A 68,185-nucleotide genomic window follows, 5' to 3' on the forward strand; every position below is an offset into this window, starting at 1 on the left:
GGGAGTGTTGGGGGCCTGGGGGAAGAAAGGTGATTTGTTTACTAAGAGGGAGAGAAGGAGAGAGGGCAAGGGTCCCTGGTGGGCCAGGAATGCTGGGCCTTCCAGCCCAGGAGCACCACGCCTCTGCCCATCCTGGGGCACAGGCATAGGGCCAGGCCTGCCACTGTCTGCAGAGCCAACAGCCGAGTCCCCCAGAGTCCCATATGACAGCCCGGGTCCAGGACCTTCCAGAGGTGCAAAGGCTGCCCTAATGGGTCGGAAAGCGTTCACTCATCAGCTCCTATTTACTGAGCACCTGCCGTGAGCGAGGCTCCTTTCTAAGTGGCCGAGGAGAGGGCAGTGGGAGAAGCTCACAGTGCCCGTGCTCATGGCACCGAGCGGGGACACAGAGGAAAAACAGACGAAGCCAGGAGGAACGGGCGCAGGGTGTCGGCGTGGGGATCGCAGCGCATGGTACTGGGGCGGCCTCACCCTGGAGCCGGCCTTGTGGGAGGTGGGGAAGAAGAGATCCCAGACGGGGTGTCTGGAGGCTGGGATGTCGCTGTGGTCCCTGCCTGGCCGGGAGTCTTTCAGGCACTTCCTTCTAGTCTTCGGTTTCTCTCATCTAGTCTTTCAGGCACTTCCTTCTAGTCTTCGGTTTCTCTCATCTGTACGATGAAACCCGTGGTCTTCAGAAATCTCAAGATTTGGCCCTCACCCTCCAGGTCTCAAGATTTCCTTTCGTCGACTTTTCTTTTTTTTTTTTTCTGCAGTCTTTTGCATTTTAATTAATGGATTAATTAATATTGAGATCGAGTTGACATATAACATTCTGTAAGTTGTACGTGTAGCCCATAATGATTCGATGTTTGTATATATGGTGAAATGGTCGACCCAATAAGTCAAATTAACATCCATCACCACACAGAGTAAAAAATTTTTTTTCTTGTGATGAGAACTTTTAAGATCTCCTCTCTCTTTCTCTCTCTCTCTTTCGTTGAAGCATAGTTGATTTACAATATTGTGTTAGTTTCAGGTATACACAATTTTTTTTTTTTAGGAAAACAAAGTATTTTATGAAAGAAAAGTAAGTTAAAACCCGGTCTCCACATCTACGAGCCGCAAAGATGTACAGCAAAGTGATTCGGCTGTATATACACAGGATTTTTCAGATTCTTTTCCTTTATAGGTTATTAGAAGATATTGAACCTAGTTCCCTGGGCGATGCGGTAAGTCTGTGTGGTTTATCTATTTTATACATAGTAATGTGTATCTGTTAATCCCATACTCCTAATTTATCCCTTCCCCCCTTCCCGTCGTGGACTCTTGAACAAGGGAATGGAGGGCGCAGGTGACAACGGTCGGAGACAGACGCTGGAGCTTGCACATTCATGGGCCGGCAGTACATGTGGCTTCAGGCCAGCGTCCAGACATGGAGCACGGTTTGAAATTCGGGAAGATAGAAAAGGGGTGACTGACACCCCTTTCTGCAGCTTAGACCTCTGCTGCTCGCGCCTGGTAACACCTTGACTCTGAGCCTCTGCCCTTTGTCCACATTACGCACAAATAAACGTGGCTGTTGTTATCATCTTAGCCGGTGGCTCTGACCTTGGAGCACAGGCCCCGGGCTGGATCCCCGGGTCCAGCACCCTCGCGGCCACCGTGTGATGAACTGACCCAGGCCACACTCATGGGCTGTCCCTGCTGACAGCTGGGGCCAGGCTGAAGTTCAGAGCTATTTCTGCAAAGGGTGACTTGGGACTTCCTCTCGGATCTCTTAAAAATAAAGGGGTTATCGTGGTCCTCAGGCTCTTTCCTCCACGTGAGGAACCCTGACATGATTTCTGGGGAAGAACTGCACCCCCCGAGCCTCCCTCAGCCCAGCGAGGACTTATCTCTGGGCTCAGTCGGGCAGCAGGAAGGGAGAGAAGCGACAACCGCGGCCAGCTCTTCCTGCCCCAGAAGCCCCTTTTGGGAGCAGCAGGGGATGTGGCCACTGACTCAGGGGCGTCAATCACCCCTCTTCCCCGGGGCTGCGGTTGCCCGCCGGACTCCGGGGGGAATCAGAAATCAGGGGGGCAGAGAGCGTTCTGGGGAAGCCTTCAGCTCGTCCAGCCCAGCCTCTGCCATGGGCCTCCCACTGCACCCAGCACGACCCTGTCTCTGTATGTGGCCCACGCCCTGCCCTGCAAAGCTGATGGGACGTCAGTCTTCACTAGATCACCAACTCTAGCAGAGGCTGGGAGACCCGCTCCTAGAGGTCAGGCCAGCCTGCAGGGAGAGTGAGGGCCGAGGAGGCAGAGGCTGTGGCATCCAGGGCCCAGGTGGGGCCCACCTCCCCCTGCCAGGGGGGTCCACTCTGCAGCAGAGAGCGACCCAGGGGCCAGCCCACCCTCTCTGGTGATTCCTTCCCACCTTGCAGGCCCCAGGATTTTAGTCCCAAGAGAAGGCAACTCCTCTCAGTGTTTCCGAGGAGATAACCTCAAGGTTCTGTACAACAACCTGGGCATCCACTCAGGGCTGGGCCCTGATGAAGCAAGACCCAAAAAGGGGACATCTAGGGGACTCTAGGAGGCTGAGAGGTCACCAAGCCCAACCCTGGGTCAGGGAAGTCTTCCTGGAGGAAGCAGACATCTGAAAGATGAAAAGAATTTTTTTTTTTTTTTAGGCCACAAGGCATGTGGGATCTTAGTTTCCCAGACAGAGGTCGAACCCCTGCCCCCTGCACTGGGAGCAAGGAGTCTTAACCACTGGACTGCCAGGGAAGTCCCATGATGAAAAGAATTTGATCTGTCAAAAGTGGAGAGGGTTGCCCCAAGCCAAGGAATGGCAGGTGCAAAGGCCCTGGGGAAACATAAGGCCTCCATCTGCTCCCAGCTCCATTCCCAACCTGCTGGGGGCTTTGGTGCCAGCCAGTGCCCTGTTGGGGCCACAGAGGCCAAAGTGTAGAGCGAGGGTGACCTAGAGGGGTCACAGGAGCCATCCTGGGACTCTCGGTGCCCAGTCACATTCACCACAGCTTGCTGTCGGGCTCTCACGGTCCCAGCCAGCCAGTCCCTGCTGGCTCAAGGATGCCCACCTGTGGCCGGCCCTCCTCTGGGAGGAAGGTTCAGGCCCCTGAGCTGAGCGAGCGCCCCCAGGGCAGCTCTGCAGAAGCTAACAATCTTAGCTGGAAACCGTCGCAGCTCAGCTCGGGGTTTCCTCCCTGCCCGGCTCCCCGCCCCTCAGCCCAGCCTCAGACTTATCACTGCCCTCCAGCTGCCTCACCCCATGGCCCCCTCTAACCACCTCCCCTGGATGATTCAGCAAATCTTCCCTCCCTGGGGGGAAAAACAAGGGTAAAAAAAAATCACAATGTCAGATTACAAAGCCCCAACTGTAGGACAGGCCCCTGGTGGGGAGATAAGGGTCCCACTCGCCCTCAAAGCCCCCTCTGGCAGATAAAGCTTCTAAAGCAGTAAAGGCTGCCGCAGGTGTGGGATGTGGAGGCCTGGTCTCCAGGAAGTCGCGGAGGCATACCATCGGGTGGCCAGAGGGCCCAGGGCCACCGCAGAGCGAGCCAGGCAAAGAGGAAGCACCCCGCCACAGCAGCAGCTGGACTTGGTGCTGCCGTCCCACCACACCGGGGAGGGAGAAAGAGAAGGGTGGGGGCCTTCACAGAAAGTTCAGTTGGAGGATACCCACGGACGCCCTCCACCCCGGCTGGCCCTCTGCAGCTCGGCCTGCAGACCCTGCTCCGTGCACCCCCAGCCACGTGAGGAGGTGAGGGTGCCCGTCTTCTGCAGGCCCGGTGGAGGGAGCGGCGGGCCACTGCAGGGCTGGGAGCATCCTCCGAGGAGGGCGGGGGGAGGCCGAGGTCACCTCAGCCACGTCAGCCCTGGAGACCTCTCCAGCGGGAGTCCAGGCTTCCAGGCCAAAGTCGGGCCAGACCTGGAGCCCCACCCTGGGTCTCTGACTCCCTCTCAGGAGGCCTCTGGACATGGGAGGGGCGGGGGACTGAGGCCACTGGCCTCCTCTGCCGGTGGGGTCGGACAGATGGACCGATGACGGGTTTGAAGTTAGGGCTTGTGTGGGGCTCTGCCATCCTAGGCAAGTCATTTCTCTACTTCGGGCCCAACTGCCCGTCTGTAAAAGCGATCACGAAACCCGTGGCAGGGCTGTCCTGGGGAGTGAAGGTGCACATGCCAGACAGGAGCAACCCCCAGCTCTGACCTCCGCCTCCGAGGCTGGGGGTAGAGGTCAGCATCTGGCTTGGGGACAAATGCCCACACCGTGCTCGGCAGCCACACAGGGCCAAGGGTCCGACTACCTGGCAGCTTTCTGAGGTCATTTCTCGGGAAAGGGTGAGATGGCTGGAGTGAAACAGGTACTGGAGGGGACCTCCAGGCACAGGCTTGGGTCCAAAGGCCTTACGCCCCTTTAAGTCCTCCGAGCCGACTTGGAGCCCCTCAAGCCTTCGCTGTGCCTTTGAGGGAGTCCTCTTCTTCCTCTGGGCCTCAGTTTCCCAAGATGCAAAAGGGAGAGAGCTGTTCACGAGGGGTCTACCATCCCTACATGCCACAAGTTTGCAAAGTATCAACTGCTCACGGGGTGTGTGCTTGGCCCAAGGTGCTGAACAAGAAGCGAGGAAAGCCAGCGGGGTCACAGCAGCCAAAACGCAAGCAGCCCGTGTCCATCGAGAGACGGTGGATAAACAAAGTGTGATCTGTCCATACAATGGAGTATCTTTCAGCCTTAAAAAGGAAGGAAGTTCTGGCACATGCGGCAGCATGGAGGAACCGTGCGGACCTTATGCTACGTGAAACGAGACAGACACAAAGGGACGAATCTCATTTCTATGAGGGACCTAGAATGGTCAAATTCATAGAAATGGAAGTAGAATCGTGGGTGCCAGGGGCTGGGGGCGAGGCGGAATGGGAGTTAGGGTTTAATGAGGACAGAGTTGCAGTTTTACAAGATGAAAAGAGCTGTGGGGATCGATGGTGGTGATGGTTGCACAACAATGCAAATGGAATTAATACACTGAACTGTGCACCTAAAAATGGTGAAAATGGTATGTCATGTATATTTTAGCACCATAAAAAAAATTTTTTTTAAAAGCCGGTGGGTAGAGTGTAGTCTTAGTGTTTGTTGAACAAAGGCTTTGGAACCAGAGCCCAGCAGCAAACAGCTCGTGGTGCAGGTGAAGAGACGGGCAGCAACGTTCTCCACCACCGAGGCCAGCCAGGCCAGGCACGCTCTGAATGGAGCAGGAAGGGACCTGGGGGCTGCGGGAGAGCTCAGGGAGAGGCCGCTTCCCTCCAGGACCAAGCAAGTGAGCACCCATGATGCAGCTGCGCCAGAATCCCAGTGTCCTCCTCTTCCTCCCAGAGGGGATTTGCTGGCCTCAGGGTCTCCCAGAAAGCTGTTCCCTCTGCCTGAAAGGTGGTTCCCTCAATTCTTCACCAGGTTCGTTCCTTCTTCATTCTAGTTTCAACCCACATGCACCTTCCAAGGAGGCCTGGCTTCGTGCGGGACAGACTCTCACAGCCCTCAGTGATTCTCCTCTCTGACATTGATCATAATTGTCATCAAATAACCATTTGTGCCATTGTCTGAACACAACCCGTGAAGGTCTCCCCTGCTTCCCCTGCATCTAGCAAGTAAATATTTTTCAATGGATGGATGGGTGGATGGATGGGCAAACAAAATAATGGGCCTGTCCCCCCCCCACACCCCAAGGGGCTGGTGCATGGTGAGGTCCCAGGACTGGGGTGGGGGGCTGTGACTTGGGGTCCGGAAGCCCCGGTCAGTCCTACCTGAGCTGCATGGACTTCCCGGCCATTAGCGAACAGATGTGAGACCCTGCCGCGGGGAGAGAGCCCCACTACCCATTGGGAGGACCAGCCCTCAATGTGATCCGATCGTCTTGGAAGACCCATCCCAAAGGGGACCCTGCATGCACAGGATGTAAAAAATCCCTGTTTTACAGCCGTGGAAACCGAGGCGTAGGCTTGTCCATAGCTTGGCTGAATTTTAAGGGACCTCTGCCCAAAGGCTTTTAATCCGAAGGTAAGCCCTGCCCCAAGGATCGGGGATTCAGTCCCGGCTCCGTGGCCCGCTCTCCTCCCGACACCCACACCCCCAGTCCTGGGTACCGAGGTGGCATCCCTGCGCTGGGCAGACGGCGAGGGGTCGAGCCCGGAACGCTGGCGGTAGCATCCAGGACCGCAGCGCCCCTTCCCTCCCTCTTCCCCTCCCTCTTCTCCCCCTCCTCCTCCCCACTCCCCCCTTCCCCCCTTTCTCGCCCACCTCTTCTCCCTCCCCATCTCCCTCCCCCTCTTCCAAGCTAGTCCTGAGGCCGGAAATGCTGAATTATTAGGGTCGTTCATCCCTTTCCCGCGGGGACCCGGGCGGGGTCCTTGCGGAGTCGGGAGGGCACGGCGCCCCCTGGTGGCCGCGCCCGCAGGGGGCGGCGCAGGGCGGGAGCGCGCGGGACTCCCGGCGTGGTTCCGCTTTCGCTCCCTGACGATCTCGTTCATTAGTCGCCCTCTGCCTGTCTGTGAAAGGCGCCGGGAAACGGGCCAAAGGGACCCCACCAACCACAAGCAATCGGGCGGGGGTGGGGGGTTCGGGGTAGTGGGCACCACGTGTGCCGTGTACACGGGCCTCTCCAAAGTGGGAGACGGACACCTGTTCTCAGAGGTCGCCCTGAGAAGAAGGGGAGGGCGGGGGCAAAAGCACGGAGGCTCTGGGGGGGCCCCTGGAGCCGCAGGGTTAGGAATTGGGGGCGGGGGCGTAGGGGGCAAAATGGATGTGGTTTGGAGAGTCTGGGGGAGCAGGACCCCAAGAATCTCTGTTAAAGGTTTTGGGGTCCCCGCCTCCCTCAACCCCAGCAATGAGCACCAAGGCTCATTGAGCGAGAAGCGCCCCCTGGCTTCTGCGGTGCGGCAAGGCAGGCACCAAGCCCTGCAAAGGCGGTGAAGCCGGGGAAACGGGGAGGTGGAGGTGCCCAAGGCGGTCAGGGCTGGAGGATGGCCTGAGGCCCCACAGGTCCCTGTGACCCTCACACAGCCTGGCCTCGTGGGGGGTGGGGAAGGAGAGATCATATAGGGTTGTGGCCCCAATGGGAGGACCTTTGGTGCCTTCTGACAAAATCACAGATGTACATGCCCTTTGAGCCAACAGTATCTTACAGATATCTGCCCATGTGTTAAGTGACACACAACAGTGATTCATTGCTACCTTGTATTTGCAAAAGGTTGGAAACAACCTAAGTATCCCTCAAAGAGGGCTGGTTAAATAAATCATGGTCCAACCATATAGTGGAACACAGTGCATCTGTTCAAAGAAATGAGGAAGTGCCATGTGAATTGATACGGACTAATTTCCATGATGTATCGTCACGTGAAAAAGGCGGGTATGGAAGGGAGTGTATAGTAAGCTATCATTTGTCGTCAATTCATCTAGAGTTGACTTTTGTTTTTCTTGGCCGCACTGTATGGCTTGCGGGATCTTAGTTTCCCGACCAGGGATCGAACCCGTGCCCCCTGTAGTGGAAGCGCAGAATCCTAACATAAAGCAAGTCCCCCAAAATTTCAAAAGGGTTGAAATCATACAAAATATGTTCTCTGACTATGGTGGAATTAAGCTAGAAGTCAATAACAGAAAAGACAATTTTTTAATTCCCCGGTTTGGGGATATCAAGCAATACACTTCTAAATAACCCTTGGGGGCTTCCCTGGTGATGCAGTGGTTAAGAATCTGCCTGTCAACGCAGGGGACATGGGTTCGATCCCTGGTCCGGGAAGATCCCACATGCCACGGAGCAACTGAGCCCGTGCGCCACAACTACTGAGCCTGCGCTCTAGAGCCCACGAGCCACAGCTACCGAGCTCACACGCCACAACTACTGAAGCCAGCGCGCCTAGAGTCTGTGCTCCACAACAAGAGAAGGCACCTCAGTGAGAAGCCTGTGCACCGCAACGAAGAGTAGCGCGCGCTCGCCACAACTAGAGAAAGCCTGCGTGCAGCAACGAGGACCCAACACAGCCAAAAATAACAAATAAATAAATAAATAACCCTTGGTATAGGTGCTACAGACATTTAAAAGACCCTAAGAGAAGTTTCAATTTCAGTTAGGATGTAGAAAGTTGTGAAGGACAATTGCCTCCACCATAACAATGAAAAAATTGCAGACAGTTCCAAGATTTGGGGGACTTGATGCTTACACAAGTTTAGGGTCGTTCTTTAGGCCAAAGAAAACAAAATTAAGAATAAAAAATAGGTATCCAAGCAAATAGCTATGTGGGACGAGAGAAGAAATCCTAACAAATGATAAATATTTAAAAAAATAAAAAAGAACCCAAAACAAACAAACCGAAAAAAAGTAAAAAAGAAATTTAAAAGGAAGATAAAAAGAAAGAAAAAATTTAAAATCCAGAAAACTATGTATGTGAATTAACTGTTGGACCTCTCTTTACGTACCTTTTCCCTACATTTTTCTGGGTCCACACTCTTTGCTTGCCTCCTCTTACAACAATGACGTTGTAATATTTTCTACAGAGAGAATGGAAATTCTTTAGCATGGTTGATCAAAATGTATGTAGCTTTTGGGGGCTTCCCTGGTGGCACAGTGGTTAAGAATCCGCCTGCCAATGCAGGGGACACGAGTTCGAGCCCTGGTCCGGGAAGATCCCACGTGCTGCCGAGTAACAAAGTCCGTTCACCGCAACTACTGAGTCTGTGCTCTAGAGCCCGCGAGCCACAACTACTGAGCCTGTGTGGCACAACTACTGAAGCCCGCGTGCCTAGAGCCCGTGCTCTGCAAAAAGACAAGCCACCGCGATGAGAAGCCCGCGCACCGCAACGAAGAGTAGCCCCCATTCACTGCACCTAGAGAAAGCCGGCGCGCAGCAACGAAGACCCAATGCAGCCAAAAAATAGATAAATAAAATAAATAATTTTTTTAAGTGGCTTTTGTTACCGCTGCTTAAGAACTGTTTTTTCAGCTTCATAACCTATGATTGAGGATCCTGAGGTAAGATTTGGTCAAATACGTTTAGGGAGCATGAAATATGCCACTTTGCCCCCAGATGTGCGGCTATCTGAGGTGCTGCTACATGGCTGGGCCCTGCACAGAACTCTGATAAATCCTATTTTGTGTGAACTTCATCAAAAACAAAAATGTATGCTGCATTTATACCTTTATACTTTGCATTATCACACCTATTCCTGATGGGAGAGAACTTCCATTTTCACTGTTGATGAGAACCAAATCTTCTGCTTACAATTTTTTAAAAAAATTGTGGTGAAAAACACATAAAATTTACCATCTTCACCAATTTTTAGCACATAGTTTGATAGTCTTAAGTACATTCACGTTCCCGTGCAACCATCACCACCATCCATCTCCGGAACTTTTCCATCTTGCAAACTGAAACTCTACATCCGTTAAACACTAACTCCCTATTCCCCCTTCTCCAGCCCCTGACAACCAACCTTCTACTTTCTGTCTCTATGGATTTGATTTATCTAGGTCCCTCATATAAGTGGGATTATACAGTATTTGTCTTTTTGTGACTGGTTTATTTCACTTAGCAGCATATCCTCAAGGTTCATCCATGTTGTAGCATACGTCAGAATTTTCTTCTTCTTTTTAAAAAATTAATTAATTAATTAATTTTTGGCTACATTGGGTCTTTGTCGCTGCGCGCGGGCTTTCTCTAGTTGCAGCGAGCGGGGGCTACTCTTCGCCGCGGTGCACGGGCTCATTGCAGTGGCTTCTCTTGTTGCAGAGCATGGGCTGTAGGCACACGGGCTTCAGTAGTTGTGGCACGCAGGCTCAGAACGCAGGCTTCAGTAGCTGTGGCGCACGGGCTCAGCTGCTCCACGGCATGTGGGATCTTCCTGGACCAGGGCTTGAAGCCGTGTCCCCTGCATTGGCAGGCGGATTCTTAACCACTGCACCACCAGGGAAGTCCCATAATTTTCTTCTTTTTTAAGGCTGAATCATATTCCATTGTATGAACGGACTGTATTTGTTTATCCATTCATCTGCTGAAGGACACTTGGGTTGCTTCTGCCATTTGGCTATTGTGAGTAATGCTGCTATGAACATGGGTGTACAAATGTGTCTTTGAGACCCTGCTTTTAATTATGTTGGATGTGTACCCAGCAGTGGAATTGCTGGACCATATGGCCATCCTATTTTTAATTTTTGAGGAACTGCCATACTGTCTTCCACAGTGGCTGCACCATTTTACATTCCTCTGCTTACAGCTTTACATGTCTGCGGGATGGAGGGATTTTCCATAGACAGGCCTCTGGCTCTGGCTGCTGTACTGTCTTTGGCCGTGGACCTTCACATCACACTACCAGCAAACCGTCACAGAAGGCGGTAAGAGGGTATTTCTGGAAGCCATTCTTACGTGGGTTGGCCACCAATAACTTACCTATCACAGAAGTGACTACATTCTCAAACTAAAAACAGAACTATGACCCAAAAATTCCACTCCTGGGTATATATCTGAAAAAAACAAGAACACTAATTCAAAAAGATACATACACCCCAATGTATATAGAATCATTATTTACAATTGCCAAGATATGGAAGTAAACTAAGTGTCCATCAACAAACAAATATATATATATATATATATATATATATATACACACACACACACACACAATGGAATACTATTCAGCCATAAAAAAGAATGAAATTTTGCCATTTGCAAAAACATGGATGGATTTGGAGGGCATTATGCTAAGTGAAATAAGTCAGACAGAGAAAGACAAATACTGTATGATATCACTTATATGTGGAACCAAAAAGCCCCATCAGACTAAAGAATATAACAAAAAAGAAGCAGACTCACAGATGTAGAGAACAAACTAGTGGTTACCAGTGGGGAGAGGGAAAGAGGGAGGGGCAACGTAGAGGTATGGGATTAGGAAGTACAAACTACTCTATATAAAATAAATAAGGTTGAGAGTCCGCCTGCCGATGCAGGGGACATGGGTTCGTGCCCCGGTCCGGGAGGATCCCACATGCCACGGAGTGGCTGGGCCCGTGAGCCATGGCTGCTGAGCCTGTGCTCCGCGACGGCAGAGGCCGCAACAGTGAGAGGCCCGCGTACCGCAAAAAAAAAAAAAAAAAAAAGCCACAAGGATATATTGTACGACATGGGGACTATAGCCAATATTTTATAATAACTATAAATGAAGTATAACCTTTAAAAATTGTGAATCACTATATTGTACACCTGTAACTTACATAAGATTTTATATCAACTATATTTCAAAAAAATAATATATATAATAAAAAAACAGAAGACGAGAGAGACACAGACACAGAGGGGAGAATCCTTTGAAGATACAGATACACAGAGGGAAGATAGCCCCGGGCCCATGCAGGCAGAGACTGGAGTGATGTATCTACATACAACCAAGCAATGCCAAAGACTGCTGGCCGCTCCAGAAGCCGAAAGAAAGGCATGGAACAGGTTCTCCCCCAGAGGCTTCTGAGAAAGCCCGGCCCTGCCAATAGCTTGATCTCGGACTTCTAGCCCCCAAACCGTAGGAGAATAAATTTCTTTTGTTCTAAGACCCCACCCTCAAAAGTGACTACAGATCAGGCACATATATTCCACTCAGTCGAAACGGAATGTACTCCCAATGTGACTTCCCCTGAATCAAGCCTCCCAGAAATGCCAGTGACCACTTCAATGCCTCCCAACGCAAGGGGAAGTGTGACAGAAGGGCAGGTTAGATGGAAAGAGACAGCAGTCTTAACCAACGGCAGTTAAAATATCTTACCTTTTCCCTTTTTATAAAGACATCTGCCCGTGTGAACACAACGCCAAGGGGCCTTGAAGGAAGGTACCTGCAACTGAGGAAGCCTGATGCTTAAATTTTATTAGCTGCGTTGAAATTTGCCTCTGCCTCTCACATTTTTGAAAATATTTAGGCCACAAAAACTCTACTTACGAACAGTCTTTGACGTTCAGCCTTGTAGATATTTAGTTTAATTTTGCTTTGGAGCCAGTTGACTAGGAAGACGAATGTCCTCTGGAACAGTGTGTCCCACTTGGAAGTAAAAAGCAAACGGAAACCTCTCTGTAAACCCCATCCTCCACGTTCCCATCATTTGCATCGCAGCGGCGGGGCTGTGTGAGAGGATGACTGGGCCTGAGCGGGCTGGTACCTGTGCAGCCGGGGAGAGGGGTGGCCACGCTCCCCCGCGGTCGGACTTGAGAGGGAGCTGGCTGCTGACCCCAGCACAGGCTTCTTAGGAGGCCCCTGGTCCGTTTCCCTTCCTCTGCGGCCACTTTGCCCTTTCTTCCAGGGTGTCATAGGCGTAGCGTGACCACCAGGTGGCGGTGTTTGCCTACGTGGACGCTCTGTTGCCACCTCGTGGCCGAAAGTGAACACTACGCCTTCTGTCCCGTTCTAAGGGCGCAGTGAGAATCCAGTTCCTGCTGGGGAGTGTTAAACCCTCACTGTGTGCTCCATGGACTAACCCAGCGGCCCAGGAAGAAATATTCAGATTCTGGGGCCCAAAGGAAACATTTTCCAAAACCCTCCTTGCCTCGGTTAATAGAGGATCAATAACCCCCCCTCCCAGGTACCCTTCCCCCCCCCCCCCCACACACACACACAAAGAATGGGCTCGCCGGCCAGGATTCAGTATTCAGACCCTGGACCGGAGTCAGATGCGGGAGTTGTGGGTTAGAGGGCTGTCAGGCTGCTTCCCCACCCCGCTCCATGGGATTCGGCCTTACCAATCAGCCAGCAGCCCCTTTCCAACGCCCTGGGGTACCTCTGCAGATAGGACAGCTATGTGTCCTCAATCAGGGAGCGGGGACTGGGACGCTGGGACAGTCCAGGGGCGGGAACAGAGGACAGGAAGATGTCGAGGGTGCCGGCTACTGCACCCACCACTCCCAAACCGGGGTCCCCAGATACCCAGGGAGGATCTGAGCCTGTGCAGACTTGGTGGAGAGCTCACCTTGTGACTCCCTGGGGTCTGGTGGAGTGGGGGTGAGGTGTGCTGGGGAAACACGCTGCAGGACCCATTGCAGGAAAAGACAACATAAACTGGACTTTGTTTCTCCCCTGCAGTCTCATTGCCTGGTATTGTATTACGTATTGATTTGCTTCCTTTCTTGCTGTCTGTCTCAGCTGATCAGACGTGGTCTCTGCCCATCTCACGGTCTCCCCTGCTGGTCATCGGTGCCTGGCACAGGGTCCCGCACACGGAGGTTGCCCAGCGAGCCTCTGTGAAACACCTCTTGCTGCCATTCAACCACCTAGGTCGTGCATGGGGCATTCAACACTCAGAGAGAGCCTCCAGCCTGGGAATGGGGGTCTCTTTCTCTCTCTCTCTCTTTTCTTTTAAAAATTAATTTTTATTGGAGTATAGTTGATTTACAGTGTTGTGTTCGTTTCTGCTGTACAGCAAAACAAATCAGTTATACATACACATATATCCACTCTTTTTTAGATTCTTTTCCCATACAGGTCATTACAGAGCACTGAGTAGAGTTCAGAATGCTATACAGTAGGTTCTTATTAGTTATCTATTTCATATATAGTAGTGTGTATATGTCAATCCCAATCTCCCAGTTTATCTCTGCACCACGTTCCCCCCGGTAGCCATAAGTTTGTTTTCTGCATCTGTGACTCTAATTTCTGTTTTGTAAATAAGTTCATTTGTGCCATTTTTTTAGATTCTGCATATAAGTGATATCCTGTGATATTTGTCCTTCTCTGTCCGACTTACTTCACTTAGTAGGATCATCTCTAGGTCCATCCATGTCACTGCAAATGGCGTTATTTCATTCTTTTTTATGGCTGAGTAGTATTCCATTGTATATTTGTACCACATCTTTATCCATTCATCCGTCAATGGACATTGAGGTTGCATCCATGTCCTGGCTATTTTAAATAGTGCTGCAGTGAACAGGGGGGTCTCTGATTTCATGAAAGGGGTGAGGGATGACGGCGAGGCCTGCCATGCAGTGAATGACTTCCAGTAACTCGAGAGAGCAGTGATAAATGGAATATTTATAAATGGAATATTTCCTGCCATATCAATAAACAAAGGATGTCACAGTCACCAATGATTGCAGCCCTCCAACGTGAGCTGGTGAGCCCTGAGGAAACGCAGGGCTGAAAAGAATACCTGCCATCTAGCAGCCATCGTACTGCAGCCACTCCCTGCGGTGAGCGCTGAGGAAACTCAGGATGTGAAAATACAGGCTCCAGATAGCTAAGGTTCACGTCAATCAAGGAATGATTTCAGTGAGCCCAGACTCTTGCATCTTCCCATATATAGAAAAGCGCTAACTTCCTTAACTTGAGATATCTGGTTTTCTTTAACTAACAATAATCCTTTGACAGTTCCCCACTACCTGCCCTTTGTTGCAAAACTCCAGTATATCCCGGCGCCTCCCCTGGCCTCCTCGGAGCAGTTTCTCAGAGCCATCTGAAACGCTGTCTCCCGGGCTGCAGTCCTCATTTTGCCCCCAATAAAACTTAACTCGCAACTCTCACGTTGTGCATTTTTTAAAGTCAACAGCAGAAGAACTGCCCCACTCGTGACAGAAAGTGTCACGACTCAAAAATGAATCTTGAAAATGCTTTAAAACCCAATGCCTCTGTCCTCCTGTACGAGTTTCCTGTGGCTGCCGTAATAAATGACCACAAACTAGGTGGCTTAAAACCCAAGAGAAATGTATTCTCACAGCTCTGGAGGGCAGAAGTCCGAAATCCAGGTGTCAGCAGGGCCGGGCTCCCTCTGAAGGCTGGAGGGGAGGGTCCGTCCTGCCTTGTCCAGTGCACCTGGTGGCTGCCAGCAACCCTTGACTAGTGACCACATGACTCCAATCTCTGCCTCTGTGATCACAAGGCCTCCTCTTCTCTGTGTGTCCAATCTCCTTTGCCTTTCTCTCCTAAGGACGTTTGTCACTGGGTTTAGGGCCCAGCTGGGTAATCCAGGAAGATCCCATTATCTCAAAATCCTTATAGCTTAATCACTCTGCAAAGCCCCTTCTTCCAAATAAGGTCACATTCGCAGATCTCAGGGATTAAGATGAGGGCGTGTCCTAGGGACTCCCATTCAGCACACGACACCCCCTTAGGCTGCCTTTTTTCTTAGCACATATAATACACAGCATGCCAGGTGTGAGAACTATGCACGTGTTTATTACCTGTCTCCCTTCTTGCAGAGGGACCTACTGCCTGGTGCATGGTGGAGACTCAGAAGGTTTTTGTTGAATGATTGATGAATGGAACTAACGTTTGGCTTCGTATTTGACTACACTGAGTCCTCTCTTACAATCCCAAGATAGAAATAACCTGTTTCGCCTTGATGATGAGAGCTTTATATATCTAATACCTCCTACCCCCGCATTCCTCCCCAGCACTCACGCGTGCCATGTGAAAGAAAACATTGAAGCAGGCGTAACCTTTCAAACCGTGTGGGCCAGTCTCCAGACACCCCAGTGAGGACCAGTGGGTGAAGCAGGCCGTCCCCGCCGAGGGCAAGGCAGAAACTCCACTTGGGGTGGCCAGACTCAAAGCTTCGAGATGGCAAAGCTCTCGCAAGGCTTAGACGGATGCCAAGATTCAGCCTGAGACCCAAGAGGAGAGAGCCGGCTCCTCTGCCTGTCGCGGCGGAGGGTCTCTGAGCCGGGGAAGGGCAGCTCAGCCACCACAGTGGACAGTGGAAGGCGCACCCTTCGGTGCCTCGTGCCGGGGTCCCCACCTTCTCCTGAGCAGCAAACACTGGTCACCAACACCCAGGTCTCTTTTGGCGGTTGCATCTCTCCTGGGTGGGAGTGGTATGCACCAGCCGCCCCTGGCGCCCACCCCAATCCAGACCACAGGAGGTGGCGAGAGCTGCAGAGACCCCAAGCCCTTCTGTCCAAAGGGATGAACACTCCCACTGCAGGAGGACGAGGGTGGGGAAGGATGCCCGGAAACCGGGCAGGGAAAGACCCCCTCACTGTGCAAATATTAAGTGTCATTGTTACCTGCTCCCAATGCTGTGATGTTTGGGGAAAGTCCCAGCTGCTTCTTTAACTGGGTTCCTGAACCTTCCTGGCCTCCCTTTCCTCCCAGCCCGGCCTCACCGCCCTACTCCTGTCTCTGACCTCACCACCTTGGATCCCAGGTAGGACAAAGTCTTTGCCCTCAGGAAACTGCAGCTCTGGTGGAAGAGAAATAACAAAGAAATAAAACAGCGCTGCAGGGCTTCCCTGGTGGCGCAGTGGTTGGGAGTCCGCCTGTCGATGCAGGGGACGCGGGTTCGTGCCCCGGTCCGGGAGGATCCCGCGTGCCGCGGAGCGGCTGGGCCCGTGAGCCATGGCAGCTGAGCCTGCGCGTCCGGAGCCTGTGCACCGCAGCGGGAGAGGCCGCAGCGGTGAGAGGTCCGCGTACCGCAAAAAAAAAAAAATTAAAAAAAAAAACAACAGCACTACAGATTGTGTGACAGGATGAGTTTGGATGTCAGGGGCGCAGAGGGTGACACCAAACTCTCCACGCAAGGTGACCTCTACATGGAACCCTGAAGGATGCTGAGGGGTCAGCCAAGTGGTGGGATGGGAATTGGTGGGGGAGTCACTGGAGACAAAGCCAGAGTGAGAGTTCATCCTAGAGAGATCACTTTTGCTTCCATAAGGAGAACAGATGAGAGCAGACAAAACTAAAAAGGATCATTGGATTGGGGGCTAGAGGTTGGTCAGGACCTCAGTGGACACCCTAAGGCTGTGGGTAGTTTAGAATCAGCTTTGCAGGTTCAGAAACTCAATTCCTTTCATACCCAGAGGTAAGAGTGTCATATTTAGCAAATAAAAATATACCTAGCTAAGTTGGAATTTCAGATAAATAACGAACAAATAATTATTATAAGTATGTCCCCAACATTATGTATGTATCCCATCTAATTTAACTGTGTATCCAATATTTCATCAGTCACTCTACCAACGGTGACAGCCCTCAGGACTGACTCATGTGTACCAAACTCACAGGGGGATGATATAAACACACCAATTTATTAATTTACAATTGTGGGCAGGGGTAAAAATATACTTCTGTTATTCAGATTCTCCTTTCTGGAAAATTAAACCAACCCAGAATACTGTTTGGTGAGCATGGAATGACAGCAAAGGACATGAGAAGTTTAAAAGGACATTTCATCTCAAGGCATGGAAAACCCTGGAGAATTATCCTGGCCTCACAGCATAGAATCTTCTTTGATGGTAGAATATGCAAGTTCCCACAGGAGAAGGCCGGTCAGGGACTGCTAAGCCTTCATGTCCAGCCTCCTCTGGCCTGTCCTCCACGTGCTCTCAGAGGGGCCTTCTTTTCAAAGTCTCAGGGCTCCCAGCCAATGACATATATCTCATACTCAGATTACACACTTTTCTTTTAAAAATGTATTTCGTGGTCTTTGCATCCATTTATTTGGCCTTCTTAAATCCATCTAGAATAATGAGGTAATCTCGATTCAGAAATCACTTCGGAAACTTGGGGTACCCATATCCAAGGGGTCCCTTGCTCTTACTGATTTTTATCCCATGACATCCTCAAATCCGATCCCTTCTTTCCTTTTTTTTTTAGTTGTGGCATGCATGCAGGATCTAGTTCCCCAACCAGGGCTTGAACCCAGGCCCCCTGCATTGGGAGTGCGGAGTCTTAACCACTGGACCACCAGGGAAGTCCCCAGTCCCTTCTTTCCATCCTCACTGCCACTTCCCTGACCCCAGGCAGCATCTTTTACGTGGATTTATGCAGCCTCTCTGTTGGTTTATCTGAATCCACTTTTGCCTTTTCTGGTCTATTCTCTACACAACAGCCACATAGAGTCTTTTAAATGCATAAATCAGATTCTGGCACTCCCTGCATAAAACCCTTCAAAGGCTCTCCATCGCACTCAGAAAAAGCCCATCCGTTAGGTACATCCTTTTTAGGTCTGGCCTATGTCGACCTCTGACCCTTCATCTCCCCCTACTTCACTCCCTATAGTTTTGTTCCTAGTGAATTTAAGGTTCTTTTTTCATCACGAAAGAATTCAGAGACGAAGCAGGGAGGTTAAGAAAGTAAAGTGAGAATTTATTTAAGCAAGAATACCGTCTCAGAGGGAGTGCGAGCAGACAGGTGAAGAGCTGCTGCCCGGGGTTTCTTTGGCAAGCCAGTTATGAAGGGCATACAAAGGAAGGGGCGGAATATTCACTGGGGAAGGAGGAGTTCGGGGTTCGTATTCCCTGATTTTCATCCCAGCTCCACCTTCCCGAGGGTAGGAGGGATTTTTGTCCTTATTTAGCTTAGATGAGAATTGTCATGGCGTCGGTGCATGATGGGTACTTCTGTGAGGCTAATTTTATTGTAATGAGGGCATAATGAGCAACAGGTTACATTTGGACGCAAGAGATTCCCGCCTTTCCTCATCTTTCTTTGTATGCTTCCAGGACACTTATCACTCAGAATGTGTGGTTGCCTGTCAGTCTGGAGGTTCCTGTTTTCCTTTGTCTGCCCATGGACCCCCTGCCACCTGGCCCCTGCCCTTCTTTCTCTTCTCATACCTAGCTACCTGCCTGCTGTTAACAGTTTTGCCTTCCGTCATTTCCTAGAATGGCCCCGGTCCCTCCTTTTAGGGTCTTCCACAGCCGCTCACTTAACGCTTCTCTCCTGTTAGGTTCTGAGTAGTGCCCAGCACACAGCAGGCGCTAAATAACTGTCTAAGAAACGAAGGACAGACACCCGCATTCTGCCCCGAGCTCTCACCGGGGGAGGGGGGCGCTCCCGGTTTTCCGTGTGTGGAGGTGGGCGAGCATTCAAAGCACAACTCCTAGGAGTTCCCTGATCGTCTAGTGGTTAGGATTCCGGGCTTTCGCTGCCCAGCTGCGGGGGGTTCAACCTCAGGTCGGGGAACTGAGATCCCGCATAGCCCGCGGCGTGGCCAAAAAAAAAAAAAAAAAAAAAAGATTCAAAGTGAAATTCCCTTGCGCTCCCCATTTCCAGATTAAACTCCTCCTGGCCTCCGTTCTGGGGCGGCCAGCAGGAGTGGGGGGGAGGGGCGAGCCCCCAAGAAACCGCTCCGTCTGACCCAGCGTCAGGAAACCATTTCTGGGACCTCAGCACGCAAAAAGACAGGCCGGAAGTCTACCTCGAGCCCGCCCTCGAGCTGTCATTGGGTGGGATCCGAGGAAGGGGAGGAGACCCGGCCTAGTCCTGGTTCATTATTGACTAAAAACCTATGCAGGCGGAAGGAGGGGGCTGAAACTTCGCTTCCTTCTGACTCTTCATTGGCTAAAAAGTTCGGCGTGTCCCTCGGGTTCTCATTGGCTAAAAGAGTAGGCGTGTCTTACAAGCCTCCAGGCCCCTCGCGGGTTGGTGGAAGAAACAGGTCCCTACCCCGCCCCTCGAGTTCCATCCCTCCTCGTTTTAAACACGAAGTTGAGGGACGGGCTGTCGTTTACCCCGAGCCTCGGGGCCTCACCTCGGGGGTGTGCTCCCAGAGGCCTTCGAGCCTCGCGGAACTCAGGGATTTAGACAAACGCGAGCGGGGAGGAAGCCCGGAGCGATTCCTTAGCGGAACAGATCAGGCTAGGCCTCTAGGAGCTTGGGGAGGGACGGCCCGCGGCGGGCCCGACGAGACTGGCAGAATGGCGGCGGCAGACTGGGGTCCGGGGGTCGCCGTCCCCGTGGAGCTGCGGCGCGAGCGGCACATAGTGTGTGTGGAGTACCCGGGCGTGGTGCGCGACGTGTCCAAGATGCTGCAGACCCTGGGCGGCGAGGAAGGCGTCTCCCGGGTGAGGAGCGGGGACTCTCCGGGGAGGTCTGAGTCGTTTGACTACGGCCGAGGGGCGGGACTACCCTGGGATGTGAGGTTTCCTTGGCAACGGAGCCCAAAGTGGGCGGGGATTTGCTTCAAGACCCGCCGGGCGTGGAAGTTAGTTTAGCCCTGGGATCAGAGGGGAGAGGGTGTCCATTCCATCCTATCGTTACTGCCATGAAAAGACCTCAGTTGCACCGACCCCCCCCCCCCCCGCTCCCCAGGATGTGCTGGGCTGCCACATCCTCATTTCACAGAGCAGAAAACTGAGGTATGGGGAGATTAAGAACCGTTGACCTACAATGAGAGGGGGAGGAAGGATTATGTTATTAGTGTTAAAAGTAGTAATAGCTAACAATTTATTCTGTACCAGCTACATTTCTACGTGCTTTACTTACATTCAATTCGCATTAGAACCCTGCCAGGTAGGAACTGTCATTGTCCCAGTTTTACAAGGAAACCGAATCAGCTTGTTCAAGTTCACCCAGCAAACAGTGGAGCTGGGATGAATTCTTACCTTGTGCAAAGCTCTATGTAAGTGACTTACATGCACCAGATCTTGAAGTGTCTCTTCTTTAGAGAGTCCTTCCTTGACTGCCCTTACTAAAGTGGCTGCTAGCAGCTAACCTCTAATTCCAATCTGAAATTATGTTTTAATGTGTTTATTGTCTGTCTTGGACCTTTGGCTCTGAGACTGTAAACTGTATGAGAACGGGACCTCCTGTGGTCCTAATATCCATAACGGTGCCTGCTTCTAAAATACTCGTCAAATGCATGATTGAATCTTCACGACAATCTAGTGAGTTAGGTACCATTATTATTCCCATTTTTCTAATAAAGACACAGGAAGAAAGGTTGGGTCAAACAAGCCCTTACATGGTACAGTGGGAATTTGAACGCATGCACATCTCCCTCTGAAGTCTGAACTCTTAATTCTGCTTCCTCATCCTTTATGAATACTGAAAAACCTTGAACCTGTCATTAAGCACAGGAGGCCAGTAGAGGCCCAGTCAGTCATGTTTTCTTCTTTTATCCTGACTTACTTTACGGCGGCATTGACCAGGACCCTTACTCCTGCTAACGCCAGGGATGTTTGGACACAGTTACAGTGGGACCCCTTTGGGAAGAGACTGGTCATTCACTCATTCCATTCCTGCTTCTTGTGCACCTCCTCTGTGCCAGCCCCACATCTGGGGTCATTCCCAGCACAGCAGTCTCATAGACCTGTTTCCTGACAATAGGGGCTCTTTTTTTTTTTTTTTTTTCCTGTGGTACGCGGGCCTCTCACTGTTGTGGCCTCTCCCGCCGCGGAGCACAGGCTCCAGACGCACAGACCCAGCGGCCATGGCTTACGGGCCCAGCCGCTCCACGGCATGTGGGATCCTCCCGGACCGGGGCATGAACTCGCGTCCCCTGCATCGGCAGGCGGACTCTCAACCACTGCGCCACCAGGGAAGAGGGGCTCTTTTTAACCTTCTTTCCCTAGATGCTTCCTGAGCACCTGCTGAGGGCCAGGTTGTGTCCTGGGTGTTGGGGAGCCAGCAGACCAGCAAGTAGATGACCTTGGCCTAGTTAACATTGTTGGTGCTGCCACACGCTCACAGCTGACACTTACCGTGCCCCTCTTACCCCATGTGGGACAAGCATTCCTCTATCGATTACACATTACCATGATTTAGGTGCCAGGCTAAGTGCTTTACATATATTTCCATTTATTCATTGTAACAATCCGATGACTAGGTACTGTTAGTATGTCCATTTTAAGGAGAAGGAATCAAGGTGTGGAAAGGATGAGTCACACTAGTCAGGGCTAAAGTGCTTGTTATTTGTTGGTTTCATCTCCTTTGGACCTCGAAACTTTTGTATATATGAGGGTGAATGCCAGGACCCTTTGGGGTGGGTAGTTCCCAGAGAAGAAGCCCTAGACAAGTCATTCAACTCCCACCCAGGCTCTCCACGGCAGACACGGGGGTGACACCTCCGTGAAGTGCTCCCAGAAGAGTAGGTGGTTACCCGCACTGACCTGTCACTCGAGAGACGATGGCTTTACTTAACTGACAGTCACTGTCTCCAACTTTACAACCTCTTAGAAGGAAGAGACTGTCTTCATTTTCCTTACCAGATAAAAGCTAAGATACTTGGGTTTGAAAAATGAGTCTTTTGGGAATTAAAAGCTCAGAACGAAACGGAAAAATCCTCCTGGCCCTTCCCTGGCCACCTGGGTCGCCGTCGGGCTTTCACTGAGGGAGGAGCTGCCGGCTGCTTTGCTGCCCCCTGCTTCACTCTGTCTCCTTTGACCTCCCGCAGATCTATGCAGACCCCACTAAGAGGCTGGAGCTGTACTTCCGGCCCAAGGACCCCTACTGCCACCCCGTGTGTGCCAACCGCTTCAGTGCCAGCAGCCTGCTGCTCCGGATCAAGAGGAAGATGAGGCGGCAGAGGGGGGCGCCGGGGCCTGAGGCTCCCCCCAAGGTCACGTTCGACATAGAGAGCCTTGGCATCGTCTCCACCGTTTACAAGTTTCAAGGTAACTGCAAAGCATTCTTACCGCACTGGGTTATTTCAGGGCCTGCGTCCCTCGTGCCTGCAGGAGCTGCATGGGTCATCCGCACGGTGAAGGGGGCCCGGATATGCCCAGGTGTGAGGGGAGTGGCAGAGCGCAGGCCCTGTCCAGGAGGCCCTGCTCGTTGCTGCTCGGTTTTCTGCATTCTTAAGAGAAGCTGGAATTCTCTGAGAAATCGCATTGTTAAAGCCGCTTTATGGGGCCAAGTTAAAGTGGTCCACAGGCGTCCAGTTTTCAGCCCCACCCCCGCCCTCGTGTTTGGGGATCTTCTTGGTTTTTACTGCTGCTTGTCTTGCCGACCCTCTGAAGCCTCCCCAGATCACCTCAGCCCCTTGGAACCTCATGTCCTTTGAACTCTCAGCCAACTGGATGTCTCCCGTGGGGTCCTCAGTCGAGTTTGCTCCCCACAGGGAAGCCCTGGGAGGAGGCGCTAAGGCGTGGGGTGGAGTGGGGGAGTTGTGCCTGCCTCAGCCTCCCTCGGCCTCCCTGTCTGTGCGGTGGGAGCCCGGAGTTCCTCAGACCCTCGTGGAAATTCAGAGAGATGATGCCCGTGTGCCGGTTCGCACACACGTATGGTGCTTGGCGAATTACTAACAAGCCTCAAGAGTATCTGTAGTTGCGGCTGCAGTTCTAAGATAGAAACTGAAGAGAATAAAGACCAAAAAGGAGGAGGGGGATAGAAAGTGTAACAGGGCCTGGGATCCCACAAGTGGGGCATTTGGAACGTCCACCATTCTGGTGGAAAGTGGTATTCACCAAAGCGGGCCGTCAGTCCCGGGACGAGGCTTCCCAAGTGATCCGTTTCTTCCTCTCTCTAATTGAGCCAGTACCTCACCACTCAGTGTGTCCCAGCCCAGCAGCACGGGCCTCACCTGGGAGCTTGTTAGAAATGCAGCACCTCAGCGTCTGCACTTAGCAAGACCCCAGGTGAGTCACGTGCACGGTACAGTGTAAGAAGCGCTGACCTAGACTTTATCCTCACATACCAGGTAACTCCCCGACCCCCCAAAGTAGTATTTATCCAAGCGACTGGGCTGAGTTCCCAGAAGCGACTCGGACTTATTGTTTTGGGTCCTGCTACCATTGCCCGGCAGCCTCCCCTGCGAGGCCCGCTCAGCGCACCCGAGAAGACGCGGGTGCTGGTGCGCGGCAGCTGCCAGGGCCTGGGCGGGTGCACTAGTGTGTCCGCCGTCTGTCTACCTCTCTTCCCAGGAATGTCCGACTTCCAGTACCTGGCCGTGCACACGGAGGCGGGTGGCAGGCACATGTCCATGTACAGCAAGGTGCTCATGGTCAAGCCCGAGAAGGAGAATTTCTTCCACCAGGAGCTGCCGCTCTACATCCCCCCGCCCATCTTCTCCAGGCTAGACACCCCGGTGGACTACTCCTACCGCCCAGAGACACAGCACCGGTAAGGACCTCCCTGTGGCCGCCGCCCCGCAGCATCGGGGCTCAGGGCAAGGGCCCTGCGCTCAGAGGGCTGGACTCTTCCACTCACGGGTCAGGTGGCCGGCTTTACTCAGGCCCGTGGCCCCAGCAACAGAGCAGCTGGTGACAAGGAGCCCTGACCAGGGGTGTCAGGAACCAGCCCTGGTCCCCGCGCCCCACCCGGAGGCCTTGCTCAGGGCTGTCCTCACACCACAGAGTGTGAATCAGGATGTTGCCTTTGAACTTAGACCCCTCCCCAAAAGCGTGTACCTTGAGGTGTGGAGAGACAGACACCCCCTGCCGCAGGAGCCCTGGGAACGAGGTCGATATTTTTTGGAGAGCAACCTGGCAGAATCTATTACAGTTTTAAATGTTCTTTCCTGACGTCCAGGCGGCCTGTAGGAATTTATCCCACAGTGACTGTCGCCTCTGTGCCCAAAGATACACTGACAAGAACGTTTTCTGGTTGGTTGTGGGCAGTAGCGAGAAGCTGAGAGGGCCTGGTGTGGTGAGAGAGCCCGGGTGGGCGGGCGCCCGTGTTCAGGTCCTGGACCTGTGACCCCACATCACAGGCCGGGCAGGTGAGCCCCGACCTCCCGCGCCAGCCTCCCCGCCTGTAACAGGGGTGATAATAATAGTAACAGTACTGCCTCCTCGGCATTGTTAGAGGGCTGAATGACTGAGGCTTTTGGAAATACTCAGAACACTGAGTGCTGGGCAGAGTTTGATAAAGTGGATAAGTGAGTGATCAGTCCACTAATAGGGATGACGTAGTTAATTAAACGACGGCCTGTCTGTGCCAAGGAAGACCGCACAGCCTTTAAGAAAGCGGGCTCCATGGGCCAACGTGGCTCGTGTCCAGAAAGCTTGCTCTAGGAAAAGCAGGTGTTAGAGCAGACTCTGTGCTATAAAAGTAAACTGGGTGATAATGGAAGCCTGGAAAGATGGGGAAGTTTGGGCCCAGAGCAGTTATCTGCAGGGGGGCGGGAGGGCGAGAAGCTTCTCTTCCCTCATCAAGTATTTCCATCAACGAGTACTGACCGCCTGTCGGGACCCCAGGCTCCCCTTGGAGCCAGTGTCAGTGGGGACGTGACAGGCGGCTCTGTGCAGGGCTGGGGGCTGGGGAGCCGGTGGAGCCCCAGTGAAGGATGAGTGGGCGATGGGAGCCTGCGGGCAGGTGTGTGTCTTAAAGGAGATAAGTGGGGAGTGGGCTGTCATGCACAGTGAGTGGGGTGCGGGAGGGTCCTCGGGGGAGCTGACCTTTGAAACAGACCTGTGTGATGACAGAGCCGGGCAGGTGAAGATCCGGGGAGAACGTTCCAGACCAGGGGGCTGGCACATGCAAAGGAACAGTCGGGGGTGTTGCCCCCGAAGCGCAGAGAGCTGAGAGAGGGGTGGGGTGAGGGTCGCACGGACCCCAGAAAGGAGCTTAGATTTTATGCTAAGGAGAAAGGTGTATTGTCCCCTTCCTTTAAAAAATATATCCGGGGGAGTTCCGAAAGGAGAGAGGAATGTGTGACGGACGCCCACTTACGTCACCAGCCTCAACTTTCTGCTGCTGGTTTCACCTCCCACCACCTCCACCCCCAGCATCACAGCGCGTCTTCCAGAAACAAGTGTGTGTCTCTAACCGGGAAGGACTTGGTTTATTTTAACGTAGCCATAGTGCTGTCATCAGAACGAGCAAACGTTAACAGTGTCCTTCACGTCATCCAGGGCCCAGTCCTCGCTCCGTTTCCCCGTTGCCTCAAAAGTAAGTCGAGAGCCAGACAAGGGTCGATGTCTCTCAGGCCAGTTGAGTCCATAATGCCACCCCCCCACACCCTTTTTCTGACAGCAGGAGTAAATTGTGCTTGTTAGAAAAGACCAGACATTATAGAAATGTATAACTGCAAGGAATCGGTTCCATTCCCTCCCTGCTGAAAACCCTAGTGTGTGCAGTTTTCCGTGCGTATGTTATACTCATTATGAGAGTTTCAAATTTTTTAAATGTACATGTTTCTGAAATTTGAAACTTATTTTTCCCCCACAAGCATTTTACTCTTACAGTCAGAAACAAAAATATGTAGAAGAAGGAACTAGAGGCACCCGTCCCCCGCCCCACATTGCCGGCCCTGATGCTGGATGGCAGCGTCAGAGTCACTTCTCCGTCCTGTAGGGCCAGCAAACAGCTGTCTCCCAGCCTCTGGGAGGGGGACAGGGGTGGAGGGCCGGCTGCCCTTGAACCCACAGGCCCTGTTTTTCTCCCATGTCGTTTATCGATTTTCGAGCGCGTGGAAGGAACCTGCCTTTTCTCCCAGGGCTGCCATCGATTTTTCTGCTCTGATGGCCCTCATGGGTACCAAGGACTGGCAGAGAAGGCCTGGCCCCCGCCTTGCTGGCCTTCCTGGGTCCAGGGGGGCTGAGCTTCCTATTTGGCCAGTGGGCAGAGGACAGGCTGGGACGCTGGCCTGACGGGGGTCCCCACTCCTTGAGGCAGTTAAGGGGGGAGGGCAGGCGGCCCACGCCCTGCTGCTGCCTGGCCCAGAGGGAGTGCCCGGGGCTTTCCTTCGGGGGTGTCTGGGGCCTCGGGGAGTTGTCTTGGAAAACAGGATCGTGCTCAGGATGGTTTCAAGTGGAGTCATGTTGTTTACAAAAGACACAGGTTTGATCCCGTCTTTGTAACTTTGTTTCCCAATGTGAAAAATCACTTTGTTGTTCTTTATAAATATGCCGATGGTATGTACTCATGTAGAAAATTACGGTAAAATGGAAGCAAATTTAAAAGGTATTAATCACCTGTGTGACATCCAGGACATACTCTGCAATGCACTGCAGAATAATTGAGAGGGTTTGGGGCGGGGCCTGGATGGCGTGAAACTGGCCCTGTGACGGCAGCTGTGGAAGAGGATGGTGGGCTTATGGGGGCTCCTTGTACTGTTCCCCCTGCTTTAGCGAAGCTGTGATGTTCCTGACGTCCCACCTCAGAGGGAAGCGCTCTGAGCCCCCTAGGAATCGTTGACCCTGTGTGCTCTGTGCTAACAGCTGGTGGCAGAGCCCCATCCCCCCCCCTTTTGTTTTTGGCCGCACTGTGCGTCTTGCGGGATGGATCTTAGGTCCCTGACCAGGGGTCGAACCCAGGCCCCTTGCAGTGGAAGCTCGCAGTCCTAACCACTGGACCTCCAGGGAGGTCCCCAGAGCTCTTCTTTTAGCCTCTGTGACGAGAGCGTCTGGTAGTATCCGTCCTCCCTTCACCGCGGTATCGTTGAGATGCTTCCGAGCAGGACGGAGGTTAGCGGCCCCGCCAGCCTCCCTGGGCTCAAGTCCCAGCTCCATCACCTCGAGCTCTGGCTCGAGGCAGGTTTCCAACCCCTGTGGCCTCAGTGACTTCATGGGAAATGGGTCCTTCCTCGTAGGATTGTTTCGAGGGTTAGATAAGTGACTTGTGGGCGTCAGTAAGCACAGCTGCGCTCTGGCAGCTGATCGGTGGTTCCCGTGTGGCCGCCCGCGCCCAGCTGATTCCACTGTCCCTGCCCTGATGGGCATCTGGGCTGTTTCCAGCTTTTCACTGGCTGGACGGTGCCGTGCACGACGCGATGCAGGCCTCACGGCAGAGGCCCTTCCCCACACCCCAGCCTCTGGGACTCTTGGCCTGGCCCTGCTTCGGAGCCTCTCTGAGCTGACGCGGACTCGTTGCCCCTTCTTCTCCTGGTCATCAGCCTGAGAACACAGGCGCCTGCCTTCAGTGGCCGGGGCTGAGATCCGCTTCTCACCCAGATTCCAGGGAAACGCACCCACACGTGGGCTGCCCGTGTCCAGCGGGCCCACGCCTGGCGCTCCCGCCCTCAGCAGCTCTCTGCTCCTAGGGAAGGCTACAACAACCCCTCCATCTCCGGGGAGAACCTGATCGGCCTGAGCAGGGCCCGGCGCCCTCACAATGCCATCTTCGTCAACTTCGAGGGGGATGAGGCACCCGAGCAGCCACTAGAGGCTGCGGCCCAGACCTGGAGGAAGGTGTGCACCAACCCCGTGGACCACAAGGTGGAGGAGGAGCTGAGGAAGGTGAGCCCTGCCCCCCTGGCCACACCTTCACTGGCCGCACCTTGTCTTAGGCTCATTTATTAACACATGGGAACTCTTCACCTCCAGATGTGACGTCTAAAGCTATGCCAGTGTAAGCCCTGCCCTCCCAGAGTTCAAAGTGCTCCTTAAAACTCATAAGAGGTCCCTTTGGGATGGTAAACGTTGTCCACATGTGACCTCGGCGTGGAGCTCCGGGATTCCGGAAGCTTTTGTTCATCCAGCCCTTGGCTGCAACACATCAGATGGGGCACCTGGTGCGCACCAGGCCCGGCGCTTCCTCCCCGTTAGAGCCGGGCTGGACGGGGGCGCTGGGCGGAGGCGGCCTTCTGCCTTACCCGGGCTTGCAGGTTCTGGGAGACCCAGGCCAGGGGACTCTGGTCCTTGTGTCGCCACAGGTGTGGACAGTAGGTTCTCAGCACATCACTGCTGACCAACCCTTGCCTCTGCCCCTGTTGAACTTGACTGTCCCCTTGGTGCGGGACGGGGGTGGGGTGGGATGTTATTTCTTAAGTGGTGGACACCTTGTTATGTTTCTAGCAGTCGCTAGGTCGGGGGGACATGGGGGCCACTCTCCAAGGCCCCTCGTTGTCATCTGGACACAGCCCAATCTCCCACCTGGCTCGGGGCCGCTCCCACCCTGGCCCTCCCACTCCAGCCCCACTGGCCCTTCACAGCCCTCCCACTGGGAGGGGGTGGGCCGTCCCCTGCGGCCTTCGTCACATCCCGGCTCAGGCCCCTGCCCTCTGGGGCTGCTCAGGGGCCCAGAGCTCCGGCCCGTCCCCCTCCTGGCCCTGCTCTGGCTCCTTTGGTCCTCTGCCTCCCCGCTGCCCTTTGAGCCGCCTAAGGACAGGGACAGCGTCTCTCATGGTCATTTCAGGACCCCCAGGCCCTGCAACCGCACTTGACACGTGCTGGGCGAGCAGGGCGCTTCTGAGGGCGGGACGAGTGGGCGTGCGCAGAGGCCCCTCCCCACCTGCCTGGCCCCTGCTCCCCCCACCCCCACTCCTCTCAGGAAGGTCCTCTGGGGCCAGACCGTGCGGGGAGCCTGGGGCAGGCGGGGAAGCTGCGGGTGCTCTTCTCAGCCTCTGCCTTGACCCTCCAGCTGTTTGAAATCCGCCCCATCTGGTCACGTAACGCTGTCAAGGCCAACATCAGCGTCCACCCCGACAAGCTCAAGGTCTTGCTGCCCTTCATGGCCTATTACATGGTGAGTGCCCGCCCACCACGCTTCCCACCTGTGCTGTCCTGATCCCTGACGTGCCTCAGAGCCCCAGCAAGGGCAGGCGGCCCTGTCCCAGCAGCTGGAGGATGGCTTCTTAAAGGGATTATACTTTGTTTTTTGTGGTGCGCGGGCCTCTCACTGCTGTGGCCTCTCCCGTTGCGGAGCTCCAGATGCGCAGGGTCAGCGGCCATGGCTCACAGGCCCAGCCGCTCCGCGGCATGTGGGATCTTCCCGGACCGGGGCACGAACCCGTGTCCCCTGCATCGGCAGGCGGACTCTCAACCACTGCACCACCAGGGAAGCCCGGATTATACATTTTTTAATGGCCTTGTATGGAGAGCTTTCTAAGGACCAGGCCCTGGGTTAAGTGCTATGTGCATAGCATCCTTTCTTCTTCCGTGGGGCATGGCAGCAGGGTTTGGACCTCTGATGTAGAGGCTCGGCTCAGATTGGCGACTTGATGGGCCAAGATCCTACAGCCAGGGAGTGGCAGAGCCCCCTGGGGACCCCGGCCTGTTTGGCTGCAGCGCCTGGGCCCCTAACCACAGTGCCACCTGCCTTCACGCATTCTCCCTGGGTTGAGGGGCGTTCAGTGGGGGTCACATGCGCCGTGGACTCAGTCCAGGAGGGATGGAGATGGGGCTGTCCTCACTGAGATTCCCCAAGGTGCTGTGAGGAAGAGCTCCTGCCAGCCAGGGGTCCAACCTGGGGCGGCAGACGGACAACGTGACCGTGACCGTGATGGCCAGGAGGTGGGGGGCATGAGACGGGCTCATCCCTCCTGGGCTTAGACCCGACATCACAAAGCTGCTGCCTGCCTTTCAGCATTGGCTTTCTGGACACAAGGACCTCGGGAGCACTGTTTGGGGACAGTGCCTCCCATCCATTAGCACAGTTGTGACAGTTCTTGAGCTCTTTCTCTGTGCCGGGTACTGCGGTGAGGGCTTCAGGGGCACCGTCTCATTTAATCCTCACCAAGACGCCATCTGACTGGAAGACCAAGGCTTGGAAAGGCCAAGTGACCTACCCGAGGTGACCGAGCCACACGTGCGAGCTGGGGGGCAGGGTTCCAGAGCCTGTCCCCAACTCATGGGGGTGTGGTGCTGCCCCGTGTGGGCAGCCACCTGGGCCTGCAACTGAGGGGGGCTGGGGATCGGCCTTGACCACACTTCGCACTCCCGCCCTTTCTGTCTCCAGATAACAGGCCCCTGGAGAAGCCTGTGGATTCGATTCGGGTACGACCCCCGAAAACACCCAGACGCCAAGATTTATCAAGTCCTTGACTTCCGAATCCGTTGTGGAATGAAATACGGTAAACAATTACCGAAACCCTTGCTTTCCTTTTCCCTTTATCGTTTTCTGTTTCCAGCGTTCTCTTCTGTAATAAGAATATATCCACGTGGAGAGGATATATTCCCCCCTCGGTGGGACTGTTAGGGACAGAGTAGCGCAGACACGAGGACCCGAGATCTCGTCCTGGCTCCTGTGGTGATGCTCTAGTGGCTACTTACAGCTCCTGTGGTGCAGGCCAGGCATCCCGTCAATCTCCTGTCCCCGGCCCGCGGTGACCCCCCCGCACACAAAGCACCAGGACACGGCGGCTCCTGTCACTCCAGCGGGGGGCCTGAGTCCCCTTCTCAGGAGCCGCCCCAGGGAACCCCGGTGCGCCTGTGGCTGCCAGAAGGGGCTCTGTGCCCACCCCACCTGATGCGCGCCCCCCTCCGGCAGGTTACGCCCCCAGCGACATGCCCGTCAAGGCCAAGCGCAGCACCTACAACTACAGCCTCCCCATCACCGTCAAAAAAACGAGTAAGGGGCTCAGGCTCCCTCTGCGGATCAGGCGCTGGGGAAGATGGGCGTCCGGACGGCGGGATGGGAAGGGGCTTCCCGAGGAGGTCACTCCAGGGCACTGCTGGCCCGCGCACCCCGGGGAGGGAGGGCGGGAGAAACACACCCCCGTATTCCAAACCCTGCCGTGGTCCCCTTGCAGGCAGCCAGCTCGTCACCATGCAAGACCTGAAGCAGGGCCTGGGTCCCTCCGGGTCGGCCAGTGCACGCAAGTTGGCCTCCAACAAGTACAAGCTCAAGGTAGGTGTCCCCTGAGCTGCCTGCCTGGGTGAGGGCGCGGGGAGCGGCGGCCCCTCCCTCGGGCAGGCCCAGGACCCCTCACACAGCCCCCAGCCCCGCCTGTGACGCCAGGAGGGGCTCCGACTGAGGCTGCTCTGCCCTCCCTGTGCCTTTACGTGACTCCCACCTCCTGGGACAGCCTCTGGGCATGGGTGCTGGGGACCACCTGGGCACGTCTTAGGGAGGGGCTCAGATGCCAGCAGCCCCGCGTGGCAGCCACAGGGCTGGTGAGCCTCAGGCGCTGTGGGCCTGAAGCCAGAGCGGACCGTCTGCACCCTGGCCGCGGGCTGGCCGCGGGCCTCCCTCACAGGCTCAGGCTCTCGTTAGCACAGGCACGCAGCAGGGGCGGCGACTCCTGGGGCCCTTCCCGTGCCTGGCCGACGTGAGCTGCTCCAGGCTCGGGGCGAGGCTGGCAGGGTGGCCCCCTCCCTGGAGTCACCTGCCTCGTAGAGGGGGTGGGGCGGCTGTCTCCCAGCAGTGTCAGGTCTCCGCTCCTCAGGGAGGGCCCGGACCCTCGCCAGAGCAGCCGTCCTCCTCCAGGACTCTAAGATAGGCCTTTATCCCCACCTCTGGAACTGGCCTGCAGGGCCACCTAAGATGACCGAGCAGTGGAAGAGAGCCGTGCGGAGGGCCCTGCAGGGAGGCGCCGAGGCAGAGCCCAGCCCCGGCCCCCGGCGCCTCACGGTCCCAGGGCCCAAGGGAGGGCCTGGCTGCTTCGACCACCCCTCGACGCCTGGGGAGTCGCGGCTCGTTGTCTGCACACCGGCTCCCCGGCCTGTGGCCCATCTGCCTCGCCTGAATCTGGGGAGAAGAGCCAGGCCTGCCAGGTCCTGGGAGCAGGATAGGCAGCCGCCCTGGGAGACGCCCCGTGGGAGCCACGGCATGGGGCTCTCCTGCGCCACCCGCCCCCGGGGACGCTCCCTCCGACCTTGCCGTCTCTGCCCTCCTTTGCCAGGACTCGGTCTACATCTTCCGGGAGGGGGCCTTGCCACCATACCGACAGATGTTCTACCAGTTTTGCGACTTGAACGTGGACGAGTACGTACGTGTGGGGCCCTGAGACGCCGAGGTGGGGACCGTGGCTCTCGGGGTCAGTGCAGAGAAACCAGCCGGGGACTGAGGTGTTTCCTGTGACTCTTCCACTTCACGTCAGCCTTAATCTCTCAGCGAGAAGGCCGGCCGCCTGGGAGTCCTCTGCCCGGGCTCGCGCGGCCCTCGGGAGTGGCTACCCGGGTGCGCCTCGGGCCGCACCTCTGGGCAGCTGGCTGGGCTGCGCGCAGAGCACAGCGCTGGGCCGGGGTCTTTGCCTTCCTCCTCCTTTGCCCGCATGGGGGTTCCTGACGCGGTCCCCAGGCCCTGGAGTTGATCAGAATCCCAGAAACCTTTAAGCCAGTTGTTCCTAGTGATGTTTAAAAACCTGGGGGATGGGTGCTGGGGTGGGAGGAGGCGGGAGCGTGTTAAACCCAGCCTGGAACCTGGTGAACGCTCAGGCTCTCACCAGGCAAGTGGGCCGCGGCACACGCCCGCCTCGTGTGCAGGGTGGGGATCGGGGCCCCAGCTCGGGGTGGACCGCTTTCTTGACGCCCTTCGTGACCGAGCTTCTCCCTCGGGATGGCGCTCTGAGTGCTGTTTTTCTGAGCACGACCCCAGCTCTGCCAGAACTGCTTCCTGGCACCTGTGGGCAGAGACCCCACCCGGGAACTCCGTCTCCCAACGCCAGGCTGCAGGAGATCATTCACCGCAATGACGGCGCTGAAAGTCTCTGCACAGAGCGGGACGGCTGGTGCCTCCCCAAGACCAGTGACGACCTGAGGGACATGATGTCCCTCATGATCCGGCACACCATCCGCTCCAAGAGGCCTGGTGAGAGTGCTCGGGTGAAGGGAAGCCCTGGGTGCTCTGGGCCCCCCTCTGGGGCCCAAGCAAGTGTCGTCCCTAGTGGACCTGCTCCCCAAGAAATTGCACCCAGGTGGGAGCCTCTTGCCCTGACAGTGGTGGGAGGGGGGCCTTCGGAGCCAGGGCTCAGCCCTGGGGGTTGAAGGCAGGAGACGGGCCCAGAGGGGTGGGGCTGGAACAGAGCCAGTGCTGCCAGGGGGGCCGCCGCTTTATGCCCTGACGTCACCCTGCATCCTCTGGCCACGTGTGGGCACGTTGCTCCTGTCTCCCCTGGGAGGGCAGGGACGGCGGGGCCTGGGCTCCTGTCGCCCGGCACTGCCTGCCCCTCCCCAGGATGAGCATCCCCGCACGGGGTGTGAGCAAGGGGAGTGAGCCCTTGCTGCACTGCAGGTCTGATGGGGCTGGGGGAGAGCAAGCGAAAGGGCCCCTCTCGGGGGTTCCTCCCAGGCTCGGGGAGGGGGCGTCCCAGACCCACCAGCCCCTGTGGAGCTGATGGGAGTAGGGGTTCTCAGCCTCCTTTAGGACACAGCCCCCCTCTGAGAGTCCAGTTGAGAAAAGCACTGACACAGAGCCCTGCACACTTCTGGGGAGTCCACGGGACCCATGAGCTGCCCGAGGCTCCTCCGGGGAAGAGGTTTTCAAGGCCCTTGGCCTCAGTGTTCCCTGAAGTGCTTTTTCAACTGGAGTCCCAGGTGCCCCAGCCATCCTGCTTCCCAAAGCAGCTTCTCTAGAGCTTGAGCCCAGACACCCGTATTTGTAGACAGGCCCCCAGGAGCCGAGGGCCTCTGGCTGAGACCAGCGACAGCTGGTGTGGGTGCACCCAGGAGCCAACGACGGGACACACACGGCCTGTCTTTTGGCCCAGCTCTCTTCTCCAGCACAACCAAAGCTGACGACGGGAAAGAACAGCTGACCTGCGGATCTGGGGACGAGGACGCAGAGGACGCGGAGGACGAGGACGACGAGGACGACGAGGACGACTTCAAGCCGTCGGACGGGAGCGAGAACGAGATGGAGACGGAAGTTCTGGACTACGTGTGATGCAGCCCTGGGCTCCAGGCTGGGCCCCCCGAGCAGGCCTGATGAGGGGCCCAGGACGAGCCGGGCCCTGCTGCTGCCCGCAGAAGCCAGAATGTCCCCAGGCGGCCCCGCTGAGGAAAGCAGCCGGTACGGCCGACCCTGGGTGCCCGGGGCCATCCCGAAGATGGTGCCCCGGCTTTGCACAGCCGTGAGCCAGCCCGGTGTCCCTCGGGCTGAGCCAGCGCCCAGCGCCTCCCTCTGGCCGAGACCAGCAAGCGCTGGAGGTGGAGATGGTGCGGCGGGGGAGGGCCGGCCCTGGCTGCCGCTGAGGCAAAAGGACGGGGCGAGGAGCCTGGTCCGTGGTCACAGGCGGCCAAGTCTGCCATCGTGTCTGGACCCCATCCATTTGGGGTAACCTGGCAAAGGGCAGGCCCAGCTGGAATTGTCCGTATTAAACACATTTTCCCAAGGAGCCTTGGTGTCTCAGTGGGGATGTCAGCCAGAGAGGGGTTTCCTCTTGCCTCTGGGCTTGGGCTCCGCGCTGGACGTCGTTTGTCCCTTCAGTCGTTCATTCAGTGACCTCGGGGTGGGTGATGCGGGGGTGGCTGAGAACAGGCCTGATGCCCCTCGGCAGGTGGGCCAGGTGAGAGCAGCCAGGAGTAACTGCAGCCCCGGGGGGCCCTACAGCCTCACGTTCATCCCTTCCTGTTCCAAACGGATGTGTTCTTGAGAGGCTCACGGGAGACAGACCCTGTCTCAGGGCTGCCTGGTGTGAAACCAGAGGTTCCCAGGGATTGCAGGGTCCCTGGTGGGCTGAACCTGCCCTCCCTGGGGAGTACCCCCCCACACACTGCCTGAGCCAGAGACGAGCCCCGTCACCCACTTCCTCAGCCGGCGGGCTGGGCCACAGACTGTGACCACAAGCTCCGAAGTCAGACAGAAGCCCCTCCCACGACAGCTCAGAAACCCCAGTGGCTCACAGTTGGCCTGAAGTGGTCAGTCCTGGGAACCGGCCTTGTAGAGCTGAGCGCCCCGACGTGCCTGTCGCTCCCACTGGGGGTGAGGTGCAGCTGCCTGGGCCTTCCCCCTTCCCTCACCTGTGTACCGCTTTCACTCAGGCCGAGGTCTCTGCTGGTGGATCTTAGCTGTGGCCGGTCCCACTTCTTAACCATGCTGCTAACCGCAAAGCTCAGAGGGAGAAGGTCTGGGTTCTGGCCCCCTCTCCCGGAAGCCGCCTTGGTCCCTGTGCAGAGCTGAGAGAGGCATGCCGGGGGGCAGGGACACTCCATTTGCAGCTAAGCCCCACCTTACCCAGAACCTGCCTTCTATGTGCCGAATTGGACGGGCTTCCCAGGTTCTTGAAAAGGATTCAGGGGTTCCCTACTTAGAAACCGAAATACCTACACACACCCCCTTTTAAAAAGCATTTTATTATGGAAAATAGCAAATATACACAGAAGTTCTGAGTATTGTATAATAAGCCCCTATTTATCCATCATATGGCTTTACCAGTTACCATCCCATACTTCAGCGTGTGTCTAACACATCAGGACTTTTTGTTTTCAAAACACAGTGACGCTGTCATCACACTTAACAAATCAACAGCAACTCAGCTTCGAATGCGCCCATCCAGTTGGGAGGCACCGATGTCTGCTGGGTCCCTTTAGTGACATGAGCACTGACTGACCAGCAGATTCGGGTGCTGTCAGCCTCATCCACTGGCCTCATTTATGGCTCCACAGCGATGACCAGTGATGACCAGGGGGACGCTTTTAGCTTTGTGATGATCTGTTTCAATCCGTTGCAGTCATGCTTTTTGCTGCCCTACTTGTCTCATGTCTGGCCTGAGAGCAGCCCCGGGTTGGGTCCTGTGTCCTTCGACGCACCCTCTGGTCTTCCAGCCTCCTTGCTTCCAGCCACCGTGATGGCCCAGGCTCCTCCACTGCATTTCCTGTCTTAGATCCAGCCTAGCCGTTGCTCCAGGGTGCCACCTTCCTTGGTGTGGAAATGGTGTTTAGACACCCCAATCTGGGCACCAGGGGGTGCTTGTTGCTCCTGGGTTTTCTTTACCTCTAGGGCTTTGGATCACACAGCTAGGAAATGGACACTTTTTTACCCCCCAAAAAATAATGTTATGAGTTCATATAGATATCTCCCAATGAAAATGTAAGATTATAAGGTTTTACTTCTCTGCGCAGCATGTGGGATCTTAGTACCCCGACCAGGGATTGAACCCACACCCCCTGCATTGGAAGTGCAGAGTCTTAACCGCTGGGCCGCCAGGAAAGTCCCTCTCTGATCTCATTCATTTCTTTTTCCACCTATGCTGAAAATCTTACACCGCTAGCATAACTACTTTTTCTCCTGTAACATACATATATTTTCAAAAGAGAAAATATAATAGATCATATAACTTATCAAGTATACAAATTTAAATAACAAGTGATAAATTATATAAAGTAATCTTTGATAAAATAATATGACCATCCAAAATCATTTAAGATTGTGTTGCACTTGCTTTCTCCTTAGGATAAATGCTGCTATGAACATACAGTCACGCCTCCAAGTCACTTGAAGTAACTGTTTTCTCTGTGGCTAGAACATCTACTGACATAGTTAGGTTCCCTACAACTTAAAATGGACGTTTCTCTGCCTGAAAACAAATTTTAAATGTTCCTTTTGAGCACCTTGTAAACAGAAGACCCTGATCATTGTTGTGCTATGAACCTCTCAGACATCGTTCCCTGAGCAAAGGTATCAGTGGGGAAGTTAAGAGAGGTAAAGACACATGTCCAGATCCCACAGCTATCGAGTGGCAGTGTCAGGGTTGGACCTGTGTCTGTCTGATTTACAAAGGTTAACGCAGGTGCATATGCCCTTACAGAATGTGCTCCAGCCCAGAAAAACATTTTAAAAAGTATTTGTGCCATTAAATCAATTTCGTTAGTTTCTGTCAGTTATACCAATTCAGAACTTTTGATACTTCCAACGTAGACTCTTTGGAAGGTCATAGATGCTCCGAGCACACAGTGATAACCATGGAGTCTTTCTGAAGGAGGATATGCTTACCCACAAATATGTGCATCAAGTTTCAGGGGCATCCCGGCTCCCACGGCCTGTCCTTAAACTTCCTAACAGGCCCATGGACCAGGATTCAAAACTCCCAGTTCAGACATTTGGATTAAGTTTTCTCCACCAAGTTACCATAATGCGGCTGATATGTAACAACCACACTGCTCCAAGTTTTGTCTGATTTTCCCAGTTTTCTTTTGTGAGAACCAAGGAGTCAGAAGATTGCCTGAGAGAGGAAAAAGCTACAGCCGAGGCCATGCACAGCAAATCCCACACAATCCACAGCAGGGGGACCGAGGTGGCCCAGGCACGCAGGCCAGCCCCTCTTCCAGGTTAGAGTCCCAGGGCTCTTGGGAGATCTGTCAAAGAAAAACCAGACTACACTCCAATAAAAATGATTAAACACACACACACACACACACACACACACACACACACACACACACACACGGACAGTTGTTAAAGCAGTAAGAAGACTTTTTTTTTTTTTTTTTTTGGCCGTGCCGCATGGCTTGTGGGATCTTAGTTCTCCAACCAGGGACGGAACCCAGGACCCTCGCAGTGGAAGCCTGGAGTCTTAACTACTGGACCGCCAGGTAATTCCCCAAAACAGATTTTATTCAGGATTATTGCGATAGGGAAAGAGAGACTTCCATATAGAGCTGAGCTCAAGTCCAAATACAGCCTGGGCAAGTGGGGTTTCCTAGCCAAACAAGGCTGAGAGAGAGTCTGTGGATGGAAACTTACTAAGAGGAAACACCAGGGCTTCCCTGCTGGCGCAGTGGTTGAGAGTCCGCCTGCCGATGCAGGGGACACGGGTTCGTGCCCCGGTCCGGGAAGATCCCACGTGCCGCGGAGCGGCTGGGCCCGTGAGCCATGGCCGCTGAGCCTGCGCATCCGGAGCCTGTGCTCCGCAACGGGAGAGGCCACAACAGTGAGAGGCCCGCGTACCGCAAAAAAAAAAAAAGAGGAAACACCAGGGGAGAGGGGGTTTCCGGAGAGACTGACCTAACAGGATTCTTGCTGAAGACAGACCAGGGCGGTCAGCGATCATTGGTGCGGGGGACGGCAGAGGATGGGGACCCCAATCAGAGATCGAGGCAGATATGGAGGGTGGGGCATTCCGGTTAAAGCAATTTAGCGAGATTCTTGCTAAAAGTGGACGATGCAGAGTTGAAGAAGAGGTCTGGGAGCCTGAGTAGAGTTTGGTCAAGGAGAGGCTCTTTGTCAGACCTCAGCCAGTGGCCAAAGCTATCTCGGCTGAGATGAATGCCCCTGCAGTTGGTCTCTAACACAGGGTCAAGCAATGAACACATTGGACAGACCCAGCCAGGAAGCCGGGGTGGATTTTTTTACTGGACAGACAGTGTTAGACTCTCCCAGGCACTTCTGGGCATGCTCGTCCTGTGTCTATCGATCACCTACTCTGTGCAGGACCATGTGAGGCCCTCGCTATTAAATGAAGAGGCAGCCACCCCCTATTAGTGAACTGCAGGCCCCCTTCCCTCTCCTGCCCCCTTCCTTTCCTCCTCGGCTACTATAAATAACACTGCACTGAACGTCCTGGAATGTTCCCCTCCCCCCTATTTAGAATTACCTCCTTTAGAACAGATTCTTAGAACTGGAGGAGACAGGCGAAGGTGTGAGTCAACAAGGGCATTTCCTTGTCACTGGCAGCACCCCTCAACACCTTTGCACCCCGGCCCCACACTCGCCAGCCCAGCCTGCATGGCCTCTTCTTCCCAGTGTCCTGACCCCCTCCCACCTGCAGCCGCCCACCCCTCCCCACCTTTCTCCAGCCTCTCTCCATTCACTCTGCATCACAAAAAATCTGGGCACAGGAAATGGTAGGCGGACAGGCAGACAGACAGATGGACAGCTGTGTATCTGCAGGTTCCCTGTGGCCAGAAAGCCCGGCCCTTCCTTTTCCCCGGGAAGCCCTCAAGGCTGGGCTGGATCTCTCGTCCTGCCCTCCCAGGACTGTGCTGCTGACAGAGAGAAGAAGCCCCCATACCCGGAGGGCGGGACCACCTCATGATGCTCAGGTCCCCACCCCACCTCGAACTGCACAGCCAGCCGCTGCCCAGTAGCCCGTGGCCCTCTCTGTTGCAGAAATCACGCGGCCAGTCGCCTATCAGCGCCCACTGCAGAGCTGCAGGCACGGCATGGGGACGAAGCATGCCCATTTCCCCAGGAGCGAAAGCAAGCCCTTGTCGAGGCGCCCGAATGCAGCGCACTTAGCACCCAGCCAAGCCCCAGCCCTCCCCACACCCCCTGCGCCCGTGCCATCTGCCTCTGTTCCCAGGCAGGCAGTAACCTGCACAGGTGCACTGTAGGGACCAGGTCACAGGGCAGCAGCCGACCCTGGGAAAGATGGACTGTCCCCACGTGTGTGTGTGTGTGTGTGTGTGTGTGTGTATGTGTGTTTGCGTATATATGCGTGTTTGCACGTGACCTTGGCCCAGCCCGACCCCGGCTGGAAACAGCAGGTGTCTCCTGACCCCAGGTACACCACCTGGAGTTCGGCCAGCCTGGAGGAAAGGGTAACGGTAGGAGGCGGGGGAAAGGGTCCCTCCTCAGGCAGCTCTGGGCTGGCTCCAGGCCCATAAATACCGCAGGCCCAGAGCGAGGGCCACAGAGAGGCAGCCACACACCATGGGGCGCTGGGAGCTGGTGGTCTTGGGCCTCGCCTGCTGGCTGGCTGTGGCGAGTGCGGCGAAGGTAAGCGAGAGCCCAGCAGAGGGGTCGGGCCGGGGGAGGGGTCCCTCTCTCCTCCGCTGAGCCAGACCTGGAAACTGGGGACAGGGCCCAGCCGAGGGAAGACAGGCAGAGTCACTGGCAGAAAGAGCCAGACTGAGAAAGAGAACCCGACAACAGACTACCAGCCTTTCCCGGCACTTACTGTGCGTTTCGTGTTTTGCCCTTCGCAGGATGACTCAGGCTGCCAGATAAAATACTGGGTGCCCAATTCAACTTGAATTTCACATAAACCACAAGTCATTTTTGGTGTATGTTCCACCCAATATTTAGGACATACACTAAAAAAAAAAAAAATCATTTATCTGAAATTCAAGTGTAACTGGGCAACCTGAACTTTTATTTGCTGAGTCGGCAAACTGACCCACAACACCCCTCTGGCTCCTTCCCCTCTCTAGAGATGTCAACGTTGTCCCTCTTTTCCGGAAGGGGAGACGGGGGCCCAGAGCAGACAAGGGGTTTGCCCAACATCACACAGCCACAGGGGCTGAGCAGGAGCCTGGAACCTGGGCTAGTCCAACCCTGGAGTCTGGCTCGAAGTGTAACCTCCATCTCCCGGTCCCCCACCCGCCTGCTTGCTACAGCTCCCCTCCCCAGTGAGAGTCAGGAGGCCCAGCCAACCCTCCTGGGGCGGCCATACCGTCTGAGCTCCCTCACTGCCCTCCTGCAGCGTGAGGGACACAGGGCGGGGAAACACTTCCAGGGCGGAGTGAACAGCCACGCGCAGAGCGCACCGTGCGGGTCCCGCCACCCTTCAAGCTGCTCTCTCAGGCCCTGCTCTTTCCACCCTCTGCCGTCCCGAGGTTCGAACCCCTGCTGCCTCGTTCTGGGCGCCGTCTGCCCCCGAGAGAAGGTCACTCTCCTTCAGGGGGAGCTCTTTTCTGGGTGCTGAGGGGGCCCTGGTTCCTTCCATGTTGCTCCAGAGCCAGCGACGCCCCTCCCCACCGGCCTCGACGGATGGCCAGGGTCCCCATGCCCTGCCCCGCCCCGGGGCCCTCAGGCCGATCTCAGTCACACAGAGCCACTTCTGAGCTGCTCCCCGCCAGGCGCTGACCTGGTCCGTGCCCTCTCCCAGCAGCCAGGGAGGCTGATCAGGAAAAATGCCTCGAGGCTGGGTGTGTGTGAGGCTCCTCCAGGACAGGAAGCGGGGAGAGAGGGAGACAGGGGCCAGCCTGGGCTTGCCGCCTGGGCCCAACCCCCAGGCACCTGGCAGGTGTTGCTTCCAGCCCCTTCCTCTCCAGTTCCAGCCCACCTGATCCCCACCCAGCAAGGCAGGGGGCCCCTCTCAGCATAGACTTCAGAGGGCAGCTGGGATCCCGCCAGGCCTGGGACGTGGGGCTGCCCTGCCCCTGCCCACCTGGAACCGAGCGCAGGTGACAGCCAGGAAGCATGGACTTGTGCTCACCCTGGGCCACGGGGTGAAGCGCTGGGAGGGGAGAAGGGCCGGCCCTGAGTTCAGACAGTTTCCCAGCGGTGACTTCAAACAGGAAAGCCTCAGTGTTCCCTCCAGGAACAATGGGTAGATGAGCACCAGCCCCCGGGATGCTGGTGAGGATTGGACGCATTGGTCCGCGGGGGGCCGGCTCCGCACAAGGGCTAGATATGCAGCAGCGGTGCCGGCGGCCTTGGGGGGCAGGGTTCTTTCCCGGCTTGGAGCACAGGGGCTGTGAGGACTTGAGGGGACACCGTCGGGGGAGATGAGCGGAGGAGAAAGACAGGCCCACCGCTCAGGGAGCGCACAGCTGGGCGTGAAACATTCAGTGTCCACGGTGCACCTGTCACTGCTGGCAGCTGGACAAGCAAACGGGCCATGAGGGAGATACTGTCGTCACCCATCTTACAGGAGGGAAAACTGAGGCTCAAGGGCATAGGCGACCACAGCAAGAATCCAAACCTCCACCCCACCTGTCCCGGCCTTCTTGGAAGGCTTTCCTGAGGACACACTGCTTGAACCAGACTCCTTTGAGATTCAGGGAGCAGGACGCCCAGGGGGTGAGTGGGGAGTGAGCCCCCTCCTCAAGCAATGGGAGCAGGTGGCAGGGGCCTCGGTCTCAGGTACAGATGGGCCCCTCCTTGAAGCTGTCTCTGGGGAGCCTCTGGGCACCCGGGGCCTGCGGGTGGGCTCCCTGCCCCCAGGCGCTGACCAGCCCAAGCCCCCCTGATCTCCCGCCTCCCATCCCAGCTGGGTGCCGTGTACACGGAGGGCGGCTTCGTGGAAGGAGTCAACAAGAAGCTGGGCCTCCTTGGCAACTATGTCGACATCTTCAAGGGCATCCCCTATGCCGCCGCCCCCAAGACCCTGGAGAACCCACAGCGACACCCCGGCTGGCAAGGTGGGAGTGGGTGAGGGTGGGGCAGGCCCTGTGGCTGGTGGGCCCATCCTCACCCCAACCCCTCCGGCCGTCCCCAGGAACCCTGAAGGCCAAGGACTTCAAGAAGCGTTGCCTGCAGGCCACCATCACCCAGGACAGCACCTACGGGAAAGAGGACTGCCTCTACCTCAACATCTGGGTCCCCCAGGGCAGGAAGGAAGGTCTGCTCTCCCCACACACCCTCCAGCTCCCCTCGCCCTGCAGGAAGCCCCCAAGTAGCCAGAGGCCCTGTCCCTGCCCCTGGGTTGTGCCTGGGGGCTTCAGAGCTGAACTTCCCTGACATCAGCACAGAGCGGGGAGGGGGCTCATCTGGGGTCCCCGGGCCTGCTCCCCCCGCCTCAGTCTCCCGGAACCTGCCCGTCATGATCTGGATCTACGGAGGTGGCTTCCTCGTGGGGTCCAGCCAAGGGGCCAACTTTCTCAGCAACTACCTGTACGACGGGGAGGAGATCGCCACTCGAGGCAACGTCATCGTGGTCAGTTTCAACTACCGCGTCGGCCCCCTGGGCTTCCTCAGCACCGGAGACTCCAACCTGCCAGGTCCGCTGGGCACCGGGGGCACTGGGTGTGGGAGTGAGCGTGCCCAGCCCCTAAGCTCTGAGCCCAGCGGGGACACCCCTCAGCAACCCTTGTTCTGAAACAACTCCCGACATCCCCCCAGAAAGGCCCAGAATCCTATCTGCAGAGTGAGGGAGCTGGAGCTGGACCGTGACACACAGCTGTAGCCAAAGAGAAGAGGTTGCCAGCCAGACCCAGAGAGCGCCGGGGGGAGGGGCAGGGAGCCAAGTGAGAGAGACAGGGGCTGGGACACCGAGGCAGTGACTCGGGACACGGAAGCCCCAGGACAGACAAGAGGGAGTGTGGCCCAGCGGGAGACAGCTGAGCGGCCCTGGCCCTCCGCGCCCTTTCCCGAGCCTGGGACCCGCTCCCACAGCTCCCAGCCCGCCAGCCTCCTGGGGACGCTGCAGGACGTAACACCTGGGGCTCCAGAGGGTCTCCGCACAGTCAGGGACGTGCTCATCCCACCCACACGGACAGCGCACCTTGTGTGGGCCAGGCCCCTAGCACCCCGGTCTGGGCTGAGGGTCCCCGATGAAGGCCCCTGCCCTGTCCCCAGGTAACTATGGCCTTCGGGATCAGCACATGGCCATCGCTTGGGTGAAGAGGAACATTGCAGTCTTTGGGGGAGACCCTGACAACATCACCATCTTTGGGGAATCAGCCGGAGGGGCCAGCGTCTCTCTGCAGGTCTGGGGACCCCTAAGGGGGGGCCTGCCCCCAAGGGTGTGGGAGGGGGTGATGCAGATAGGGAGTAGGGGGGCTGGAGCTGACGTGTGGGGTGTCCTTGGCCGAGCCCTGGAGACGGGGGGCCGGGGGGGGGGCGAGGTTGGTGACAGGACCTCTGTGTATTGCAGACCCTCTCTCCCTACAACAAGGGCCTCATCAAGAGAGCCATCAGCCAGAGTGGTGTGGCACTGTGCCCCTGGGCCATCCAGAAGAACCCCCTCTTCTGGGCCAAAAAGGTAAAAGGAGGAGCTGTGGGGGGGAGGAGCCTTCCTCCTTTCCACTCTCTGTCCTGGGCCCCGTGTTCTCTGCCCTGAGCACTGCCTCTCCCCAACCCCCAGATCGCAGAGAAGGTGGGCTGTCCCTTGAACGATACTGGCAGGATGGCCAAGTGTCTGAAGATCACCGACCCCCGTGCCCTGACATTGGCCTATAAGATGCCCCTGGCAGGCATGGAGTGTGAGTAGGGGCTGCTGGGCGGGGGACACGGGGGCTCCACATTGGGCGCCACGTCTGATCCTGGCTCTGTCGCCAGCTCGCTGGCGTCCCCAGGCAGCTTGCTGCCACCACTGCCCTTGCAGGCCTCAGTGGCCTCGGCCGTAAGGGGAGGAGGGGCCGTTCTTTCCTCTTGTCTTCGGTGGGTCACGACCCCTTCGAGAAGCTGATGAATGTTTGGTCTCCATCCCCCAACAACGCACACACGTGCAGTCATCTGTACACAATTTTTGGCAGACTCGTGGACCCCAGACCAAGAGCCTCTGTACTAGGCGAACATTCATTCTTTCCTCCACTCGTTCATTCAACAACATTTCCTGAACACCCACTGTAGCATTTGGCCCTTCCAGCTCTGCTACTCTGTACCCCAGGAAGGTCAGGGGGACCCCAGCAGCAAAATCCTATGAGTGTCTGTCTCATCAGCCCAGTAGGTGAGAATTCTCTCTTGCTCCTTCTTCTAAGGCAAAGCATGATGGGACCCCATCATTTGTATTTTACCTAATGTGAATTAAACCATAAGTGCTAGGCAAAATGAAACCAAAGCAAACAACATGGCCCCAAATGCAAACCAACTTCACGTCTGAGGGTTCCGCATCTGGGGAGTCAACCAACTGAAGATGGAAAACGTTAAAAAAAAAAAATTCCAGGAAGTTCCCAAAAGCAAAACTTGAGTTTGCCTCTCCCTGGCAACTATATACATAACGTTTGCATGGCATTTACAACTATTTACATAGCATTCGCATTGTATTAAGTATTATAAGTAATCTAGAAATGATTTAAAGTACGCAGGTAAATGTGGGTAGGTTATATGCAAACACTGCACCATTTTATATAAGAGACTTGAGCACCTGGATTTTGGTGTCCTGGTAGCAATACCCATGGATTTGCAGAAATGCGACTCTATTTCCTTTTGAGCTGAACTGGAGGGAAAACGGGCCAGGCCTAATGAAGGCAGGGCAACCCTCTGCCCTAAGCCAGCCATATGGTCCTTTCCAGGCCAGTTCAGGGGTCTCGCGCCATTTCCGGCTAACACACTGGAACCCAGCGCGGAGAGGGGGCACTCTTTCTCCATCGGTCCCCTCAGTGATTTCGAGGTCTTCCTCCCCCCTGATTTAGGCCCAGCAAGAAAAGAGGGACAGGAAAGGGGCATCAGTGGCAGCGAGAGGACAGTCTTGGCCCCTGGACCAGTGGTTCTCGACCTGGGCGATTTTGTGCCCAGGGAACACGTGGCAGAGTCTGGAGACACTTTTGGTGGTCGCAGCTGGGGAGAGGGTGTTACCTGGTGTCCAGTGGGTCAAGGCCAGGGAGGCTGCTAAACACCCTGCACTGTGCAGGACGGCCCCTACGACAGAATGATCGGGCCCGAATGTCAGTCGCGAGGAGCCCTGGTCTCCAACAAGGGAGGCAGATCTCCACCGCGGCCTCAGGATGGAGTCAGCTCCTGTCCTGGAGGTTGAGGGGCAGGGCAGGTGGGTACCGGAAGGTGTGAAAACCTGCTGCTCTCCCCCGCCCCCGCCCCCCAGACCCCATGCTGCACTACCTGGGCTTCCTCCCTGTCGTCGACGGAGACTTCCTCCCCAGTGACCCCATCAACCTGTACGCCAACGCTGCGGACATTGACTACATAGCGGGCACCAACGACATGGACGGCCATGTCTTCGCCAGCATGGAGATGCCGGCCATCAACAAGGACAAACGGGCCATCACAGAGTAAGGCGGGGGTGGTGGCACAGGGACGGTGCCCCGGGGCAGCTGGGGGAGGCATCGACAGAATGAGGAAGGGAGCACCGTGGCAGGGATGGGGGGGTCGCCCGTGGCCTTCTGTGGCATAGGGGTGCAGATACCCTCCTGTGGGCATGGGGTGGAGGATCCAGTGTCAGCCTGGACTCTGCAGGGAGGACTTCTACAAGCTGGTCAGCGGGTTCACCATCACCAAGGGGCCCAGCGGTGCCAAAGCCACCTTTGACTTCTACACCAAGCCCTGGGCCCAAGACTCGTCCCAGGAGAACAAGAAGAAGACCGTGGTGCACTTGGAGACTGACATCCTCTTCCTGATGCCCACGGAGATCGCTGTGGCCCAGCACAAGACCAACGCCAAGTGAGGAGGGGGGCGCGGGGCTGGCCCACCTGGGATCACGCACCTTGCCAGCGAGGTCTGGCAGGTGGGTGGCTCCCAGGTGTCCGAGAGGCCTGGGAAAGGCATGCTCAGTCCCCGCCTGTGCCTGCACCATCTACCAGACCTGACGGGGCTTGGGAGGGCCCCTCTTCCCCTCCCAGCCTTGAGGGCTTTACAAAACCCTCCTGTGAGCCTCTGCCCAGTGCAGCCCTGCACGCTCTCCCACACCCCATAGCTCTTCCCGTCGGAAAGTCCTTGAGTCTGCCTTCCATCCCTCATGCTGTGTAGAAGGAGGGCAACACTGGGTGATGTTCTCTGCTGTGGGTTTCGAATTTGCCAACTTTCAAAATAAGCCTGTGGCCACATTAAAAACCTCCATATAGTAATAGCCGGTGAAAATAAAAAATAAGTTAGGAATGCTTAAAAAGTAGAAAGATAAAATTACGCCTAGAAGTCTGGGATGAAAGCTTTGCAATAAATTTAGCTCTGAGGTTCCTGTCAGTCAAAGCAAAAAGGGAAACATCTGAGGGCATATACTACCTTGTCCAATCAAATCAAGAATACAAATTCACTTGCAGAGAAAAAGAATCTGTTTTTTTGGGGGGGCTGTGCCATGCAGCATGCGGGATCTTAGTTCCCTGACCAGGGACTGAACCCGTGCTCCCTGCAGTGGAAGCGTGGAGTCTTAACCACTGGACCGCCAGGGAAGTCACAAAAACAATCTTTCTTGATACTGAATTATGAAAGGAAGACGCCTCCCTATGTTTGGTAGAGGCGAAGTATAAATACAATTGAAATTGTAGAACCCATGAAGTCATAAATTTGGCCACAGCTTTCCTTCCCCCAGGTGTAATGATCCAGATCCTTCCTGAGTCTTTTTAAAAAAAATACTTTATATTTATTTATCTATCTATCTATTTATTTATTTTGTCCATACCATGTGGCTTGCAGGATCTTAGTTCCCCGACCAGGGATTGAACCCGAGCCCTCGGCAGTGAAAGCGCCGAGTCGTAAGCACTGCACCACCAGGGAATTCCCCTTCTGAGTCTTGTGGGAATTCCCCAGACCCTTCCCTGCTCTCCCCATGGCCTTCCCCTGGGGCCCCAGGTGAACACCCTGCCAACGTGGGTGGTCTCCACTGCCCTCCTCAGGAGCGCCAAGACCTACACCTACCTATTCTCCCAACCGTCTCGGATGCCCACCTACCCCCGCTGGGTGGGGGCTGATCATGCAGACGACCTCCAGTACGTCTTCGGGAAGCCCTTTGCCACCCCGCTGGGCTACCGGCCCCAAGACAGGACTGTCTCCAAGGCCATGATCGCCTACTGGACCAACTTTGCCAGAACTGGGTAAGGCAGCGGTGAGGGTGGCCTCCTGCCGCCTTGCCCTGCAGGGCTGGGGTCCAGTCCCTGTTCGCTCACTTACACTTAACCTCCCTGAGCCTCGGTACCCCCGTCTGTGTAAGGCTCAGAGCTCCTGGCTGGGCCTCAGGATGCGCACGTGCCCAGCCAGTGCCCAGGAGACAGGGAAGTGCTTACGGGGCAAAGGGTGGAGAACTGCCCAGGAGAGCCGGGGCAGAGCCGGGCCAGGGGCCTGGGTCTCCAGCCTGCCGTGAGCCCCTGGGCCCCAGCCAGCTACCCAGCCTTTTTTCTCACTCTGCAGGGACCCTAACATGGGCCACTCGCCTGTGCCCACGCACTGGGATCCCTACACCCTGGAAAGTGGCAACTACCTGGAAATCAACAAGAAGATGGATGGCAGCTCCATGAAGCAGCACCTAAGGACCAATTACCTGCAGTACTGGACCGTGACCTACCAGGCACTGCCCACGGTGACCGGCGAGGGGGCCACCCCCACGCCCCCCACGGGCGACTCTGAGGCCACCCCCGCGCCCCCCACGGGGGACTCTGAGGCCACCCCCGCGCCCCCCACGGGCGACTCTGAGGCCACCCCCACGCCCCCCGCGGGCGACTCTGAGGCCACCCCCGCGGGCGACTCTGAGGCCACCCCCGCGCCCCCCGCGGGAGACTCTGAGGCCACCCCCGCGCCCACCGCGGGCAACTCTGAGGTGGCTCAGATGCCCATAGTCATTGGCTTCTAATGTCCTTGGCCTCCAGAGGCCACAGGGTGTGACCCCACGGCCCACCTTCCCTCCCAAGCTCTTCCTGAATAAAGCCTCATCCCTCTCTGTCTGGCATCTCTTTTTGCTCCCAAGACCCAGCTGGAGGAAGGGGGGCCTCAGCTCTCATGACAGCACCAGGAGCCCGGCCCAAGGGTTTCACCCTGATCTGTCAGCCCTCAAGCTCCAGGAAGCCGACAGGACCATCCTCATTTTGGAGAGGAGGAAACAGGTTCAAAAAAGTGAAGCGTCAGGGCCAGGACTGGGATTCCGGTGTGGATCCCTCCACACAAGGCTGCTGGCTCCGAGGGGCTGGGCTCTGCAGGCGGTGGCCGCCTCTGGACCAGTAGAGCCCAGCCACGGCCAGGTCCTCTGGGGTGAGGGGAGGGCCCTCTGTGTTCTAACTACAGTCTGCCTCCAGCTGGATGCGAGTCAGTGAGAGGGTAAAGCATTGCACTGGAAGGATCAGAAGCAAAGGGTGCAAGAAAACTGCGTGTTGGGCAGTGCCCGATGTCTCTGGCAGAGTCGGCGGGGGGGGAGGCAGAGGTCAGAGTCGGGGTCATCTCCACCTCTGGGCGTCTAGCCCAGGCACATGCCCAAGGTCATCAGAGCAAGATTCAAACCCAGAGACTCCACAGCCAGCGCTTGCAACAATGTTGGGGTTTCCTCTCCCCGCTCCCCTCCATTCTTCAGTCACTGTGGGGTGGGGGTGAGGGATCAGAGATTCCAGAGTCCTGAGCAGCTCAGCCTGGGGGCGGGGGGTGGGGGGAATGGGTGCAGTAGCACCGAGGGTCAGCCGGCCACCCTCCCTCTCCAGCAACAGATGGAAGGCTGAGCCTGGGCAGCGAGTCCTGCAGCCCCACACAGCAGAGCTGAACAGGGGGCAAACCCGGCCCCCCGAGGAGCAGGGGTCACCCCAGGCTGGCCTGTGACCACCTTGGCGGCTCTGGGCTTCCTGGCCTGGTCGGGTGTAAAAGACGGAAGGAGACAGCCCCTCGCTGCAGTGTGGGCTCTCCCGGTCACTAGCCCTGCTCTCGGCCGATGGAGCCCAAGGATGCAATGTATCCCTGCTCTGCACGCACGTGACTTCTCTAAGTGTTTCTACCTGCTGGGTCTGCTCTCAGGCGCCTCCTCTGGGCCTGGACAGTGCTGCAACGTGGTACTTCTCTCCCTTGCTGGGGGACAGAACAGTTGTGCCTATCATTCAGGAAATCATGTCCCTGGATGGCTGGGCCACATCACAGTGGCCGGCATCCAGGTGTGTGCTCAGTCCCTAGGCTGCACGGGCCTCCCTGGCAGGGGCGAGCCCTGCTGTGTGTCTGGGTGACACCCGCAGCCGTCCGGACAACTTGGGGAGACGCCTCGTAATTCGTCTGGCTCTTGCCTTTCCAGGCTTTATCCAGGGGATGAAGCTGAAAATACCAAGGTGCAGGCCAGAGGCCTGTCCAGAGTCCTGGAGGCTCCCTGATGGGCCAAGTGGTAACCCTTTAACTCCTCTCACGATGAAGCCCCGGGGGAACACGCAGGTGAGCTCAGGTCAGAGTCTGTTTACCACCCTGACGAGACGTGGTGCTTCAGTATGTCATTGGCAAGGCTGTGCCCAAGCGTGTCTGTGGGTTGGCAGTCTTGGGGGCATCCCCCCTCCCCGCCCCCATGCCTCATCTTTCAACCTTCCCCGCGGGAAAGGTTCAAACAACCCGCCTCCCCGTGACATAACCACAACACAGACTTGGACAAAAAACGCGGCCATTCTGGGGGACTCTGCAAGCTCTAAGGGCTCCGGCCCAGCTAGCCTTTAGGACATAGTCGGTACCAACACAACTGCCTTTGTAAACTGGTGATTGTGTAAGACGGTGGACCTCAGAACCACACGGCCTCTGACTTTATCTTGGCTAGAGAGGGACGATGCAGGGGTCCGTCACTGGCAGGAATCAGTCTCCTTACCCTGGCAAACCAGCACTCACCCGGGATTCATCAGACACCAGCCCGGATGAGTGGCCACCACATGCCGGACAGAGAGAGGCAGGACGCCTTCTAGCGAGTTTCTGGGTGAAATCAACTGTGTGAAGAATTGTAGAAAATCCTAGAGTTGCTGGAAATCCTAGTTCACAAGAGCAGAAATGCTTAAGGAACGAGGCCCAGCTGTGGCCTTAAAAGCTGCATCACAAACACTTCCCCGGGACAGTGAAACCAGCAGGAAAAGGAATTCTCATGTCAGAGACAGGGATTCCAGGAGGTCAAGGGTCGATCACAGGGCCCTGGAGGATGCAGAGCCCCCATGCTGTCCATAGTCCACTGGCTAATAATGACCCCCTGGCCTGTTCCTTCGCACATTGCACGTTTTGATCTGTTGACAATTTCTCCCCACTTACTGCTGATGAAATTCCAGAGTTTGACCTTGAAATCTACAAGTGGTAGACTGGTGGTCAAGACACTCTAACAGGACAAGGAGAAAATGCTCCCTCTTCCTGGAAAGCTCTAGAAATCAGCTTGTATATGTCAATCCCAGTCTACTATATATAATATAGATAACTAATAAGAACCTACTGTACAGCATTCTGAACTCTGCTCAATACCCTGTAATGACCTGTATGGGAAAAGAATCTAAAAAAGAGTGGATATATGTGTATGTATAACTGACTCACTTTGCCGTACAGCAGAAACGAACACAACACTGTAAATCAACTATGCTCCAATAAAAATTAATTTAAAAAACATATTTTGCCAATAAGAAAAAAAAAGAAAAGCAGCTTGGGAGGAAGTTATTTTTAAAAAACTGGGATAAAAATATATATAACATAAAAATGTTAATTTTATAAACAAACATTTATTTAAATATTAAATTATTAAATAGATTATTTATTTATTTGGCTGTGTCGGGTCTTCATTGCGGCTCTCGGGCTTCTCTCTAGTTGTGGTGCGCAGGCTCCAGAGCGCGCGGGCTTAGTAGTTGCGGCACGCAGGCTCTCTAGTTGTGGCCCACAGGTTTAGTTGCCCTGCAGCATGTGGGGATCTTAGTTCTCCGGCCAGGGATCGAACCCACGTCCCCTGCATTGGAAGGCAGATTCTTAACCACTGGACCACCAGGGAAGTCCCAAATATTTTATTTTTAAAAGTATGATTCAGTGACATTAATTCTATTCTCACTGTTGTGCAACCATCACCACTATTTCCAAAACGTTTCATCACCCCAAATAGAAACTTTATACCCATTAACTCCCCATTCCCCCCCCCCACCTCCACCCCAGTAATCTCTTCTACTTTCTGTTCCAATCAATTTGCCTGTTCCAGATATTTCTTACAAGTGGAATCAGTGTTTTCAAGGTCCATCCACGTTGTAGCAGGAATCAGAGCTCCATTCCTTTTTACGTCTGAATAATATTCCTATGCATACCGTTGACGTACAATTGTGCACAGTATTCTCTCATAATCCGTATTTCTGTAAAGTTGGTAGTGATGTTCCCACTTTCGTTTCAGGTTTTAGTAATTTGAATGTCTTTTTCCCGTTTTTTCTTTAGTCAATCTAGCTAAAGGTTTGTTAATTTCACTGATTGTTTTTCAAAGAACCAACTTTTGGTTTTGTTGATCTTCTGTTTTTCTACTCCTCTGTTTTGTTTCTCTCCCCTATAATCTTTATTATTTCCTTCCTTCAGCTAGCTTTGGGTTTAGTTTGCTCTTTTTCTAGTTCTTTAAGGTGTAGAGTTAGGTTACTGATTTGAAATCTTATTTTTTAACGTAGGCATTGACAGGAGTAAAATTTCCTCTTTGTACTACTTTTGCCGCATCCTGTAAGTTTTTGGTACGTTGGTTTTGATTCCTTTCATCTCAAGGCATTTTCTAATATCCCTGTGGGTTCTTCTTTGACCCACTGGTTGTTAAAGAGTGTGTTGTTTAATTTTCACATATTTATGAGTATTCCAGCTTTCTTCTCCTGTAGATTTCTGGCTTTATTCCACTGTGATTGGAAAAGATACTTTGTATGATTTCAATCTTTTAAAAATTACTGAGACTTGTTTTGTGGTGTAATACATGGTCTATGCTTGAGAACACGCCACATGTTCTTGAGAAGGTGTGTTCTCTGTTATATTCTATACACGTTAGCTAGGTCTCATCTGAGGTATGGTGTTGCTCAAGCCCTGTTTCCTTACTGGTCTTCTGTCTGGTTGTTCTAGTCATTATTGGAAGTGAGGTCTGAAGTCTCCAACCGTCTATTTCTCTCTTCAATTACATCCATTTTTGCTTCATGTGTTTTGGAGATGTGTGTATGTTTACAATTGTTCTATATTCTTGATGGATTGAATCTTTAAGCGATATATACTTTCTCTCTTGTTACCTTTTAGACTTAGTCTATTTTGTCTGATAATAACATAGCCGTTCAGCTACCTTTGTTTACTATTTTCACAGAATATCCTTTTCCATCCTTTATTTCAACTTTTTCATATCGTTGTAGATAGGTGGATCAGGTTTTTTAAAAATCCATTTTATCACTCTGACTTTTAATTGGAGAGTTTAACCCATTTACATTTACAGTAATTACTGATAAGCATTTTCTTCTTCCATTTAGCTATTTGTTCGTATAACTGTATGTCTTCTACACTTTTTGCTCCTCAATTCCACCACTATTGCTTTTTAAGGCTTTGATTTTTTTTTTTAATTAAAAAAATTTTTTTGTTTTTGGCCACACCTCGCAGCTTGTGGGATCTTAGTTCCCTGACCAGGGACTGAACCTGGGCCCTCGGCAGTGAAAGTGCAGAGTTCTAATCACTGGACCGCTGGGGAATTCCTTTGGTTGATCTTTTTTTAATAGTGCACCATTTTGATTCCTTTCTTTCCTGTGCATTTCTAAAAAAATATTTTCTTATTGATTGCCTTTGGGATTACAAGGAACATCTTAAACTCGTAACAGTCTAGTTTGAATAATACCAAATTAGTTTCAGTAGTATACAAACATGCAGCTCCTCTGATCTCCATCCCTCCCCCTTTATGTGGTTGTTGTCACAGGTTATGTCTTTATACATTCTGTTCCCATTAACACACTTATACTTATCGTTTTATGAATCTGCGTTTTAAGTCATATAGAAAAAAAAGAAAAGGTACAAACAAAAGTGCAACAATACAGGCTTTTAGAATTACCTATTAGTTACCTCACCTAGTGTTCTTTACTTTTTCACATGGCTTGGAGTTACAGTCTAGTGCTCTTTCATTCAACCCAAAAGGCTCCCTTTAGCATTCCTTGTAGGCAGGACTATTAATAACAAACTGCCTTAACTTTGTTTATCTGGCAACATCTTAATTTCCCTTCATCCTTAAAGGATAGTTTACTACATACAGAATTCTTTTTCTTTCAACACTTTATTTTTTATTGTTTTTGGCCACACCGCTTGGCATGCGGGATCTTAGTTCCCTGACTGGGGATTGAACCTGTGCCCCCTGCAGTGGAAGCACACAGTCCTAACCACTGGACTACCAGGGAATTCTCATCTTTCAACACTTTAACCATGTCACTCTACAGCCTTCTGGTTCCCATGGTTTCTGATGAAAAAACTCAGCTGTTAATCTTATTGTGGAGGGACCCCACCCCACCCCTTGCACATGACTGTTTCTTTCTTGCTGCTTTCAAGATTTCCTTTTTGTCTTTCAACAGTTGTGTTGTAATGTGTCTTGTGTGGCTCTCTTTGAGTTTATCATGCTTGGAGTTCATTGAGCTTCTTAATGTGTAGACTTATGTCTTTGATCAAATTTGAGATGTTTTCAGCCATTATTTCTTCAAATAATCTCTCTCCTTCTGGGACTCTCTTTATGCATATGCAGTTACATTGGATGGTGTCCCCACAGTCCCTCTGGGTCTGTTCAATCTTCTTCCTTCTTTTTCCTTTCTGCTCCTCAGGCAGAATAATGTCAACTGCCTTAGTTCACGGATTCTTTCTTCTGACGGCTCAAATCTGCCACTGAACCCCACTAGTGAGTTCTTCATTTCAGTCATTGTACTTTTCAGATCCAGAATTTCCACTTGGTTTATTTTTATAATTTCTATCTCTTTACTAAATTCCCTATATGTTCTTACATTGTTCTCTGGATTTCCTTTAGTTTTTCGTCCGTGGCTCCTTTTCGCTCGCCGAACATATTCAAGACAGCTGACTTAACGTCTTTGACTCGTAATTTTAATGTCTGAGCCTCCTCAGGGATAGTTTCTGTCCAATTCTTTTTTTTTTTTTTTTTTTTCCTGTGAACAAGCCCTATTTTTCTGTTTATTGATATGCTTTGTGATTTGTTGAGACCTGGATATTGAGAATTATAATATCGTAACTCTGGAAATCAGACTCTCCCCCTCCTCAGGGATCGCTTCTGTTGCTTGAGGGCTGCCGTCTTCCGTTTCTGTAGTGACTTTTCCAAACTGTTTTTGCAAGGCCTATATCCCTTGTTGTGTAGTCACTGCAGCTTCTGCCCCATTGTCTCAGGGGGTCAGTGTGTGACCTGACAGAGATTTCCTTAACAGCTGAAGTTCAGCAGCCATCACCCTTCCTCAAGCACTCTCCTGGTTGCTGTGTCTGATGAGGTTCCAGAGTCTCAAAAGTGTTGATTCTGATAGTTTATTTCCCCCAGCTTCACTGTTGTTTCCATGGAGAGACTGATCTTTACTCCACCATTTTCTGTTAAAAACGTTATTTTTATTTATTTTAAAAATATTTATTTATTTATTTATTTATTTGGTTGCACTGGGTCTTAGTTGTGGCACGCGGGCTCCTTAGTTGTGGCATGCGAACTCTTAGGTGCGGCATGCATGTGGGATCTAGTTTCTTGACCAGGGATCGAACCCGGGCCCCCTGCATTGGGAGCGCGGAGTCTTAACCACTGCGCCACCAGGGAAGTCCCCAAAACGTTGTTTTTAAAAACACTGGAATTTCACAGGTTGCTGCTATGCCGTGTGAAAGCACTTCCAAATTCAAATATCAGGGGTTCTGAGGGGCTGTCTCAGCTCATGGCCCAGTTTAATGATACTGAAGTGAACATCTGCTCTGTGAAAGGTGGACTTCTCTGTTTCCTTAAGTGAGCCAGAGAAGGGCGGCTGGCCCTTCTTGCTTTTCCTGCCCTTCTTTATTTCCTGTGTAAAATAAACCAATAACCCTGCAAGATTTCCTATTTGAACATGGAATGTGAGAGTCTATATCTCACTTCAATGAGCACAGGCAATGAAAGAACAATACCACAACTCCCAGGCTATAGTAGAAACAGGATTTTAATATAATATTCAAGTCTAGCATTTGCTATTTACAACAAATAAATATTGCCCCTCCCCAACTGGTAAACATTTTTTTTCACCTTTTATACAAATATTCAATCCCCCTCCCCTCCCCCCGAAACCCTCCTTTCCCACCAATCCCCGTCTCGTGTGGTCTCGTAAAGCCCAGGATGCAGTGGTGGATGGCACTTGCAGTGTCATGAAATCTGACATCAGTGGGACTTGGCCGAGACCGTCCTCACTCACCGGTTAAGAGTGTGGTCCGTGAAGGGGGTGTCTCTCTCCTCTGCCAGGGGAGGGCTGGAGTGGGCAGTGGGCGAGACTCCCTCACTTTCAGTTGGCCCTGATGATGGAATCTTTGGTGCAGCCTGAGGAAGGCCACAATGGTGGGAGGAGAGAACTGCAGTGGTCAGACCCGGTGGATGAGTAGTGCCCTGGGGTGCCCATGGGCACAGGTGGCAGTGGCCCACACCTGGGAAGGTGTGAGGGAAGTGTACGGAGGGGCAGTGCCCGGCGGCATGCAGGGCTCCGTGCCCATTGGCAGCGCTCCTTGGCAAAAGTCAGCTAGTCCTCTGGTTCCAGAGAGCAGAAGGCACCTAAGGCAGCGAGTGGTCCACGGGAGGCCAGGTCAGCCCATCGACTGGCAGGCATCAATCCCGGCAGCAGGAGAGGTTCAGGGTGAAACTGGAGTCTGGGGGTGGCCTGGGCTGGCAGCTTGGGCACAGGTGCCCACCTGGCCTGAGCCACTGTAGTCTGTAAGTGCTTAGTTGCCCAGCCAGCTAGACCCTGGAAAGGGCAGCTCTGTGGCTGGCCAGCTAGGGACAAGTTAGAAGATGCCCTTGGCAATCTTGAGTCCCTTCTGTTTCATGCGCGGGAGGGTAGAGCTGGCTCCATGCCTGACCTTTGCCCCCTTGGTGAAGGTCCGTTTCTTTAGGACAAAGTCATAGTTGGCAGTAGAGTTCATGGCGTAGAACACGTTGGCGTTGTCAGGGATCTTCAGCTCTGGTCGGGGAGGGGCAGAGGGTCAGCTGTGCTTATGCGGGCCCCACTGGACACCCCACCACTTGAGAGCCCCCAGGAGGGCAGGCCTGATCCAGACACCTGAGACCCCTCAATGCAACTCCAGGACCACCAAGGACCCCTCTTAATGACACCTGCCTGGGACAGACTCTGCTGAGGCACTGAGGGACTTCCCTGGTGGCACAGTGGTTAAGAATCCGCCTGCCAATGCAGGAGACACGGGTTTGATCCTTGGTCTGGGAAGATCCCACATGCCGTGGAACAACTAAGCCCGTGCGCCACAACTACTGAGCCTGTGCTCTAGAGCCCGCGAGCCACAACTACTGAGCCCGTGTGCCGCAGCTACTGAAGTCTGCACGCCTAGAGCCCGTGCTCCGCAACAAGAGAAGGCACCGCAGTGAGAAGCCTGCGTACCACAACAAAGAGTAGCCCCCTCTCGCCACAACTAGAGAAAGCCCGCACGCAGCAACGAAGACCCAGCGCAGTCAAAAATAAATAAGTAATTAATTTAAAAAAAAAAAGAAAAAAGGAACTCAAAAACTAAAAGGACTCTGGGGACTTCCCTGTTGGTGCAGTGGTTAAGAATACGCCTGCCAACGCAGGGGACATAGGTTCGATCCCTGGTCCGGGAAGGTCCCACATGCCGTGGAACAACTAAGCCCGTGCGCCACAACTACTGAAGCCCGTGTACCTTAGAGCCTGCGCATCACAACTACTAAGCCCATGCACTACAACTACTGAGACTGAGTGCCAAAACTACTGAAGCCTGCGCACCTAGAGCCCGCGCTCTGCAACAAGAGAAGCCACCGCAATGAGAAGCCCGCGCACCGCAACAAAGAGTAGCCCCCGCTTGCCGCAACTACAGAAAGCCTGTGCGCAGCAACGAAGACCCGACACAGCCAAAAATAAAAATAAAATAAAAATAAAAAGGACTCCGACTCCAGGAAGCCCCACCTCAGTCTGCAGCTGGCAAAGGGTCATCCCATCCTGCCCCCTGCTGCCTTCACTGATCGGGAGGTCCAGCTGCAATAAGCTTTCTAAAACCTAGATCACCTCCCCGGAATCCTGCACAACTCAGGACAAGGGCTCTGGGGCCAAGTTAAGGGCGGGCTTTGCCCCAGGCCTCCTGCACAGGGTTTCATAGGGTGCCAGGATCCCAGCAGGTACTTGCTCTTGGCTCTGTTTCCCACCCTCTCCTCTGGCCTTGAGCCTGTTACTCTCCACTGCTGGGCTGGAACATGTGTGCTCTGGGCTCCATCGTGTGGCTCTTACTCTGGTCGTTAACCTGTCTAGGTCTCAGGCTTCCTTTTCTGTAAGATGGGGGTCCCACCTGCCTTGCTTACCTCACCAAAATGGTGCAACAAGGTTAAGAGAGGATTTAGAAAACAATTTCTAGCGGTCGTGGCGGGTCATTGCTAACTGTCTGGGTAATGGCTGTGAATGCAGCATGGGAAAGGAAAGAGTGATGATAATCTTTGCAGTTATGGCACATCTATGGCACACGTACACACATGAGCATATAATCCATGTATATATGGATCAACTCACTACCTATTTTATCTCCATTGTGGGGATGGGAAAATAGGCACAGAGGACTTAAGGAATTTGCCCGAGGTCTACAAGCTGTAGCTGTCTGGTTCCAAGTCTGTGCTTGTTCTTGATCCTTTCCCTTTCCCAGTTTTTAGAATACCCAGCTGCTCCCTAGTAGCCTCTGTGTTTAGTATCTACTATGGGCTGAAAGTTGGTGTCCTCTCTAAATTTGTTGAAATCCTAACCCCCAATGTGATGGGATTAGGAGGTGAGGCCTTTGGGAGGCCATTAGGTCATCAGGGTGGAGCCCCACGAATGGGATTCGTGCCCTTATGAAAGGGACCCCAGAGAGCTCCCCACGCCCTTCCACCATTTGGGTTCATAGTGAGAAGTCAGCCACCCGCAACCCAGAAGAGGGCCTTCACCAGAACCTGACCATGCTGGCACCCTGATCTTGGACTTCTAGCTCCAGAACCAGGAGAGATAAATTTCTGTCATTTAGAAGCCACCAGTGGTGGTATTTTGTTATAACAGCCAGAACGGACTAAGACAGTGTCCTACGTTCATGGATTTTCACAAATTCGATGCTTTAATCCACGGTAGTCGTGATCTTTTCTGAAGCACTCATTTCCCATCTTAGCCAGAAAACGCACTTTTGTACGGCCTGTGGGCTCGGCCATCTGGCTGCCTGGCCCCAGGAGAACAGCCTTTTCTCTCCCCTCCTCAACCATGCTAGCACTGAACGAGGTCTCCCACTGACTATTCACGGCCACGGAAAGGCAAGGAACAAGGGTCCAGCAGCCACCAGGGGCCAGTGAGGAGACACTGGGGGCATCCAGAGCTGCCCCTAGGCAGGTCTGTGTGTGGACAAAGCCCACGCCCACCCTGGTGGCATGTCTTCTGGGGTGGTGGGCCTGGGGCACGGTGCTCCCTGCCTCCCGGCCCCATCGCCCGCCTGACCGGCCCTGACTTACTTCGATCGTCCGAAATAACCTGCACCAGCTCGTAGTCTTCTGGCTCATCCTCATCCAGGTTGTGTTTGTCCATGGCTTTGCGGATTACAGCTGGAGCCTTGTCTTGGCTGGTCACCTGGACGGGGTGGGGGACAGGCCATCAGGGCAAGGGTCTGGCGTAGCTTGAGGGTCCAGGGTGTAGCAGCCAAGGGCCCTCAGAGCTGCCTCGGCGCTGTGCGCACAGGGGCTCACAGCCTCTGACCCGAGGCTGGGTCCAGGGGGGTTGCGCCTCCTTCTCCTGCCCCTCTGCGGAGGCCTCCATGGACCCTGATCACTTACCCCCCAACTCCTGCAAGCCTGCCACCTCCTCCCAACACCACCTAGGGCAACCGCCTGCCCCCGGGGCTGCTCCCCTTAACCGTCCCCCTTGATCCTGCCCATCCGGGACAACGGTATCATTGCACCTGGGTACAGACGGCATCTAGTCCCAGCCCTGGAGGTGAGAGAGGAGCAGCTGGCTGGATGCCCAGTGGCCGCCTACGTGCCAGGCCTGCACTGGCTGGAGGCTGCAGTGGTGGAGCGTGCAGGCCGAGCCCTGCTGCCTCGACCCCAAGGGCCAGAGCACAGGCAGGCCTTAGATTCGGGGTGACACAGGTGACAGTGTTAATGGGGCATCTGACCCAGTGTGGGAGGATGGGGGAGGATTCTGGGGGTGCAAATGACTCACTGGCAGCCTGAGCTCTGGAGGATGAGAGGAGTCCCCCCAGCCCCCAACCCCCCCTCAACATATCCCCTCCAACTATCCCCGGTGTCTGACACTGCCGGCCACCTCCACGGCCACCAGCCTGGTGCAGCCATTGCTACCCACCCTGGATTGCAGCCGCCGCCTCCTAACTGGCCGCCCTGCTGCTGCCGGCACCAGCCCATCGCCCGCGGAGAGGCCGGAAGTCACTGCTGCCCCTCCTGTGCTCCAACGAACAGTGCTCCCACCTGTCTCGCATGAGATCCAGGCCCCCGACGCTGGCCTGCTCTGCTGAGCCCTACTCTTCCCCCGACCCCTGCTCCTTCACTGCGGACCTCCTGCTTCTCCTCCAAGCCCCAGGCACACTCCCATCCTGGGAGGCTGCACGCTGCTCCCTCCTCCCCACCACACTCAGGGCCTTTATGGGTGAGGTCCTGCCCCACTGCTGCTGTAAACCCCTAGTCAACCACCCCGGCACAGATCACCATCGACACACTAGCTGTTTTATTGTTTTGTTTTGTTTTTTTGCCATACGCGGGCCTCTCACTGCTGTGGCCTCTCCCGCTGCGGAGCACAGGCTCCGGACGCGCAGGCCCAGCGGCCATGGCTCACGGGCCCAGCCGCTCCGCGGTATGCGGGATCTTCCCGGACCGGGGCACGAACCCGCGTCCCCTGCATCGGCAGGCGGACTCTCAGCCACTGCGCGCCACCAGGGAAGCCCCCACTAGCTGTTTTGATTCCTTTCCCTGGTTGGCCCTCTGTCCTTCCCAACCCACCAGGAGACCAGCTCTGGGAGGGCAGGGATGACCCATGGTGTTCAATATGGATTTGCTGCCCGGCAGAGTGAGGGGCCCGCGGGGACGCCCGCCCGGCTCACCAGGATGCTCTTGTACATGTTGCCGTTGTCCACGTCCAGGCTCACCCGGATGATGCAGCAGTCGCCCACCTGCTGGTTGTAGAGGGGCAGGGAGGAGCTGTAGCTGCAGACCCCTGACACGGAGCGCTTGTGGGTGCGCGTGGTGGCCACGGGCGTGGTGGAGGCTGAGGAGGACGAGGTGCTACTGGAGGCCGAGCTGATGCCGGAGGTCTCTGGGGACGACTGGGAGGTGCGCTCCCAGAACTGCGGGGACGGCACGATCAGCGGAAGCCCCGGGCCACTGTCCAGCTCCGGGGGCTTCTGGTGTGCAGCGGGGAACTCTGGCCCTAGGAAGGGCTGAGAAGGGCTGTCAGGGAGGGGGTGGGGCAGTCACCTTCTTCTCCTGGCCGTCAGGGGACTCTGGGACAAAGCTCATGGTGACCTCCTCCACATCGGAGCTGGAGGAGCCGGCCGAGTGGACACTCAGTGCGTCGGCAATGTCCCCGCTGCTGAGGTAGGGGCCGCACCTGAGCTGGTCACAGGACTTGGAGTGGTAGCTGCTGCCGGTACTGAGCTCCGTGCTGGGGGCCTGGCGGCTGCATGGAAGGGCTGGCTGACTTGGGGGAGGCCTCTCCTGGGACACAGCCCTCCCCTGTCCCCTACACTCTGTACCGAGTGCTCAGGCCATCACCCCGTTGGCTCCAGCGTCCGACAGATCATTTAGCATCACCCCATTTCACAGGGCGAAAAACTGAGGCCCAGAGGGGTGGAGCAAGTGGCCCAGTCACAGGGCTGTCGGCGGGGGAGCTGGGATCCCAGGGCCAGCTGCCTGACTCCCGAGCCCACTCGCAGCCCGAAGCTTCCCTGAGCCCCGAGGGAGCGCCCCTGCCCACCCGGGCACTCAACTCGCTCCAGCGCTTGACGATGGCCGTGCTCTTCTTGACCTTGAGGGTGTTGCTGGCCGACTCGGAAGGGGGCTCCAGCTCACACGACAAGGAGTAGCTACAGGACAAAGCGGCGGCTGTGGGGAGTCGCACCCGGGTCTCCCTCCCGGTGCCTGCCCGGCAGCTAGAGTCCAGGGGCCCGGCCGTCACCAGCGACGGCACCCAAGGCTGCCCAGGATCCCAAGCCACAGGCTCTCTAGAGCTGCCCAGGGACAGCCCACGTGTACCCCCCCAGCTCCTGCCCGGACTCACCTGTCAGCCTCGCTGAGCCGCTCCATAGCCCGGAACCAGGCCCCAAAGTGCTCTTCGGCTGCGATGCTGTAATTGTTGCAGGCCGATTGGAGCAGCTTGATCTGGGCGATCACTTCGAACTCCTGGGGCCAGAGGGGAGGACAGGGTGCTGACGGTCTGGGTCGGCCGGGCCTGTGCCAGCCTCTGGGTCCCCACTTCCCACCCTGTCCTCACAGCCAGGTTCAAACAGCCCCTCCAGGAAGGTGTCCTTGATTCGACCTCCTGCCCCATCCTCCCGTGGGAAAGGCTCCCCCTCTCTCTGTATCCAGCTCTCCCGAAAAATGTGACAGGGAGGGGTCGGAGCCAGCTGTTCTAGCCAGGTGGCTCTCTGATCCCGCCCCCCACACGGGCCCCCTTCCCGTGAGGCTGCGTCTGCTCACCTTCCTCCTCTTCTCGAAGTTGATCAGTCTCCCCTGGAAAGCACATGGCCAGCGTCCATCAGAAAGTGTCCCCTAGCCCATGACCGCCCCTCACGGGTCTCAGGCTGCACTACCCAGAGCACACACCAGGGGGCAGCACAGCACACACCTGGACCTGGGTGGGGCCGGGGTGCCGGGGCGGGGTGGGAGGGGCGCCGCGGCTCAGGGGTCTGAGGACAGTTAGAGAGACTGAGGCCTTGGGCAGGAAGGCCAGGTTGGCCACATGTGCCTGACCCTGGAGGGCCCAGCCTCTCCACCCATGGCCGCCACCTGAGGGAGGGGCTGTGTCCTGCTGGGTCAAACCCCTTGCAGCTCTGCTGAGCCCCACCAGGCGGGCACCAAGCTCTGTTCACTCACTGCCGAGACAGGCAGGTGTCCCCGGGACACAGGGGCGGCCAGGGGGCTCTCGTAAGATGAGGTGCACCCTCTGCTGAGAGCTCGGGGCTCAGGACCCCCCCGACCCCGGCCCTGGGTTCACTCACATACAGATAGTCCTTCATTGCAGTGTCCAGCATCACCAGGTCTGTGAGGAACGTGCCCAGGTAGGGGACGGTGCCCTGGATGACACCCTGTGACAACTGGGGGGGGGGGGACTGATGAGCAAGGCCCCTCCCCTGAAAACCCCTCAGCCCCACTCAGGCCTCCCACTTGGAGCAGCCTGGGGACCTTTAGCCTTTTCCCCCCAATCCCCCTCCCAGTGTGCATGGACCCAAACTCCCTCAAGTCACCTTGCAGGCTTGGTATTTGGCAAATCCCCAAAATCTATGGCCCCTCCCCAATCCCCAGTGGGCCCAGATCTTCCAGGCCCCTGCTCTGGTGGTTACTAGTCCCCCGACACCAGCTGTTCAGGGCGCAGCGCCCCCAGGCCCCGGAGTAGGTCGGTCTAAGGGTCATGTCAGGCAGCGCAGCTATAGGAGCGGGGGGCTCGGGGCGGCCCCTCCTCTCCCAGCCTCAGGCACACTCACCACCTCCTTCGGCCGCCTCTGGGCTCTCTTGGGGTTCATCTCCAGGGTGGCAAACTTGGAGGTCCCCTCCTGCAGGGCCGAGGACAGGGTCGGTGAGGCCTTCTGACCCTCCCCCCATCAACCACCAGCAGACACGACCTTGGCCCTGGTCACTGGTGCAAACGCTCCAGCCATCCCAGTGTACTCCATTCCTAGATCTGCAGCCCTGCTCGGGTGCTCACGGGCTGTGGGAACGTGGGTCAGCAGCCCGGCCTCCTTGGAAAGTACAGGTAAGGATTACACCTGCCCCTCGGGGTCTCCGAGGGCTCAGCGCCACGCCTCCATCACTGTGGCTGTGCTGCTCCCCCCGACCCCCCGCCTCTGCAGGAGGGTAGGAGGGTCCTGCACAGAACTCACGCAGATTTCCCTTCCCCCTTGAACCTCACTGCCTCCCCGTGAGGTTGGCGCCCTGGGGTCAGCATTCGCCCACTTTCCGGATGAGGAAGCTGAAGCCCAGAGACAGGCATTGCCTTGCCTCTGAATGAGCCTCAGAAGGGCTCAGAGCCTCTGGTGTGTGCCGGCCCCCCGCCGGGCGAGCCATCGAGAGAGGGACAGGGAGTCTGGGGGGGCCTGGCTGAGCAGGGTGTCTGCCGCGCCAAGGCCTTCACAGCCCCACGGAGCCCCTCGGGATGTCCCCTGCACAGAGCTCTGCCTTCAGCCACTCAGGAGGGGTCTCCTTGGTGCCACCTCTGAGAGGGTGAGCTGGGGCTGCTGGGAGCACTGGGTGGTGACACTTTGCTTCCTCTTTGTATGGAAGTTTCCGGGGAAGGACCCCTGTGAATGCATTAGCACCCCTGTGCACTTGCCACAAGCCATCTGGGCCATCTGTCACGGCCACCAAAGGTCCTGTGGTGAGACTCTGAGAAGAGTCCCTGGATTCCTTTGCAGTGTCTGCCCTGAGGCAGAGGGAAGAGCCCCCAGCCCCCAGATCTACCTCCTGGGTCTGCTCATTTGGACGACGGCTGGGCGGCCCCTGCAGTGCCATCCCTGGGCAGGCGGGGTGCCTGGCCCTCGGAGGTCAGCGCAGACAGGAACAGCAGGGCCTGGCTTTGTGGGGACGGGCTAGGCTGGTCTGGGGAAGGAAGAGACCCTCACCCTTGACCTCATCCACCCCGAGTGCTGGGTGAGGGACCAGTGAGGACCCAGGAGACTCTAATCCTGCCCCTCACCTGCCCGCAGCTCTAGAACAGCCCAGCTGCCCTGCTCCATCCCTGCACTAGGGCCTCCCATCTCCCAAACTGCCCCCCACCTGCCCACAGACCCGACAGATCTCATGAGAAGTTTTCGAAGAAACTTTCAGTGGGAACATAAGCCCCTCCACCCCGAGCCCCCGGACTCTACCTTGATGAGCAGCTCTCTGCTTAGGGAGTAGTTGTTCTCATCTGAGAAAATCTCCGACAGCTTCTGAAAGATGCGGAGGCTGTCCCTGGGGGAAGGAAGGAGAAAGGAGGGCATGGTGGGGAGGGGTGCGGGGGCAAAAACATTTGAGGACCCAGAGACCCCAACTGCCTGGATGGGTGGTTTCCAAACAGAGTTCTGCTGGACCCTAAGGGCTCGGTAGGCCTGGAGGGGTGGGTCTCATGTGGGTCACCGGGGAACCCCATTCCCAGTCGACTGAGCGGCTCTGTTTTGGCCAGTTCTGATTTTAAGTGCACAGAGTCGTGTGGGTGTAGTAGACACATGAAAATCCCCAACGTGGCTCAAGCCAGTACCTGCCAGAGAAAGAGACCGGGTCCTGAGGCAGAACTGCTGGCCCTGAGAGACCCCGCCCCCAGGATGCGCTGTCCCTGGGCAGGTTCCAGGCAGCACCCAGCCCCGTGGAAGGCCCCAGGTCCACCCTGGAGCTCCTCCAGGGAGAAGCCTGCCCACCTGGAAACTTCTTCCCACGTCTTCTTCAGCCGGTGGATGGAGTTGCTCTGCAGAGCCGAGAGGATGGCGTAGAGGGACGAAAAGTTCTTGAGGACCCGGCACTCCTGGGAGGGAGGGGCCAGGCTGTGAGAGGGGGCCGAGCTCCCGCCTGCTCCAGCTTCAGTCCCTCTTAGGGGGGCACCCCCCTCCCGGATGGGACAGATGCCCCGGGAGGTGCTCCTGGGGTCGGATGAGATCAACTCAGGGGCAGAAAGGGCTCCCCGGGCCCTTGGCGGCCGCGTACCCGGGCCACCTCGATCCAGTGCTCCAACACCCGGGCCCTGGCGCGGGCCGTCACACTCCGGTCCCCGAGGCAGGTGGTGATGACGCAGTTGGCCACACTGTTGAACTGGGCGACGGTGGCACGGACGGTGGGAGCCAGGTGTTCCTTGCCCCTCTTGTCCCGCTGAGACCAGATGGAGCCCAGGCAGTGGTAGGGCACCACCTTCTTGAACAGCTCCTGGGGGCAAGGGGAAGGTCACCCGGCACTGCTGCACCCCAGCTCAACGCCCACAGTCCCCCCAGCCGCACCCCCAGGCCTAGGCAGGGTCACTGGTCAGAGCTGGAGCTCTGGAAGCCGGGGAGGCGGCTCGAGCCCGGCCGGGGGAGGTGCGGGGAGGTGGTGTCTCTTGGTTTTGTTCCCTGCCCACTGTGGGCACCCAGCGCAAGGTGACCCAGGGTGACCCTGGCAGGAAAGAGAGGTGGCCACCTTCCCCAGTCCACCCCAACTCCCAGCACGAGAAGCGGCTCACACCTGCCCATACAGGTGGTGCTTTTAGCCCTTGATCATGCCTCAGGCCTGTCCCCTGTCCAGATGCCCATTCACGTGGGCACTACAACCAGAGGCTGCGTCTGCCACGGCTTCTAGCACGCACCAGGTGCCTGCTAAGTGCTGAAGCTGGTGAGGCCTCCTCAGCAGACGTGGGGGGCAGGGGGGGGCTGCCCATGGAGAGAGCGACCGTCCGCTACCGGGTGGGCCAGACCCCGCCCAGCTTTCTACCGCTCCACCTCATTCCACCCAGACACCGTGTGCGAGGGATGGGGCCCGGGTCCACAGCCTGGAGGGGAGTCGAGGCCTTCGGGTGAGGAAACCTGCCCAGGCGACACGGTTTGTCATGGGATTTGGGGCAGGAAGGTGCACCCCTGCCCGCCCTGCTGAGATGAGCTGCCTACCGCGTCCATCAGCGTGAACTGCTCTGCCACCAGGTCGGGCGGGAAGGCCAGGAGGTGAGGCTTCTCCTCACCCAGCCCGTTCTCTGCAGCCACGGGCGAAGGCCAGGAAGGCTCTGGGGCTGGGGCTGGTGCTGGTCCCAGAGCTGGCTCGAGGTCTGGACCTGGCACCGGCCTGGGTGCTAGAGCTGGAGCCGGCACTGGCTCAAGGGCTGCAGTTGGCTTCAGAGCTGGAGCCAGAGCTGCAAAGAAGAGCGGAGCTCAGCAACACACCTGCCTTTTTTTCTAAGACAGAAACCACATCACTGCCTTCTAGAGAAGCCTCAGCTCAAGAAGCACCCCAGGACGTCTCCCCGCCAGCGGTCCCCACGTGGGCGGTCTGAGGCAGCCCCGGGGGCTCCTGCGTGTCCAGCACCGACCCCGCTCCTCACCCTCCGGCTCTGCCTTGGTGAGCTCTGTGCGCTCCAGCTGGGCCAGGAGAAGGTGGGCGCGGCGCTCCAGGTCGGAGCCGGGCATGTTGAGCTGCACGTAGGCCACCAGCTGCTTGAGGCACGGGAAGTCCGGGGGCTGACAGAAGTCCTCGGAGTACTGGTCCAGCCAGGTGCCCAGGATGGAGGAGACGGCACTGGGGGCAGGCGGGCGGGCAGCAGTCAGGGGCCTGGCCTTTCCTTCCACGCGGCCCTCCCCTGGCTCCCCCATGGGGGCTGGGCTTCTGGGCCCGCCCCTGCCCCACCCGCACTGGGCTGCCAGGCGGGGGCAGGCCTGGTCGGCAGGCCTGGTAGGAAGGGGCCCTCCGTCCCTGGTGGCCACCTCTCCCTTCCTCGGGGGAGCCTGACTCTCTCCTGTCTGCCCCCAGCCCCCCGGGCCCTCCCCACTGGGAAGGAAACTGCAGGAGGGCAGGGAGGGCCGCGCCCGCTCTGTTCACCGCGCTGGCCTGGCCGCACACAGTAAGCGCTGCATAAACAGGGGAGGGAGGAGGGACAAGCAGAGTGCGCCCCTGCCCGGCCTTCACGGGCCTCGCGCACCGGAACCGGAAGCTCGCGCACCGACGGCTGCCTTGGTCTGTGCGCCGGGGTGCGGGTCTCGTCCTCCCAGGGACGCCATTCTTGGTGGTGGGGACGTAGCCAGCCCCCTGACCCTGACCCCTGCGCTCCCGTGAGCCCCAGCTGAGCACTCACACTGGGCTGCGAGGCTGAAGTGTCAGCAGCTTGCCCCCCACACCTCCTGTCCTGGGCCCCGGATCTGAGGGGGGATGGATGCTCTCAGGGGCCGGCTCTGAGCCCCCAGCCTCCCCTCTGCTCCCTGGGGACATGGGACCCCAGCCACAGCTCTCTGACTCCTTTCCTCCTGCAGGAGAAGCCCCCAGACCTCAGCCCTCCAGCGGGAATCACAAGATGTGTGGCAGCCAGGGTTCTGCCCAGCCCCTCCCATCAGACCCAAAGTCTACTCACTTTTTCAGTTGGTCCTGAGGTCCGCCGTCCTCGCTGGAATAAGGGAGGATGCACCCGTATCTAGAGGAGGCCGTGAGGGCGTCACATCTACCGTACCTGCTATGACGTCTAGTGTTACTGGCTGGCCCCCCGGCTAGGATGGAAGCCCGGGAGGGCGGGGATTTTTGTCTGCACCGTTCACTGAATTAAGCCAAGTGCCTAGAAAAGTGCCTGCACACAGTAGGCGCTTCGTATGTATTTGCTGAAGGAATGAGCCCAACCAGCACCTTACAGATGCCTGAGTGGGCCTGGGCCCTCAGCCGGCCCCCAGCCAGCCCTGCCCT

General features: G+C 55.8%; 3 protein-coding genes across 13 annotated transcripts in view; 2 read left to right on the forward strand and 1 right to left on the reverse strand.

The window, feature by feature from the left end:
- Window positions 1–19,409: 19,409 nt before the first annotated feature.
- On the forward strand, window positions 19,410–34,629 carry GTF3C5 (general transcription factor IIIC subunit 5). 3 transcript variants are annotated; one of them, XM_029203612.1, is made up of 11 exons: window positions 19,410–19,778; window positions 22,109–22,328; window positions 23,577–23,775; window positions 27,638–27,833; window positions 28,957–29,061; window positions 30,274–30,388; window positions 30,805–30,885; window positions 31,067–31,164; window positions 32,159–32,241; window positions 32,924–33,066; window positions 33,860–34,627. In XM_029203612.1, the coding sequence occupies exons 1-11, from the start codon at window positions 19,632–19,634 to the stop codon at window positions 34,138–34,140; spliced, it is 1,668 nt and encodes a 555-aa protein (XP_029059445.1). In that variant the 5' UTR covers window positions 19,410–19,631; the 3' UTR covers window positions 34,141–34,627. The 3 variants fall into 3 exon arrangements, with proteins under 3 accessions (XP_029059445.1, XP_029059446.1, XP_029059447.1); XM_029203613.1 differs by having other exon boundaries at window positions 33,965–34,624; XM_029203614.1 differs by lacking the exon at window positions 28,957–29,061 and having other exon boundaries at window positions 33,860–34,629.
- A 5,217-nt stretch (window positions 34,630–39,846) lies between these two features.
- CEL (carboxyl ester lipase) lies at window positions 39,847–48,316 on the forward strand. The gene is made up of 11 exons (XM_029203293.1): window positions 39,847–39,912; window positions 42,131–42,281; window positions 42,359–42,481; window positions 42,663–42,860; window positions 43,438–43,568; window positions 43,736–43,843; window positions 43,946–44,063; window positions 45,623–45,809; window positions 45,994–46,197; window positions 47,367–47,564; window positions 47,878–48,316. Exons 1-11 carry the CDS (start codon window positions 39,847–39,849, stop codon window positions 48,314–48,316), a joined length of 1,923 nt encoding a protein of 640 aa, XP_029059126.1.
- A 6,916-nt stretch (window positions 48,317–55,232) lies between these two features.
- Window positions 55,233–68,185, reverse strand: part of RALGDS (ral guanine nucleotide dissociation stimulator) — a 47,572-nt gene continuing 34,619 nt past the window's right edge. Inside the window, exons 4-18 of one of the 9 annotated variants that reach the window (XM_029202052.1) lie at window positions 67,863–67,961; window positions 66,843–67,036; window positions 66,415–66,653; window positions 65,486–65,701; window positions 65,203–65,306; window positions 64,675–64,759; window positions 63,295–63,363; window positions 62,812–62,907; window positions 62,291–62,323; window positions 61,872–61,993; window positions 61,582–61,677; window positions 61,070–61,271; window positions 60,697–60,765; window positions 59,099–59,213; window positions 55,233–56,576 (exon numbers count right to left, since the gene is read on the reverse strand). In XM_029202052.1, the coding sequence (XP_029057885.1) occupies window positions 56,401–56,576; window positions 59,099–59,213; window positions 60,697–60,765; window positions 61,070–61,271; window positions 61,582–61,677; window positions 61,872–61,993; window positions 62,291–62,323; window positions 62,812–62,907; window positions 63,295–63,363; window positions 64,675–64,759; window positions 65,203–65,306; window positions 65,486–65,701; window positions 66,415–66,653; window positions 66,843–67,036; window positions 67,863–67,961 (1,915 nt within the window). In that variant the 3' untranslated portion in view covers window positions 55,233–56,400. Of the gene's footprint in view, window positions 56,577–59,098; window positions 59,214–60,696; window positions 60,940–61,069; window positions 61,272–61,581; window positions 61,678–61,871; window positions 61,994–62,290; window positions 62,324–62,811; window positions 62,908–63,294; window positions 63,364–64,674; window positions 64,760–65,202; window positions 65,307–65,485; window positions 65,702–66,414; window positions 66,654–66,842; window positions 67,037–67,862; window positions 67,962–68,185 lie in introns of all 9 variants that reach the window. The other 8 variants (XM_029202051.1, XM_029202045.1, XM_029202048.1 and 5 more) reach the window with 8 other exon arrangements.

The sequence above is a fragment of the Monodon monoceros genome, unplaced genomic scaffold (genome assembly GCF_005190385.1).
Source record: "Monodon monoceros isolate NGI ecotype Baffin Bay Population unplaced genomic scaffold, NGI_Narwhal_1 Super_Scaffold_5, whole genome shotgun sequence".
In the NCBI taxonomy this organism is placed as follows: domain Eukaryota; kingdom Metazoa; phylum Chordata; class Mammalia; order Artiodactyla; family Monodontidae; genus Monodon; species Monodon monoceros.

Coding starts and splice junctions, on each gene's coding strand:
- GTF3C5 (XM_029203612.1), top strand. CDS start 19,632: ATGGCGGCGGCAGACTGGGGTCCGGGGGTCGCCGTCCCCGTGGAGCTG. Junction 32,242..32,923: donor TGCGACTTGAACGTGGACGA/GTACGTACGTGT, acceptor TCCCAACGCCAG/GCTGCAGGAGATCATTCACC. Junction 33,067..33,859: donor CATCCGCTCCAAGAGGCCTG/GTGAGAGTGCTC, acceptor CCGTATTTGTAG/ACAGGCCCCCAGGAGCCGAG.
- CEL (XM_029203293.1), top strand. CDS start 39,847: ATGGGGCGCTGGGAGCTGGTGGTCTTGGGCCTCGCCTGCTGGCTGGCT. Junction 42,861..43,437: donor CGGAGACTCCAACCTGCCAG/GTCCGCTGGGCA, acceptor CCCTGTCCCCAG/GTAACTATGGCCTTCGGGAT. Junction 43,844..43,945: donor CCCTCTTCTGGGCCAAAAAG/GTAAAAGGAGGA, acceptor CCCAACCCCCAG/ATCGCAGAGAAGGTGGGCTG.